The sequence below is a fragment of the Amphiura filiformis genome, chromosome 19, assembly GCF_039555335.1.
Source record: "Amphiura filiformis chromosome 19, Afil_fr2py, whole genome shotgun sequence".
In the NCBI taxonomy this organism is placed as follows: domain Eukaryota; kingdom Metazoa; phylum Echinodermata; class Ophiuroidea; order Amphilepidida; family Amphiuridae; genus Amphiura; species Amphiura filiformis.
In genome coordinates, this window is record NC_092646.1 from 49108328 (window position 1) to 49180416 (window position 72089).

At 36.5% G+C, this 72089-nt stretch overlaps 1 protein-coding gene across 1 annotated transcript; it reads right to left on the reverse strand.

Moving 5' to 3' along the window:
- Window positions 1–25287: 25287 nt before the first annotated feature.
- Window positions 25288–25713, reverse strand: LOC140140624 (uncharacterized). Its single transcript, XM_072162381.1, has one exon. It carries the CDS (start codon window positions 25711–25713, stop codon window positions 25288–25290), a length of 426 nt encoding a protein of 141 aa, XP_072018482.1.
- Between the last annotated feature and the right edge of the window lie 46376 nt (window positions 25714–72089).

The window sequence follows — 72089 nt, forward strand, 5'->3', positions numbered from 1 at the left end:
ATATATGCGTAACAAAAAGCAACATTCAATACGCTACTATGCAGAAAGAAGAAGCCAGAATTGGAAACGAATTTCACTTTATTGCATCTATTTATGCAATCATGGTAATAAATGTGATTGTAAATTCGTGAACAAGGAAAAACAGTTAGGAATTCTGACTCCAATTATAATGGTATCTTGTTTGCTTGCTTGCTTGTTTAAAGGGTCAAACTGAAGCAAAATGCACTCCCCATGCTAAAAGCCCATGTCTTACATCAAGCTGGGTGCAAAACGGAAAGAAAAAAGAGAAAAATATTAAAGATCAAGGAGAAAGACGAAAACAATCATGTGAGTAAGTTTAAAGAAAAAGAGAACGAGTGAGAGAGACAGGAGAGAAGTAGACAGGGGAGAGATAGTGAAAAAGTTAGAGGGAGGGAGAGAGATAAATCCATCACACGAATACAAAAGGTTTGACGCTGGGTAATGCTGAAAGCGGTGAGATAACATTCTGTTCAAGAGCGCGGAAATAATGCATGTGCGAAAAAAGTAAATAAATAACGGGTTGCACAAAAGACTACATAGCCTAAAGTGAAGACCATCCTTGTATAATTGAATTAAAGGTAAGATATCTATCAGGTATTAAATAAGGGTCTTCAACAAAATTAATTATGCTTTTCTAGTAGTACATAAAACAACGAAAAGGCTTTTATAGCAAGATACGAACAGAATTTAATAAAGAAATATACGAGAGAGTTATTTGAGTTAATTTCAGCTTAAAATGATGCCATATAAGAGCAAAGAAAGAAAAGAACATAATTCTTAAAGGCCCATTCAGTGATTTGCTCATCCATAGTATCGTAAAAATAATCAAAATGCATATTTTTGTATCTTTGTTAGTGTCATAGATGAGCTAACATAGCCTGCCAGTGTTTAAGCTAAAGACAAAATTAGACATTTTACATGAATCAGTAATTTCTCTACTCATGTACAGAAATTAGCTACATATATTTGATTGAAAGTGGCTTTAACTTTGTCGATAGTGCTATTTTCGTTTCTTTTTTGTCAATTCTTTCATTTCAAAAATTCATACAATGACAACTTTAATGACTTATCCTTAAATTTTTATTCAATATACACAATTTGATTTTTTCTACACTTTTGCAAGGATCACTGAATGGGCCTTAAATTTAATATCTGAAGTTCGGAGCGATAGGCAATGAGGGGGAGAGAGCGAGGGAGATTGAAAGAGTTAGTGGAGGAGGAGGAGTGAGTGCGAGACGGAGAGAGTGAATAATATGGCCGAGAAGGAGAAGAAACACACGGAGAGAGACATGTGAAATGAAGAGAGAGGGGGGAGAGAATGAGAGAGAGACAAACAGAGGAAATTGAGAACGAGAGAGTAAATCATGCACAGCATGGATAAGACTTTGGCAAGATAATTACATTACGTGATTTGTAGGTTTTTATTGTGCTAATAGAAGTAGATTTTCGGATGTGAATTGGGAGTGTGTTCCAGATTCGAGAACGGAAACATCGAATGATTTGTCACTGAGGATTGGGGTTAATTCTAGAGGCATGTATGGAATCTAGTCTAGTAATGGTGATCATGGGAGATGGGATTTGTCTCAGGATATTAGCAAGTGGATGATGAAAAGACAAAAGGCAAAGAAAAGTAAAACACACAACTAATAAAGTTATTGATGATTCTACAATAGAAATACCTTATAGGATCAGCGAGCAGTTAAAGGCGCTATTAGTGATCCATGAAAAGCGGTATAAAGCGGTTTTTAGACATGGCTTAAAAGTAAAGAATAAGTAAATAAAGTTAAAAATAAGTCATTTTTCATAATTAACATAATTCAATTTGATTGGTTCATCACATATCGCAAGGAAAACTGGAAAGTGCATATCGGAGAAAAACGAGTTTGAAAAAATGCCGATTTGTAATACGGTTGTGTTGTTGTGCTTTTGCACTAATTTCGAATTTAATGTATGAAAACTGTTCGTAGGTGTTCAAAGCACCTTCTTGTACTTACTTCACAGCTTTCAAAAATGATTCCAAAGTTAAATGTCAGTATGTGAGAAACACCGTTAACATAGGAAAAAGTGTTTCACATAGTGGCATATCGTGACAAGATACGCCACTATGTGATGCGATTTTTTCCTATTTACGAAAAAGTGTATCGTATGATTTTAGCTTTTGGACTTGGCGTAACTGAAGAGGACACTATTTGAAACTTATATACCCAAAATTTCAAAAATGACCAAAATCACGATACGTCACTATGTGATGAATCCGACGAAATATGAAGCCCATTCAATCGCATGTAGCCTTATTCAAGTGTCCGAACGAACAGAATCCTCCATCATTTGTTACATTTTACCCTTGCTAGGTGGTGTTTGATCTTATCACTTGCAGGGTATAATTTTTGATGATTTTTTCTCGATTTTTAATTATTTAGTGACCCACAATGTTTTTAGTAGAGTACTTTCTGTATGCAATTAATACAAATTTATAACAAATCATGATGTGTAAATTTATAGTGACAAATAACGAATAAACTCGTACCTATAACGAGCTACTTTTTAAGCGAAACAATGAGGACGGCAAGACAATGACAAAACGGTTGTACACCACAGCAATTTGATAATAACATCACAAAGAGGTGGTCAATAGAATTCTGAGTTGTCGTTGTGAAACAATGAAGACAACCCTGAATATTTTAAGACACCAATGATTTCAATTGAGCTCCATCTACCCCAGGGAGACAGAATAGTATTTGCGCTTCAAATCACGTTGAATCACAAACCTTTTATAATCTTCAGTGCTCTTTCTATGTTCTAACTTGGTGTATGTTACCGATAAATACCAATGTTGATATACATGTGAAGCCCCTGCTATGAATTAGCTTTGATGTACAAGTTCTCACACTTTATTTTACTGATTTAAAAAACACAGGCAACGTGATACGCGCTAAACATTACTGACAAGTGTAAGGCTAAACTCCTGAATCACATCAATCGGGTATGGACCTCAACTAGCGCTCAAATAGACTCATCTTCTCCGGGCACAGTTCTTTAACCCAAATATGTTTTCTCAGTCGTATATAGAATGACCTTTGAATGTGTTTGGTGCAAAATATCATACTACACAATGTGAGGTAAATTAATGAGCTAGACATTCCAAAAAGAGAGTGAACGATGCTGATGGAAAAAGACGGATTGGACCATCGTACGTTTTACAACCATCGTTTTTTAACCAAAATCTGTAAATAAATTGCAGTTTCCCCTCGTTTTTATGACATTTTTCAACCAAAATAAATATAATTTAAGCCCCAAACAGCTGACATTACATACGTACAGCAATTTCCGTCATGCATACAGCAAATTCAAAAACAAAATCCAAAAACTGAAATCTAGGTCGGTCGAGATCGTAGATCAGGTTTTCCCGCATTAAGGACAAACCTACCGTGTTTCTTGACCGGTGATATACAGGGTGTAACAATAAAACTTGTACAATTTTGAAAATAGAATGACACAAGTATGCCGCTTATGTTGTGGTTTGATATTTATATGTCTATCAAGATAATTTCTTTAGCCACCAGGTAAGCTTTGTTTAAATAAAATCGACGGTATAAAAGTGAAGATATGGCCAATTATGTAACCTAGTTTTAAAACCGCTTGGGCCACTTTTGTCTAAACTGTTACAAAAGTGACTGAATAGAATTGGAACCATGGACGATGCTCTTATGATAGGTAGTTTTAAACAATGGGGTATTCGAAGTGGTAGAAATGATTACATAATAGAATATCTCCTTGAGTTTTTGAAAGTCACAACTAATCACTGACATAACAACCTCATTTACTAGAAATCGTTGGTGCAGCTCAACAACTTCAACCCCAATTCACGTTGGAAGAGCGCATTTTTATGGTTGTGACATTCGGTAGCACATGGAGTCAATCAGAAACCATAAGATTATTTATAGCTCATTTCCAAACTCATGTATTCCATCAAGGCATACAATTACATATAACTATGAGAAGTATGTAGGATTTGTTAACAGAAATGCTGGCAATAGTGATTGCCTCAGAACAGCTAGAAGCCAAGCTGAACTTAATTTCAAAATTGTATTGTTTTGTACTTATGGATGTAAAAACTGTTTTCAGTTTTACCAACGATATCTCAGGGATTACTTTATTTATATGATAATTTGAAAGAAATTTCCTGACTTCATTTATATATTTTAAAGAAAGATCATATTATCATTAAGTTCATGGTCATGTTCATTATATGAAGAAACACGACTTATAATTCTTTTGTGTCAGTTCTTTGATGTTTAATGCACGATAAGTATATCTAAGCGGTACAAACTTGATGTGCGCAAACATGGCAAAAGTGGCCCAACACGTTTTCTGGACGTTTTAATTAATCGGACATAACTTTTGAACCCAAGCTAGTAAAGAAACCAATTAAACGTCTTCTTTTAGCCAAGATATTACTGATTGTATTACATATAACATTTGTGCCATAACTATTTTAGTTTTTTTCTTTTTCCTGAGAAGTCAAAATCCAATTGTATAAATTTTATTGTTACACCCTGTATATTTTTTGTCATTGATCCAAAATATTTCATCCTTTCAAGGCTTGCTTTGGAAAGAAACCTTTGTAGCCAAATATAGTTTACACTATATACACCTGCTAGCAGTGATTACTTTCTTGGAGAACCGTTAGCTCGCACAATATTCTTTGTGTATACATGTTCAACACTTGATACGCAATATTTTCAACTTCGCATGTTTCTTCAGTTGTGTCATTTATCAAAACTATTTCATCCTTTGTAAGCCCGGGTTTGTAAGGATCCTTTGTAGGCACTCAACACTTACATTATACCCGCCAGCTGTGTTGATTTTCCCAATGAAGGGCTACCTCGTATACGGGTGATATTTTTAATAACAACTTACCTGCTACTTTGCGTATACACACATGCATATAGTTTCTTTGTCATGTCAATTTTGTATAAGAACTTTTATTTATTGTATATCCGCCATGTTTTAATCAACCTTTACCATTTAACGCGTTATTTTTATGCAATCATAATTATCTTCTTATTAAGGTGTTCTCACCCTGTCATCCATCAAAAATTATATCTTATAAAGCTGACTTCGCTTTATTTACTGACTTTTGATAGCCTTACTATTATATGTTATACCCACTATTCGCTTTGCTGATCTATATGAAGAGTCACCTTGTTTGCACCATTTGAACATAATCAATAAAGTAGTAATTATTTTAGTTATATAAATCTTTTTCGGCCAGTACTATCGCTATAGGTTGTTTCATTATTGAAATATTTTAAAGCTCAGTTAACTATTTTAATCCTAATACTAATCGTAGGCATGGTAGCCCCAAAACTAAGTCCAAACTTACAACTTTGATCTTTATCATTTTATTGCCAAGTATCTGGAGTGACGTTATATACGGTGAATATAATAGATGCGGGCAGTCAAATTGATAAAATCAAAGACTCATAAAAACAATGTACAATTAGAATCATGCCAATTACGCATAATGCATTACAGATGACTCATATCCATGTCATATGAGATTACAGGGAAGTATCAATGACCAAATAAACGTCATTTGATTGCATCTCTGTGCCCTAAGTTTACTACTACGTTTTTAATCACTTTTAAATATGATTGTTTAGCGCCATTATAATTACAGTAATTAGAGGTATATACAGTTAAAATTGAAGAAATCAAAATGCAGTCTATCATTATTTTACAGTGCTTCACCTCGTGTGCAATCAAATGGTCCAACACCGTGAACTTAGGGGCTGTGCAATAATTATGAGCCCTGGGGAAGGGTAAAATGGGGGGGGGTGGCAAGAAATTGTTGGCGAGTTGAAAGTGGGGCAAGCAATTTTTAGCCAACCGAGACATTTTTATAGTTTTATAGTATACTTGTCTATATATTTTGTACATAACTATTTAATATAAATCAAATGTTAATCAAATGTTGACGATATAATATATACAATATAATACTTCGAATTTAATACTAGTAAAACCCAAATCTGAGACAAATTATTAGTTTCATGATTTACATTTCTAATATGATACACGTCTGGATCTTCTTCTTTTTCAATTATTCAATTGAAAGTAGAAAACAGCCCATCGGGCAGAGATATTATCCCCATATTATTTTTCAAAACGTTATGAGCGCGATAGAAAAGTAGAACAATCCTAACTATGGTAAATTATTCACACGAGTAGCTCAATCTAATTTAACATTTAATAAGACGTTCAGAAGTCTTTTATTTTCTATTTGGCGACAGCGGATATGAACTTCGATTCAGATAACCTTCGAAATATTTGGAAACAATTAAATGTTGACTTTGAACTGGGAAGATCTATATACTAATGCTAGGAGTGTTAAACATTAAATAATACATTCTAATGTCTGGTGTGTTTTCTATGTTTGTTGGCGTCAGCGCCCCAAGTTAGATCATCGGTTGTTCATTATTATTGAGCCGTCCGACTGGCTGCTATCAAATCCGTCACCGTCGGGGAAAAGATAAATTAGCTCTATTTATTAGGGAGCTTCTTCATATGAACTAATGACTTTATCTGTCTAGTCTGAAACATAATCAAGTGTACATGATACAACTAAACACACTATATAATGAATTGGGAAGAATTGTTTCGCAAATAGCTAAAATAGTGTGTGGTTTATCATTCAAGGTGATTCTGGGTTAGCAAGAAACAAAGTTACATACCACACATTAATACATTGCCTCTAGTCTGGGGGAGGAGTGGTAGCGGTTGGAGGGGGTTGGGCTCAACTTTGTAAATTGGTAACAAATACATTAATTAAGCATACATATTGGCCAGGTCAATTTGATTTTGACTTATTTTTAATTTATTATATAACGTATGTATAGCACTTTCATTGCTGATATTAAAATAATGTAACTTTAATCTCATACATATCGAAATTCCCTTTGTTCTGATTTGCTTACGGGGAAATTATATTTTGCAATATAATACATATTATAACGTAGACAGTTACATGGTCCGTGAAATACACACTTCGTTATTATAAATTACATATGATCACAACGATACACTTGCATACGGTGTAAAGATATTACATAACAATTTACCTGTGTAAAGCATTACACGTATCTATTTCAGAAGGACTTCGGAATGACGTTGTTAAAGCGCTGTACCGAATAGATGTGTCATTCGTTTAATTTTTAAAGAATATTTGAGGCTGCAAGACCTACTTTAGTTGAAGCTATAAATTGTTAATAACATTGTGTTCCTTGGAGGCAATATGTGACGCGATAGAACAATATGAGATACTTGTCGCTAAACTTATATCTGAAACACGACCAAAAGAAAATTTGTATGTCACTGTTTTTTAGAAAATGGTGCATTTCTAATCTCTATTAGCCAAATACGAAAGGGAAGGATAAAAATAACATTGATTTAATTTGTTCATGCCATATATTGGTAGATCAGCTTGTTTGTATTTTAACAAATAAATTGACAATACCGAATTATAAATACGTGTGTGCCATTGACACGTGTCTGATGTATTGTTATTGCTTTGTAAAACGCTGAATACAGTATTCTACTTCGATCAGACGTATTTAACAATTTTCAATCGTCAATGTTAGTTCCTTGTATATTGCATTTCTTAACATTGAAATCAGACCGTAAAAAGGCAGTATCTGATATATGATGTATTTACAGATACTGCAATGTGACTATGGAAGGCACCTGTTTGACAGTATTTGACACATGTCTCTTTCAAGGGATACGATTAAGCAAGGTGACTTTTTAACATTGCTCATGTCTCATGAATACATCTTAAGGCAGTTTTCTGAAATTGAATTAAAGTATATTGACTGCACTACGTTTTAATCACGAAGATATAGGCAGTGATTATATGAAACAAAATTTTTTTAGGTGTTGATTGGGGCAATATTAGATATACTTGAATGAAAGCGTACTTCTAGCAAATAACAACATAGGTACTCCCTGCAGTAGAATGCATACTTGTAGCAATTAATAACACAAGTGCTATCCTCAGCAGAAAATACGTGTGCTGCAGTTAACAACTTACGTACTATCTTCAGTAGAAAGCCAACACTAGTAAGTGCTATCTTCATTAGAAAGCATACTTTCAGCAAATAGCAACATACGTCTTAACTGCTATCTTCACCAGAAAGCAAAAGTGTAACAAATAACTAGTACTATATATTTAATAGATTGCATAATTATGTGTACCAATTAAGAACATAAGTACTGCCTTCAGTAGTAATTAACAACATAAGAAAATTCCATGTTTATTAAATGAATTCAGCTTTAACGGGTTCGTTAACAGTATGTAAAATCCGATTGCAACTTAGATCTTCCATCAAGTCGATATTTTGACAGTTCCGGAATGTGATTTATTTATGATAACACACTTCGGGAATAATTTTGAATTACTAAATGGTTTGGAAATCACATTTAATAGAGATGCATTGTGACAACATCCTCGCAAATGAAACTCATAAAGTAAGCCGAGTTACCAATTGAAGAGCTCTGTTGCAAAATCCCTTACATCCACTTTTAGTTGAAATTGAGTTATTGACATGACATTATAGTGTGGGTAAAAATACACAAATCTTAGGGAATTTCCGGAAATCTGAACTTAAATTGAATATAAAATTTTAGGAAAATATTTTCTTGTTGTATAATAGTAGCCTTAAATGTTCTAACAAGATATTTTTTTATAGTGGACTTTTGAAAGTCCATTATTTGAAGAAACAGGGCTTTTTTGGTGTACACCAAAAAAGTTAATGTTTTTCAAACATACGTAATGCGTGTATATACTATAGTACCGCCTGTATTAAGCAGGTTCAATGTGTTAGAATTATCAGGGCAGTATTCATAATAATTATTGTTGATACCGCATGCGCTAAACACACGCGTGACATGATACACCTATCCAACTCGCATGCCGACGCACATACTGATAAAGTGTACTCGTAGGATATACGCGAGTGAATAAACATAAATACGCACTTCCTCGCCTGCGTACGCACATAATGCTGAATGCGTGACTTGCTGAACAGTATACGCAATGACATACGCGAGAGTATACACATACATACGCACCCCGCGAACCGCGCACGCATATAATAATTAACGTATCAGTTGCTGAACCTTGTACGCATATGACATAAACGAGTGCATACACACATACGCACAAACTTCCCATGCACATTCAACAGTGCATACACATACGCACAAACATCTCCAGCACATTCTACTTGTAACGTTTAAACGCCCAAAAACGCATTGCGCATTATACGCATACTATTCAGAATGCGAAACGTATGCGAACACAGTACGCGTATATGACAAACAAGTGTGCTTACGATCAAACATGCGTAGTACATAATTTGCCTCTCGTTATAAAAGGTCAGCAGACCTTGCTCGTCCTTCAACATGTTTGAGGGGAGTATGCCGATTTAATTTGGTTACGTAAGGTATCCTTTCAAAGCAAACACTATGGACCACAAGATCCTCGTCCAATGGCACAGTCCAATAACCTCAATTACATAAGCATAGTGTAAAATTTGACCTCAAGTTGCAGAGTATGAGTTTTTGTACACAAATCTTCAAAGGTCATTCAATGAATGTACACATGTATTGGGGTTAAGAACTGTTCCCCTGATAGATGAGCATGTTGTGGATCCTAGTGAAATGAACTAGAAATTGTTTCATTGTAAAAGTTCTAATGTTTTCTTCAGAGGCAGTTATATGCTTCGCTCTGCATCTGTGTGTTAAAACAGGCTACCATTGTAAAATATTATGAACGGAGAAAAACGTGCGCCTGGTTGTACATACCACACGAGCAAGACAGGCAAAACAATAATGTAACATTAATGTTTCACATTTCTGTTACCCCCCCATGTTTAAGCAAACACTTGACTAAACGTCATTTATTTTGAAAGTTGCTACTTGTTTATTAAGAATGCAAAAATTAATGAAGTGCTCAAACCTAAACATTTTCCTAACACCCAATCCCTCCCCCTTCCCCACAAATCAATGTTGGGTTCTACTAGGCTCCCGTGACCAAAAAGATTAGGATTCAAAATGGCAGAGTCCGAACATGGAGGCTGATCATAAGACCCAGATCAAATTTGTTACGGGGGAAGGGGGGGGTCGAATACGGTTCACGGTCCTCAAGTGGCCCACGACTAGTTTCCGTACTTTGCGTTTTGTAGCAGTTTTCCTTTCAGATGGTAATAATATTTAAAAAATAAGTAAAAAAATGATATTGATTCGAACAAGGGATCTCTAGAATAGTAGCCCAGCGGCTTACCGACTGTGCCACCAAGAAATTCGATATATATGCGCACACTTTTACAAAATACAAACTCAAGGTACGTGGTTATTGCATAATACGATTATACACTCGATTTACACTTGATTTACCCTCATAGAACTGCACACATCTGTCACGGTTGACCGGTTAATAGATAAAGAAACTAATAATATATATTTATTATTGTATGGTAAACCGTCTAGCAGCATGCATGTAAATCGTAATGGTTTACCGCCTAGTTTGCCACCAAGAAATATCAACTACCAGATAAGGCTCAAATGAAAATAAAGTGGACTATTTACAGTCCATTCGAAAAAAAATATTTTGTTTTCTTTAACTATTAAAACCAAAAGGAACTATTTGGGGGTCACTATGTTTGAAAAAAATCATTGTAATTAACGAAAGCTGTAGCTTCAGAAATGCTCAAAAACTTCATTTTCCCGGATTTAATTAAAAATTCATAATTAAAAAAGTAAAGGTGATAATTTAATTTAGTTATAATTTATTTATAATTCAGTGTAACACTATGTCAGGTGCTGATGATTGACCGCACTGTAAATATGGATCATTGGACGTTCGGAAAACTTAATGGATATTGCGATTTTGCAAGCATATTAAATTGTGGTGTTTCGTATTAGCTTCGTCGCATATAACATTAAATAAGTTATAGCACAAACGTTACAACAAATCTATTTCCCCGAGCCAGTTTGCCCATCTACTTTTGGGAAGTTGCTGATAGTATGATGTACTAGTTCACGATTTTCGATATTAAATCATATTGTAGTTGGGCCGATTTTTGTAGGTTGCAGTCAACTCAATAAAACCTTTCATATCCCAATATCGTCTCGGTCTGCTCTTTTGGTAGGCAAGCAATTGCCGCGAATCTATAGCACGCGTAGATACATTGACTCTTACCATATGCTTTCAAATGGTATCTTAGGTTGTAAGGTAATCCACAATGGCTACATTCTAATGGTCCTATATGGCAATACATAGAGCACTGAACGAAAAAAAACCGGATTTTTTAACCTTTCTTAAATTAAAGAGAGGTTATTTGTGAAGGCAGTCAAAACCTCTTGAGTTGGGATTGCAACAAGTTTGCAAAGAACACTTCGATAGGATTCAATAATTCCCAAGACTTCCTGCAATGAGATTAAGATAGAAGTATTACCTTTCATACGAATACTGCTGCAGTTTGAAAATGAAACGTCTAAGAATTTCTTACCCTTTTGTATCACCGTATTAAACTCGTATCAAAATGTCACGCATCGGTTTTGCAAAAGTATTACGTGTAACCTATTTCCCCAAATTCCACTTGAAGACATCCCAAACTTTAGGGAGATGGTTCATAACATGCGTAAAGAAGAAGAAAAGAAAAACTTCCACAAAAGAAAAACGTATTCAATATCATGAATGTCGTGTATAATTTGATGCTGACTTTTGTAATTCGTACAGTGAAATCCATAGCCCAAAAAATATCTAGCTAAAACCAGATATTGTTAAGCCCTTATTGTATTACCGATTTGTATCAAGTTCCACTTGAAGGCGTCCCTCGTTTTGGATTGGTGATTCTTGGAGAAGAGGAAGAGAAGAAACCGAATTCAATATCGTGAATTTCACATAGGATTTCAGTCTGACTTTTGTAGGTTATACATAGCTCCCATACTATTGCAATAAATCGGGCATATAAAACGTTTTAACCCATAGTTCACTTCACCTAGAGCAAGTTGAGTGAGAAGATCATACTAAGCATGATACATAGCCCATGGGTAAATCTATCCCGATCTTACTATGCCAGTCTATGCTTCCGTTTTCCGCCTAGTTTATCAGCCTTATAAGATTTCAGAATATGTATTAAGACTGATATAAATGTAGCTTTTGTGAGTGAGAAAAATGTGATAACATGGGTATACAATTGAAAATGAAACATAGCGTGCATGAATGGAATATATTTGACATTTTTATTGTGACAAATCAGGGGTTTATAATTGAAATTGAAAAGAGGTTTGCAAAGAAAACAATTTTGAAAGTGCCGCATCCGAGATCAGCAGGTGATAGATATGTGGCGAAGTGAATGAAATTTTGCGCACGGGGAAGATTTGTCTTTAAAGCGTTTTAAAATTGTGACACATATTTCTTATCAGTACGAGCTCACACGTTTAAAGAGCACAGATCAAAACGATTAAAACGATCAATATCCGAATCAAATATTCAACTTACCTGATTCATAATCATCTGATACGAAACTCTGTCCAACTTTAATCCGTTTCAATTCAGTTTGGAACCGCTACAAATACACGAATTGATGTGAGCCGGAATCAGATAAGTTCATATTTGATCCGGATTAAGGTAAGTTCGATCTAGACGAATTCAGATTACATGAGTTATATCAAGAACTTCTCAGCATCTTGTGAGCTTGTTAAATTAAAATAACATTATGTTAATCATATACTTGAACAATGTGGTTAAGTAATTTTGGATCCGACAGATGTTCTGCCATTGTAACTTATTCAAAAGTAAAATCAAAATGATTGCGATAGGTTAAGACTTTTGAGTTGTTTTTTGAAAATGTGATTATTCATACGGAAGTGCTGTGCTTGCTGCGCTTTGAGATAATGGATTTTTAATATGTTGTTTTAATAGTTTAACGCCTTAATGGCGACAAACGTTGTCCATCTAGAAATACATTTTATTTTGATCATTCGGAATTTTAATTATTTAAGTAGATCTTGACAGACTCAAGTTATTAGCATTTGTGTTTGATTCACAAAATGTGTCACAAAATGCATAAATGCGTAACAAAAAGCAACATTCTATACGCTACTATGCAGAAAGAAGGAGCCAAAACTGGAAACGATTTTTCTTTTATTTCATCTATATTTATTCAATCATGGTAATAGACTTGATTGTAAAACGTGAACAAGGAAAAACAGGTAGGAATTCTGACTCCAATTATAATGATATCTTGTTTGTTTGTTTGTTTGTTTTTAAAGGGTCAAACTGGAGCAAAATGCACTCCCCAGGATAAAAGCCTATGTCTTACATCAAACTGGGTGCAAATCGGAAAGACAAGAGAAAAATTATTGAAGGTCAAGGAGAAAGACGAAAAGAAGGCAACTCTCAGCAATCATTTCAGTAATTTTAAAGAAAAAGAGATCGAGTGAGAGAGACAGGAGAGAAGTAGATAGGGGAGAGATAGTGAAAAAAGTTAGGAGGGAGGGAGATAAATCTATCACACGAATACAAAGGTAATGCTGAAAGCGGTGAGATAACATTCTGTTCAAGAGCGCGGAAATAATGCATGTGCGAAAAAAGAAAATAAATAACGGGTTGCACAAAAGACTACATAGCCTAAAGTGAGAACAATCCTTGCATAATTGAATTCTCACTATTCACAATAAGGGCGCCGCCAACGGTTTGCGATGTAATCGTGATGTATCATTGGAAATACGAATATTACCATGCTATTACATAGGAACACGTGACAATATTTTTTAGTTTGTCAAAATAAAGGTGTTACACGCGAATCGATACTCAATAATACTTAATAATGATACCATGATACATCACGATTACATCGCAAACCGCTGGCGGCGCCCTTATTGTGAATAGCGAGAATTAAAGGAATGATATCTATCAGGTATTAAATAAGGGGTCTTCAACAAAATATATGCTTTCTAGTTAAATCCCAGTTAAAAAGGCAAAGACCGACAAAGTACATGAAACCTACGAAAAGGGTTTTATAGCAAGATACAAAAATAATTATGTTATAATTTTATGTTATAATTATGTTATAGTTTTAATTTAGTGACCCACTGACAATGTCTTTTAGTAGGGCACTTTCTGTGTGATGTTAGTACAGCGACTCGCAATTTTCAATTAATCCAAATCATGATGTGTAATTTCATAGTGGTTTTTCCATAGTGACAAATAACGAATAAACTCGTCCCTACATTGAGCTAGTTTTTAAGCGAAACAATGAGGGCGCCAAGACAATGACAAACCGGTTGTACACCACAGTAATTTGATAATAACATCACACAGATGTGGTCAATAGAAATCTAAGTTGTCGTTGTGAAACAATGAAGACAACTCTGAATATTTAAAGACACCAATGATTTCAATTGAGCTCCATCTACCCCAGTGAAGATAGAATAGTATTTGCGCTTCGCGCATATTCGTTGCCGCTCTTTTCTAACCACGTTGAATCACAAACAGTTTATAATCTTCAGTGCTCTTTCTATGTTCTACCTTGGTGTATGTTACCGATAAATACCATCGTTGATATACCTGTGAAGGCCCTGCTATGAATTAGCTTTGACGTACAAGTTCTCATACTTTCTTTTACTATTTTACCAAACACAGGCAATGTGATAAGCGCTAAACATTACTGACAAGTGTAAGGCTAAACTCCTCTGTCACATCTATCGGTTATGGACCTCAACTCAATCTCAAATAGACTCATCTTCTCCGGGCACAGTTCTTTACCCCAAATATGTTTGCTCAGTCGTAGAATGACGGTACAACATATCATACTACACGATGTGCGGTCAATTAGTGAGGTATAGACATACCACTTGCAAAAAAAAAAAGACGAGTTGGACCATAAAGTATTACAATTATTTGTCCCAAAGCCCCCCCCACCCCACTCACACCTGTCAATCATGAAGAAAACACGACTTTCTTCAGTTAATTGCGTTCAAAATCAGCCGGTTTTGTTTTGAAGGATCATATACTCACAAACATCACAAAAGGTCCGCTTTTTTGTAAAATTGTTGAAATGGGTTCACTTTTTAGCCCCCCCCAAAAAAAAAAAAATCCTGGGTATGTTTCTAATGTTGCACAGAGTGTTCAAATGTTCTAAGAATTCACAACATATAAGAACAGTGTTGCAATACAATATGATATGTAATGAGTAATGATTGTGAAATGCAAATTCGCCCGCGTCCTTTCGTCAGTCATGTATCCAAGTGGGACACTAATGAACTAATAACCAACCACTTTGTTCTGTTATTTTGTAACGGCGAACTTTGGTGAAACAAGAAGTTTGTCAATAAACAACTTCTATAGGTCTTAAGGCAGTTTATCAAGTCAAGGTCAAGATTATCATTTCAACGGACAGGTGACCGTTATAATCGACCATCAGGCAGGTGTAAACATGTAGGGATGTTCTTGCCCTGCGTTCATATTAGGTAAGGGGCTATTTGTACAGAAAAATAAAAGAATACGTTGCTATTATAAGCTTTGACGTTCAAGATTTCACACCTCAAACCCTCTATGATATTGACAGACATAAACATGAAATTTAACGTGATGAGTTACAAAAATGATCGCTTCTGACACCTGCACTTATATGCTAGCGCTGGACGGTTTCACCCTTCTTATAAATATGATAAAACTGATCGTGCATTTTCTTACATTAAAATTTAATTAGGAAATATGCGGAAGGAAGAACAGGAAAACATATTTTTCCTTTTGTTTGTTTCTTTATGTGTCCGTTTTCTTGGTTTCTTGATTTCCTTCCTTCGATGTGACGATAACGCACTGTAGAATTAGATTGTGTACGTAATCCTTTTATAAGCTAAGACGTAGTGGAACAGTGTCGAATGATCAACCTGTTCAGTTATATCGTGCTGTCTCATATGGAGCTATCAGATAGAACATTCATTCCCGGGACTTCATTCCTGCGTTTTGCTTTTAAATGATTCTGTAGTCGCTTAAATGTTTTCGATACTTCAAGGAGATCACAACGAGTGAAATACCCTTAAACCATTTTCCTTTTAGAAATACCGACAAAATATGAAAATACTGATGTCTTGGTACGTCTTTGATATCCCGTCCAAATCAAATTTTCACGGATTCCTTTAATACCGGGCACAAATAATTAACATTGTTCTCCCTTGACCAAACACTACCCCCCCGGTATGTCTAGTTAGTTCACTGCGGGGTTCTAGTTGCCACATTACCAAATATTCAAAATGACATGTGCGGGTGTAGTGTAGTTTGGAATTGGAATTGGTCATATTGACTGAGTGTCCCTTTAAGATTTTGGACATCTGAGTGTCCCTTTAAAATTTTGGAATTAATCTGTACATTTGTTGGATTTGCTGTGAGAATGATGAGAATTCCTCCTAACCTTGATGGTTGATGGTAAGTAGCAGTATACAATTGATATCACTAAAATAAGTGCAAAAGATGAATCTACGATTAGCCTAAGTCGTTTGAGTGTCAATACCAGCGTATGCGAATAAAAACCCTTACGTTTTACAACCATCGTTATTTTAACAAATGACTCTAGAAATTACCAAGATCTGTAAATAAATTGCAATTTTTCCTCGTTTTGATGGCAATTTTTCAGCCAGAATAAATCTAATTTAAGCCCCAAACAGCTGATAGTACATACGTACAGCAATTTACGTCATGCATACAGCAAATTCAAAAACAAAATCCAAAAACTGAAATCTGGATCGGTCGAGCACGTAGAACAAGTTTTACCCTCGCCTTAAGGATAAAGCTACCTTGTTTCTTGACCGGTGTTATATATTTTGTCATTGATCCAAAATATTTCATCCTTTCAAAGCTTGCTTTGGAAAAAACATTTGTAGCCAAATATTATTTACACTCTATACACCTGCTAGCAGTGATTACTTTCTTGGAGAACCGTTAGCTCGCACAATATTTGGTGTGCATACATGTTCAACACTTGATACGCAATATTTTCGACTTCGCATGTTTCTTCAGTTGTGTTATTTATCAAAACTATGTCATCCTTTGTAAGCCCGGTTTGTAAGTAATCTTTGTAGCCACTCATAACTTACATTATACCCGCTAGCTGTGTTGGTTTTCCCAATGAAGGGTTACCTCGTATGCGGATGATATTTTAATAACAACTTACCTGCTACTTTGCGTATACAAACATGCATATAGTTTCTTTGTCATGTCAATTTTATATAAGAACTTTCATTTACAGTATATCCGCCATTAAACCATAGTATCACAATGTGTCAATCAACTGTTACCATTTAACACGTTATTTGTATGCAAACATAATTATCTTCTTATTCAGTGGTTCTCACCCTGTCATCCATCAAAAATTATATTTTATAAATCTGACTTCGTTTGTATACTGATTTTTGATAGCGTTACATTATTTACGTTATATCCGTTAGCAGTATTCGCTTTCCTGGTCATGTCTATATGAAGAGTCACTTTGTTTGCACCATTTGAACATAATCTACAAAGTAGTAATTATTTTAGTTATATAAATCTTTTTGGGCCAGTACTTTCGCTTTTGCTTCATCAAATAGTCATCAAATGTTGACGAAATGTGTAAATTGGAAAATATGATACTTTAAAATGAATACTAGTAAAACCCAAGACTGAGTCAAATTATTAGTTTCATGATTTACATTTCTAATATGATACACGTCTGGCTCTTCTTCTTATCTTTCAATTATAGTTTAATAGAAAACAACCCCATCGGGCAGCGATATTATCCCCATATTATTTTTCAAAACGTTATGAGCGCGATAGAAAATTAGAACAATCCTAACTATGGTAAATTATTCACACGAGTAGCTCAATCTAATTTAACATTTAATAAGACGTTCAGAAGTCTTTTATTTTCTATTTGGCGACAGCGGATATGAACTTCGATTCAGATAACCTTCGAAATATTTGGAAACAATTAAATGTTGACTTTGAACTAGGAAGATCTATATACTAATGCTAGGAGTGTTAAACATTAAATAATACATTCTAATGTCTGGTGTGTTTTTATATGTTTGCTGGCGTCAGTACCCCAAGTTAGATCATCGGTTGTTCATTATTATCGAGCCGTCCGACTGGCTGCTATCAAATCCGTCACCGTCGGGGAAAGATAAATTAGCTCTATTTATTAGGGAGCTTCTTCATGTGAACTAATGACTTTATCTGTCTAGTCTGAAACATAATCAAGTGTACGTGATACAACTAAACACAATATATAATGAATTGGGAAGAATTGTTTGTAGTGTGTGGTTTATCGTTCAAGGTGATTCTGGGTTAGCAAGAAAAAAAGTTACATAACACACATTAATACATTGCCTCTAGTCTGGGGGAAGAGTGGTAGCGGTTGGAGGGGGTTGGGCTCAACTTTGTAAATTAGTAACAAATAATTAAGCATACATATTGGCCAGGTCAATTTGATTTTTGCTATTTTTTAATTTATCATATAACGTATCGTCGGACGCATCACATACTGGTCTATCTCGAAAAACACGCATTTCGAGAAAATCGCAATTGAAAATCTTCGTATTAAGTTTACTTTTCTATTATTTAATAAGACTATGGATTTTCATAAAAGTGGTTTTAAATTAAATCATATACTTAAAAGATTTATTTAAGTGGAATCTTGAATTATATTTACGTATGCAATATTGGTTAAAACTACACTAAAGTTGTAGTTCTGTATGTGAAATAGTTAATTTCCCTATATCGTATTTAAAGTGCATCACATACTGGTCTATCTTGTGGGCTATCTCGAGTTCGCGAACGGTGACGTGACTTTAGACGCATCACATACTGGTCTATCTCGAAGCTTATCGAGATAGACCAGTATGTAATGCACTTTAAATACGATATCGGGAAATGAACTATTTCACATACAGAACTACAACTTACGTGTAGTTTTAAGCAATATTGCATACGTAAATATAATTAAAGATTCCACTTAAATAAATCTGTTAAGTGTATGCTTTAATTTAAAACCACATTCATGAAAATCCATAATCTAATTATATTATAGAAAGGTAAACTTAATACGCAGATTTTCAATTGAGATTTTCTATAAATTCGTGTTTTTTCGAGATAGATCAGTATGTGAAAACCGTATTTTGTAAAAATCATATATAGTTCAAATTTAATATTTTATAACTAATTATTTAGGAAAAATTGAGGTCTGTAATTTGTTGAATTATAAGAACTTCGTAAAAAAGAACTATATACCAATTTTCTCAGAAAAGTCAAAAATTCAAGATAGACCAGTATGTGATGCACCCGACGGTATGTATAGCACTTTCATTGCTGATATTAAAATAAGGTAACTTTAATCTCATACATATCGAAATTCCCTTTATTCTGATTTGCTTACGGGGAAATTATATTTTGCAATATAATACATATTATAACGTAGGCAGCTACATGGTCCGTGAAATACACACTTCGTTTATATTATAAATTACATATGATCACAACGATACACTTGCATACGGTGTAAAGGTATTGCATAACAGTTTACCTGTGTAAAGCATTACACGTATCTGTTTCAGAGGGCCTTCGGAATGATGTTGTTAAAGCGCTACGCCGAGTAGATGTGTCATTCGTTTAATTTTAAAAGAATATTTGAAGCTGCAAGACCTACTTTAGTTGAAACTATAAATTGTTAATAACATTGCGTCCCTTGGAGGCAATATGTGAAGCGATAGAATATGAGATACTTGTCGCTAAACTTATTTGAAACACGACCAAAAGAAATACTGAACTTAAGTTGTGTTTCACTGTTTTTTAGAAAATGGTGCATTTCTAATCTCTATTAGCCAAATACGAAAGGGAAGAATAAAAATAACATTGTCCGACAAGTGTCTGATTTAATTTGTTCATGCCATATATTGGTAGATCAGCTTGTTTGTATTTTAACAAATTGACAATACCGAATTATAAATACGTGTGTGCCATTGACACGTGTCTGTTGTATTGTTATTGCTTTGTAAAACGCTGAATACAGTATTCTACTTCGATCAGACGTATTGAACAATGTTCAATCGTCAATGTTAGTTCCTTATAATTATACTGCATTTCTTTACATTGAAATCAGACTGATACAAAAGCACGTGCCTCCTAAGTAAAAAGGCAGTATCTGATATATGATGTATTTACAGATACTGCAATGTGACTATGGAAGGCACCTGTTTGACAGTATTTGACACATGTCTCTTTCAAGGGATACGATTAAGCAAGGTGACTTTTTAACATTGCTCATGTCTCGTGAATACATCTGAAGGCATTTTTCGTAAATTGAATTAAAGTATATTAACTGCACTGTGTTTAAATCCCAAGGATATAAGGCAGTGAATATATTATTTCTACGTGTTGTTTTGGTCAATGAATCGCGTTCAACTTGATTAAATAATGTTGTTTTAAAACTGTGCACAATCTTTGTATCAGATACCTCAACAGTGGTGTTGTTTTTTAACTATTTAATAATTGACATTATTATTTAATTCCAGAAACCCGAGACCAAAATAATCGTACAACACGGTCCTATCTTAAACATTACAAAATTCAATCAAAAGCATATACGTATACCGTACGGTGTATTATTAATAAACATCAGTACTCGGTAGAAAGTATACTTGTAGGCGTTATCAACATGGGTATTATCTTCATATCTTCACTTGTATTAAATACTAATAACATAATTACTGCAATTAAGGTTTAAACAGTCATTCAACACAAAAATAATTGAGACTAACTTGAATATTTCGACGTGAAGACACGCGTCCTCATCAGGAGACTCCAAAGATGCTGTGAAGGAGTTGAAATATTGAAATATTGCAGTTAGTCTCAATTATTTTTGTGTTGAATGACTGTTTAAACCTTAATTGATGTTTTAACTACCAATGAACGTATATGAACATTCGCTCGAACATAATTACTCCTACAATCTTATCAATAGAAATCATACGTAGTTGCTAGGGAGCTGAGCCAAGGAGTGCCATAATAAGTTATTCACTATTCACAGTCAAAATGTAAAAGAAAAACAAAAATTTTCAGTAGTCATCACTTTATGCATTAAGGGCTCAGATAGCGACGTTTTCATGTATTTTATAGCTACATACACTTAAAGTACTTATAATAATTATTTATACAATTTACTTCGAGGACTGTTAAATTTAAAAAAATATCAATTTTTATTCATTTGTCATCAAATTCGATATGTCAGGTGCCACAAAAATCACAAAAAGGTGAAACGTTTCTATCCGAGCCCTTGGAGGAGTTAATATTGAATATTGCCTATTAGCGGTTGTACAATAATTCACTGTAACCCAAAATAAATTTCCGAATCGCTCGCACATCCATTTCGACGTGTTCCACCCTTGGACAATTAATCCCCTGTAAAACGACAGTAGTGAATAAATTTCAAACCTTAAAATTGTCTAATGCGATCGCAGCCAACAGGAGGGTGGATGTGTGGGTGTATAATGTACGGATCTTGTTCAATCATCGGTATGATTATAATCCTATATAATAAACTGGCCTCAAAAAGAAACTTTTAATTTTTCACAAGGTCATATCTTAAAATCCTCTCCATAAAAAAGAACAAAAAATTCACACAGGATTACTTCAATACTCTACTCTAAACACATGTCAGTAACCAAGCAGTTGCCCAACTGACACAACAGTAAAATGCACTGACACGGAACAGCTTCCGGGACCACATTCACAGGCGAATGATTGGAACCCAACAAAAGAAATCTGTTGCGCTGTGAATGTTGGTCCAGGAAGGTGTTCCATGTCAGTGCATTTTGCTGTTGTGTCAGTTTGACAACTGCTTGGTTACTGACATGTGCTTAGAGTAGAGTATTGAAGTAATCCTGTGTGCAATTTGTGTTCATTTTTATGGAGAGGATTTTAAGATATGACCTTTCTTTTTGAGGCCAGTTTACTTTGATTCATACCATTTATAAGGACAAATTGAATTCAATAAATTGAAAATGTATACCAATATTTTGAAACTTGCAAAGAAATTCCCTGGCCTTCTAGTATTCTCCTAAGATACTTGTAATTATTGAACCATATAGAGTCTTGTCTACACATAATATAATAGAGTAATGAAACCATTGTAAATTAAAAATGACAAATTGTTTCATTATAAATTTAACACGTGCACGTACTAAATCATAAATTATTACTGGTATCACACATCGGAGTTCAACACCCGATTCAACAATTGATTAACTCTCAACATAATGGAGTTCAGATGCAAAACCGATACATCCGTTCTTATACCCCTGTCAAACCTCTCTGTGTTAAGGACATTGCGAAAGGCCCTTATATCGTTAACATACGATAAAATGCTCTAGTTGCAATTTCGTTAACCTACGATAACGCAATAACATAAACATCCCAAAAAAGTAACTAACCCCCCTTAAATAATGGCCATTATTCAAAAGGGGGCTATTGTATTACAAATTTGTAAAATGCGTTGGAAGCAGAATTTATTTCTGCGTCTTTTGACACCTCATTTGATACGATCACTCAGAAAACAATAAAACACCGGTCAATTTAATGTAGTGAGGTCCAGATTTGAAAGTTGCACTTGCATACAAATCTTTACAATACAAAAACGCTCAGATATCATTACACAGATTTCCTTCCATTATACTGAATACAAAATCAATACAATTTACTGCAACTTTCATATCTTGGGTTAAATTGATTTAAATGTACGCTGTGACGTCAATATTTAGTCAATTTCTACAAATAAGGTGTCAAAATGTGCAGAAATAAATTCTGCTTCCAACGCATTTTACAGATTTGTAATACAATCACCCGTTTTTGAATAATGGTCATTATTTAAGAGGGGTTAGTTACTTTTTTTGAGATGTTTAGTTCCTGATGTTTAACATACTACCCATATCCGTAAGCCCATATCCGTTAAGTTAATACACTGGTATTAAGGCATACACTCAAAACTACTATTTATGGAAAATGGTCTCTGCCCAAAATGTAAAACGCTACATTGTAATAGATATTGGCCTGATGGGAGTAATATATGGTATATTTATCTTAGTTATATTATGGTCAAAGTAGGGCAGGCATCAATTAAGGGTTGAATACCAGAGGCTTCTCTATGTATCAATTAATCCCTTAAGTAACACGCGTTGAACTAAAGGCAGTTTCTGTACGAATCAGTGGCCAATTTTGAGTTTAAGTACCCATGAGTCTATGTTGATTGTCATGAACCTGATGTAACCAAAGGATATATAATTACCATCAATATAACTGCCTCTGGTGCTACGATTTGGGGGAAGAACGAGTGGTTTTGATAGCTTTTGTAGGAGGAACATTTCATGATAAGGAGTGCAAGATGGTTGTATGTGCAATAGCTGCCATTGGTTGTGTACTTGTAATTATTACATGGTGGTACGGTGGCTGAAATGAATTCAGTTACTTGAGGAATATTTTCAAGAGCCAGTAAAGTTTGATAGGTTAACAACAGGGTCTTGTTGCTCTGTAAACACTTCCCTCCTTTCGGAAAAAAGGGGAAAAAACAATTAAAGCAATTTCTGGTTTGTCTTCAAAATGACCCGAGCTACATTATAAATGACACTCCATATTTCCTCCATATAGCCTATACCTTTTCACTGGTCCGCACAAAAGTTAAAGTTTGTGTCACTTGGGTGCTAAATAAGTGTTGGACGTCATTGGGCGAGGCTGCTTCAGTCCACATCTTCCAATCACAACATCCGAGATGCCTGCTCCAAGATCGAACACAAGTGACAAGTGCTTTTGGAAATCTGTGTTTATGAACTAACATAATGACCTGTGCGATTTGAATTAACCAAGCTTAAGGCAGCTATTGCATTTTCTACGACTTCGATTATACTTTCATGCATGACGAATCCAGCTTCTAGCTACATCAACCGGAAACAGGTTTTTTTTTTGGGTTTAAGCCCTAAATCGGTTTCAAACAAAACTCTCAATTTATCATGGCAACCCTTGCGTGCATTGCGATACGGAACTCCTTAACAAAACGTACACGTAGGCCAATTGTTGTCTCTGAAACAAGCATACATGAGAATGTGGGTCATTTGTGCTTTAAACTACCTCTTGTCAAAAAACCACAGTAATTTATAATAATGCATTACGTACAGTCATAAACCTGAGCTTCAACCACTGTGGCCCATGACACACCAAGTTAGTCAATTAGTCTACATTTTAAGCACACAAGCAAAAAAAGAATAAATGCCATTGTCATGGTTAATGAACGCGACGAACATGATATCTTACTTGTTTTCAGATTCAAGTTAGTTATTTCAAAGATTATAGCATTTAAAAAAATGAATGAAACATAAACAACAGTAAGTCAGCACACACCTTTAAGCAGGCTTCGTGAAAGTGGCACACTTATTTAAGTATTTAATAGGCTACTTCGTAAATGCTTGTATTACGCTTTAAATAGTGTAAATTCTAACGCTAGTCAACAATGGCGTATAATAGAACAATGGACTCAATTAATGTGTAGAGTTATAACCACCAGAAGGGGGATTTGGCATAATGCATATTAGGTCAATTCGTTATGGAAGAGGCAAGTGAATGTGGTGAGTGGAGGAGAGGGCATGATTCCACTATTGGACGTTATCATATGCATTGGATGAGCCAATCTAAATAGTCTCCTAGAATCGTCAGGCGTTATATAGACGGTATCCAATACCTGAACCAATTGTACAGAGGTTTTATCATTCAAATCATGCCTGTGAAAGTCGACTTCAATGTCGATACTTCATAGCTGATGTTTAATTGTGTGTGTCCTACAGGGTGAACCAAAAAGAACATTAAGCAATGTGATGCTTTCTTCAAAACCGTTTCTTCGTCAATTTCCCTATATATAGGGAAAACCTTAATCTTGATCAAAATATAAGGCTTAATTATTATTATTATTATTATTATTATTATTAAACAGCATTTATGAAGCGCCTTATCAATGAGATCAAGGCGCTGTACAAAGAGACTTTAAAAATTACATCTTAAATTACACCTTACATTACACATACTAAAAACATTGCATACACTGTTAAGCAACAATTAAATATATACACATGCAAAAAACATATATAAACAGGTGACAAGCTCACTATCAAGAGGCAAGTAGAAAATTAACATGTTGGAAAAAGATGGGTTTTGAGCGATTTCTTGAATCTATGGATAGAAGGGAGTTGGCGGATGTGAATGGGCAGAGAGTTCCAAAGGCGCGGTGCAGCTGCCGTGAAGGCTTTGTCCCCAAGTGTTCGTTTTGTGCGTGGTATGGCAAGACGTAACTTGTCGTCACCAGATCTCAAATTCTCTCTAGATGGAACATAAGGAATGAGATACTCGGTGAGATAAGACGGCAGTAGTCCATGGATACCTTTATAAGCCAGCAGCATGAGTTTGAAAACTATCCGGGATTCAAGAGGCAGCCAATGGAGTTCTCTGAGCAATGGAGCTGATGAATGTCTCCTATCCAATCTAAACACAATCCGCGCCGCCCTATTTTGCAGAGATTGAAGTTTCTTCAGATCTTTGGATGTGATGCCATACATCATAGCATTTGAATAGTCAAGTCTGGATAAAATCAGTGAGCGGACAAGTTTGTGGCAGCTATCAACAGTGATGTACCGACGGATCCTGTAGATGTTACGGAGGTGGAAATTGATGGACTTCGCCGTGTGTTTCACATGTCCTGTCATTGACATCGTCTGATCAAAGACAACACCAAGGTTTTGATAACAAGAGATTGCAATATAGTGCTGCCACCAATATTAATGCAGATGTCCTTGATATATTTGATGTTATAGTTAGACGATGCTATAAAGAACTCGGTTTTTTCACTGTTAAGTTTGAGCTTATTTTTAGTCATCCAATCACTGATTTCATTAATACAAGAAGAGAGTTTGTCAATGGCAAATTTGATATCACTTTCAGATTTAGCATTAAACGGTATATAAAGCTGCACATCATCGGCATACATATGGTACTTGATCTTGTACTTCTGAATGATAGCACCAAGACAACATGTATACAAAACGAAGAAGAGCGGGCCAACCACAGAGCCCTGTGGAATCCCATAATGGAGAGCGTGATTGCTAGATGAAGCATCTCCGACGGATACGCGAAAAGAACGATTCTGAAGATAAGATGATATCCATGCCAAGGCTGTGCCACATATTCCATAGGTGTGCTTAAGCCGATTCAATAGGATGGCATGGTCTACCGTATCGAATGCGGCGGATAAATCGAGTAATACAACCGCAACAGCATTATTTTCGTCCATAGATCTTAGTATATCAGTTCTAACACGAAGGAGAGCAGTTTCTGTGCAATGCAGTTCTCTGTACGCGGATTGGAATGGTTCTAGGAGGCCGTGGGAATTGAGATGGTCTTTAATCTGGCTACACACGACCTTCTCCATTAACTTAGACACATAGCTGTCGGTTTCGGGCCAAGAAGCAATATGAAGGTACTTGGCATCGATTCGAGAACATAGAGAATGAGTGGACATGTATCAAATTTTCCAATACAAAGGCTTCCGAGTGATTCGTGTTTCAAGCTGCTTTTAGCTGCTTGCCGACCACACTTTGGAGTCGACGGGTACAAACCTTTTAATAACGTTAGCCCTATTCCAGCCCCAACCTTACCACTATCCCTATAACACTGTGAAGGGGAAATCTGGACACAGTTTTCTTATCTAAGATTCGTCTCAGGTTCTGATATAGGCTGCTACAAGGTACAACCCAAGCATGTGTACCATTAAAATCATGGCCATAATTATACGCACGCGGTTTCAGAACAAATTAAAACAATGAAAACAAACGGACAAATAAGCAAACACACAAAACAAAATATCCCATTAAGGTTTTCAGCAAACGAATAACCGTTTTATTAATGTAACCTTTTATTTTTTTGAATAGTTTAATGGAGGACAAAGTAGTTGTAATGGTATTGAATATTTATTTCCCGTATGGCATTTTTGGCATTTTTGTATGTGTAACCTTTTAAGAACACTATGCAGTAAAAATCAGATATTTTCAAAAAATGTTGGCAGACTTCAAAAAATGATTTTTCTTAATACATTGTGTGTTGATGCACCTTGGGTCAGAGTCTACAGGAGTGACAGTCATATCGCCTCTAAACCCTTGGTTGCCATGGCAACAGCGAAAATGTCAATTTGCCCAATTTTCAGCAGTTTCAGCATTTTCCCATGTAGCAAAATGTAGAAATATCAGGTCAGATTTCAGGATGAATGTAATAATGTTCAGTACCCTTCTTTTTATACAGTGAATAAGACATCCTTCCTCTCTATAAAAATCATGTAAACACAAACAAATCATTTTCAGAAATGGGTGAAACTATTATGTAAAATAGGGGTGTTTTTCATTATTTTCGGCAATGCCAAAACTTGTGTTGGAAAAATTGATGTAACCCCCAAAGTAGCACTTTTCTCACAATTATCTGTTCAGGGTAGGTAGATAAGATGTTGGTCTAGTAATATCATGGAAAAAAAGTTTTGGTAAATTTCATACGTGGGAGCAGTGTTGCCAGGAAAATGGCACAATTTTCAATTTTTAATTTAATATATTATGAAAAATAAGGGCTTTTATCCACCTAGGGGATGATGATGCATTTTTATGATATTAGTATGAAGACATTACCAACTGTAGTGCATGAGTATCAAGTATTTCTGCCTAAGTGTTGCCAGAAACCTCACTTTTTTTTCGTTTGAGATTTTATTTACAATGGAAAATGCTGATTTTAACAGACAACTCTCTTGTTAATTTTATGCAACACTCTAGTATTGTTATTTGGATTAAGTGCATGGTGTGACATGATTTGCATTGGTTTCAACACCAGTGTTGCCAGTAGCGTTGCCTTTTCAGGTGCTGTTATAAAGTAATTTTCATACGTGGGAGCAGTGTTGCCAGGAAAATTGCACAATTTTCAGGTTTTTAATTTAATATATTATGAAAAATAAGGCTTTTATCCACCTAGGGGATGATGATGCATTTTTATGATATTAGTATGAAGACATTACCAACTGTAGTGCATGAGTATCAAGTATTTCTGCCTAAGTGTTGCCAGAAACCTCACTTTTTTGACGTTTGAGATTTTATTGATGATGGAAAATACTGATTTTAACAGACAACTCTCTTGTTAATTTTATGCAACACTCCAGTATTGTGATTTGGATTAAGTGCATGGTGTCACATGACTTGCATTGGTTTCAACACCAGTGTTGCCAGTAGCTTTGCCTTTTCAGGTGCTGTTATAAAGAAACAGAGAAACCAGTGTTGCTAGTAACATTGTCTATTCAAGTCAGTTTACAGGATAATGACACTCTTACCGACAAACTTACAGAAAAGGAAGTTAACAGCACTGGTATACATAGTATACCCAATTTTTTCAAATCGTGAAGTATAGCGGGTCCTGGTCTGCTATTATTAACATGTCAACAACAGGATATTGCCAGAAAACTCTTGTATTATTGAGGTTAAATTTACTGTTTAAATTAAGTATAGTATACCTTACTTTGCTCACTGTGATTTCAACACCTGTGTTGCTAGTAACATTTTCAGCTATTTTGAAACAATTGAGAAAGCTACAAAAGCATCTAAAGAGGTAACATGGTTAGCTTTGTCTGTTTGTAGTTCATACACTAGATATGATGCAGCAGAGTACCCTTTTTCATCTCATTTGATGACTCACATTACGGAAGATACAAGATTGCCAACCGACATTTACAGACATAGTGCTTAAAAACATTACATGTTTTGAAATTGTTCAAAACATTGTTTGTAACTAAACAGGAACAACCTTCCACAAAGCTTTCAATTTTCTTGATATACGGACGTTTAGGTGTCGATGTTGAGGTACATGCATATGTCCTTAAGTTTTGAAACAGTTTGCTTGATCAGACTCTTTGTTTTTACAAGTTTACAAATATTACACGGAAAAACAGTGGCAGGATCGACGGGAATTATATAAATAAACATTGTTATTCATCAGGTTCGCCTTCGCAAATAATTAAGGAGACAAGAAGAAAAATTTATCCCGCCTGGGAACTGAAACCAGGACCTCAGGGTTACGAGACCTACGCCTTAACCGCTTGGCCACGGGAGCTTCATGATTAGGCTGGTTGAAATTCGAACTCATCAGGTTCGCCGTCGCAAATAAATTGAAAAGGTTACTAGCAACACTGGTGTTGAAATCACAGCGAGCAAAGTAAAGTATACTACACTTAATTTAAACAGTAAATTTAACCTCAATAACACAAAAGTGGGTTTTCTAGCAATACTGTTGTTGACATGTGAATAATAGCAGTCCAGGACCCGCTATACTTCACGTTATACTTCATTGAACAGACAATGTTACTAGCAAAACTGGTTTCGCTGTTTCTTTATAACAGCACCTGAAAAGACAAAGCTACTGGCAACACTGGTGTTGAAACCAATGCAAATCATGTCACACCATGCACTTAATCCAAATCACAATACTAGAGTGTTGCATAAAATTAACAAGAGAGTTAGTTGTCTGTTAAAATCAGAATTTTCCATTGTAAATAAAATCTCAAACGTCAAAAAAGTGAGGTTTCTGGCAACATTTAGGCAGAAATACTTGATACTCATGCACTACAGTTGGTAATGTCTTCATACTAATATCATACAAATGCATCATCATCTCTAGGTGGATAAAAGCCCTTATTTTTCATAATATTTTAAATTAAAAAAATGAAAATTATGCAATTTTCCTGGCAACACTGCTCCCACGTATGAAAATTACTTTATAACAGCACCTGAAAGGCAAAGCTACTGGCAACACTGGTGTTGAAACCAATGCAAATCATATCACACCATGCACTGAATCCAAATCACAATACTAGAGTGTTGCATAAATTAACAAGAGGGTTGTCTGTTAAAATCAGCATTTTCCATTGTAAATAAAATCTCAAACATAAAAAAGTGAGGTTTCTGGCAACACTTAGGCAGAAATACTTGATACTGTCACGGACCAGGGTTTTTGGAAAATGAATAAAAGTCCGACTTATGACGAAGAGGGACAATTCCCTGGCCGTGGGTAGCGTGGCCTAAAGGAACAGAAACAAAAGGTGAAGTGGCGGGAAAATTTGAATATTATTGAGCAAAGCGAAACACAATAAAGTTCTATTAAAGACAATAAAATATAGCATATCAAACAAAAATATTTAATTATCAAGTTCATTTTTTTTTTTCATATATTGCACATAATTAATATTTCTATTTCATGATTTTTATTTTATTGATTTGCAAATGTTTTATATAATCGAACTTTTAACATTTAGACATTTAGAAAACAAAGACATAATGTTGGCATCAAATATATTTTAAAAAGGAAATGGGCCAAAAATACAAATGAAACCCCGACTTGACCAAAGAAAGCAAAACTAACTAAATAAATCCTAAATTAATTACTAACTTAATCTACTGACGGAAACCTAACCTACAAGCTTCAAAATTAATTTAAATAAAGCACAGGCCTTCGCACATTAATATTTCACAATAAACCAATCACAAAACCACAATAAAGCAATAAATGGGCGGGGTTCTATCTACAAATCTAAAGCCACCCAATTTGCAACTGAACTTATTTTTGGTGCAGGCACAATCCGCGGTCGGCAGAAACGGGCGGGGCTTTTTATACAGATAGGCGCCCAGCCACCAGTATCTACCGAACGTGCAAACAAATAAACAAAAGCTGAATCAGCAACAAAAGCTGAAAAGCTAAATACACATTCAGCGTATTTTACTGAACAAAATTCAGCGTGTACTGAAAATTTCAGTGTGCATCACTGAACGAAACTCAGCGTGTGTCACTGAATTATTCAGCGCATTTTTTTTTTTTTTCGAGACACAAAATAATAAAAGGCCTAAATTGATTATGAAAATCATCACCAAGTCCAATTTCCTACAAGTGTAGGCTTAAAGGACAAGGTGATAAATAATAAAGGCCTAAATTGATAATAAAAACCAAGACCAAGTCCGATTTCCTACAAGTGTAGGCTTAAAGGACAAGGTAATTAAACAAAAAGCACGACAAGGGGTGGGTTTTGTGAAAAGGAAGCAGTGACGTTCCAATTACCTGAAAGGGAAGGTAAAAACGTCAACTTCCTAAAAATGCAGTCAGAAAAACAAATAAAATTTGGAATTACAAGCAAGCTTATCGTGCAAAACAAGTCTGAAAGGGATCACCCGGAGTTCAAGACTCCTTTTTAAAGGTGATGCACAAAACTTTTCATGCAGAAATTGCGGCCAACAAAATTTTTATATAGATGAATTATGAAGAAAAAAAAAAAATATAGGCCTGATAAATTTTCGTAATTAACGAAAAGATTTTGCAACTAAATTTCATGTCTCGAGAAAACAAAATTGCATACCAAAATATCTCCAAACATCCATTTGAAAATCAGTATCAAACATATCCAAAACTTCAACTTCAAATCATCAGAAAACAATTTTTGCAAAGGCCTGAAATTATTGGCAAAGTATTCTACACTAATTAAATTCCGTCATCCCTAAAATTACTTTAAACTAACCTAAGAAAAAGACTAAATAAATACCCTAAATAATTTTTATACAATCTCCGGTCAAGGAAGGGTTTAGAGTTTAAAAATAAATTTTGTTTTAGGATGCCAACATTACTCACATTCATCAGCTTTCATACATCCATTTACACACAAAAATCCTGCAGGAAAAAAAAATTTGGCCTCACACTCCCATGTATATCCATCTCGTTCAGTCATCAGCTCACATACTCCCCAACTAAGGTAGACTGACAATATTATTTATAAGGTTTCCTGCAGTAGAACGGACCCGCCGCATATCGCGAATCCATTGTTTTTTTTATACCGCAGGCCGCCGACCCAATTAGTTGCTATCAGCTAATCTGTTTGATCACGAGAGTGTGAGACTGATCAATAAACACCATCGCATCAACTCAATACGAAGCCTTCCGCGGTAAGCTGCAAGCACAAATCTATTTACATACCTAGTTGGCAGCAAGGAAGAACAAACATTGTCACTTGTGTTGTCACTGATTTGAAACTGATGTCCACTTAATATCTTAATCATGATTATATTGTGAAGTTGATAATTTACATATAACTGTATGATGTTGTGGAGTTGATAATTAACATATAATTGTATTTATGTTTAGTATGCTAGCGATCACAAGGTCATTAGGTGTACTAATGCTGTCCGGGTAGCTCCGGTACGGGTATCGGTGTTCCGAGGTTTTATACTTATATTATATTAATCATAATAGCCAAGTAAAAAGTGAACTCATGGCATGTCGTGATAAATATTTAGTTATTGCTATCACCATCCTATGGTTGTGGATATTACCATCTTTTGGTGAAACTATGCAATTTATGATATATTTGCGATATGTTAAATAAACTTTAATTGAATTGAATATTAATTTTATGACATCCCAGCGATTTCTTTTGAAACAAAATGGAAAAACTGAACAACATCAATTCAAAACACACATAGCGATCAAAATAATTAAAAAAATCATGATAGGCCTATAATTATTAGTTATTTTCTTTGGACCTCGCCTCTTGTGGGAAAAAAGGAAAAAATTCTTGGCTCTAATTTACTGTTTGTTGTTATGTGGTTCAATATTAAAGTTTGCGTGTACCCCGGCATCGAGACCAGGGACTCGTGGAAGCATCGACAGCACAGTCCAGTGATACAGATGGGGATTTGCCATTTGGTCTAATACCATTTCGTCTAAAACCCATTTCGTCTATATCCATATAATCTAAACCCATTAGGTCTATATCCAGTATGTCCAATAATCATTTGGTCCTATAACCATTTGATCCGATTACCATTTGGTCCGATAACCATTTGATCTAATAACCAATAAGTCTAAAACCATTTAGTCTAACAACCATTTAGTCTAATACCCATTTGGTCTATAGCCAATAAGTCTAATAGCCATTTGGTCTAATAGCCATTTGGTCTACAAACCATTTGGTCTAACAAGCCATTTAGTCTACTAGCCAATTGGTCTACTAACCGATTGGTCTAATAGCACGTGTGAGGCTGCATAGGCGCAATAACGCTATTACACATACTGTGAGTGTGAGGTCATAGTCCAGGGTCACCGTTGTCTTAAAGGAGCATGTTTCACAAACAGCGTAAACAGGTCTATAGACCTACATGTATTATCTACACATAACTCCATATGCAAATGACAAAAACATGAAACCTAATTTGTTTTAATGTTGGAATGACAATACCGGCAAATGCCCTGTACCCGTGGCACCCCCAGTGATGCATGATGAGCCTATTATTATATTAACCCTAAAAGACCGAGGAAAGAAGGACAAATAGTCCGGCAAAATGTCACTTTCACTCGAGTAGGCAATACATGCAGGCTACATGTATCAGTCTTCATTTTTTTGGATATATCAATAAACAATAACAATTATTCTACTAAGAATACATAAGATTTGATACATATAGTACCTTTGTTTACATGTGCTCATCTCATAACACATGCTGGCCTCATTACATGTATTTTCAGCCCGCAACAAGTAGTAGACGAAATGGCAATTTGTTTAGACGAATTGGCAAATAGACGAAATGGTATTAGACTAACTGGTTATTAGACCATAAGAGTATTGGACCTAACGGTTATTAGACCAAATGGTTATTAGACCAAATGGTTATTGAAAAAATATTAGACCAAATGGTTATTAGCCTAAATGGTTAGTAGACATACTGGATATTAGACCAAACAATATTAGACTAAATGGACATTAGACTATATGATTATAAGACGAAATGGCAATTAGCCTTTCTGGTAATAGACCAATTGAATATAGACGAAACGGGAATTAGACTAAATGGTATTAGACCAAATGGCAATAGACCATACAGATGAAGGTCGCGCAACCCCGGCCAGCTGATGCATGATGAGCTGTACATAGCGTAGCGAGCCTAGAGAGCGGCCTGATGCTAGCGGGGCAGGTAGCCTAACTCTTCAGTCGTGATATATTTTCGCCGTGTTGATGATTTGATCCTTGAAGGTTGAACAATAATTTGAATTCGATCGACACATCGTGTAGGTCTACCCGCTTTAAAAATCAACAAGACGTTCAACTTGAAACATCAAGGGATCAAGTTGAAGGTAAATTTATTTTGGTATTATAGACATACGTCTTCATGTGCAAGATATAGGTCTAAATTATCACAAGAATTGTGATAATTTAGGTATATAGGCCTATCTTGCACATTTCTTACCTGCAATTATATTGCTTGTATTGCTTTTTTCATTTCAAGACATAATTTTTGTACGTTTCAGCAGTGTTTTTCGTATTTTTGCCACATGTCCCCACTACATTTTTTTAGTCGTCCGATGACAGCATTTTTTCTTGTCAGATACTTGTCATGCTTGTTCTCCATCTCATCATGACAACACATGCACACCGATGGTATAGGGTCATTAATTTATTTTTTCCATAGACCCTAGAGTGAATATTGCATTGTATTTCCATTTTAAAACGTAGTCATCGATGTCCAAAAAAAAGCGTCACATATGGATGGAGTCTATGAGTATGATGGACCATGCATGGACGCTCAAGGATCGGTGATGGTATCCCATGCGCGATCCATGGACATTGCCCTGCACTGCTGCTCGCCTGCCCGATGCCTACTATGAGCCGAAACATCATCCATCTTGTTGCTAACCTCACACGAAGCCTATCGGATATCTGTGAAAATCAGGGTGAAGGAGGCAGCGTTGTTTCGCCTTTGTGCTGATATTTTTCCAAAAAGTTCGGATCTCTAATATTCTGGCTGACTACACTAGAAAATTCAATTCAATGAACACAGCCTTGACATAGAATGATAGATCCCGCCAGCGCTCAGCGCTCAGCGCGGTGGGCCCGCCAGGGAATCCCAATTCACTATCATTCAGGTACATCATCGGATATTAACATCCATCGCAAAAATGGCTTGAAATTTTGAAATGTACCCGGGAACCAGTACAGCAGGCGCAGGCCTCACTTGACATGCTTGCAATACATGTACAATTTAGTACCATGGCAACAGCTGGAATAGTGCCAACAAGCCCATACCATTGGTACAGTACTACTACCATGCATCGAGTTGTAACCATGGTAACGCCGGGCGGTGGTCTTTGTGGTCGATGTCTGGTATATCATGGGTATATGGTATACAACATGTACATACAACCCGGGACGTACAACCAATCACAGTGTGGGAAACGAGTTCTGTGCAAATAGTTATGAGCCGGGGGGGCGGAGAATGTTTCGGATTCACTTTACTTCCAAGAAAATATTTTTTCCAATCCCAATAGCAATCTATTCCACCACAGGCGTAGATCCCGGGGGCTAAATATTAAAATTTGACTTTTATTGCTAGTTATGACTTTAGGATTAGGATTTATGTTTTATTTGGCAAAACAGGATAATATTTTTGTATTCAAAAAAATTAGTTCTGTAAGGAATGGGGAGTTCCCAGTGGCGTGTATATAGCCAGTTTTTCGGAACGGAGGGGGGATGGGATGGTCACAAACTTGCTATATTTTTTGTCAATGGAACGGCAGTTGTAAACTGTTGACCCCGATTTTGGGGTGCCCAGAGCTCAAGAATCTAACAAAAGAAGGGAGGGAGATTGGGGTGCAGAGGAAACTTTTCCATCAAATTTTCACCGCATGTTTAGGAGGCTGGCATTTTCTTCGGAAGGGGGCGGGGGTTCCAAATTTACAAAAAGTCGGCGCCAATAAAATTGCGACCCCCTATTTCGACAACAAATATTTCATGACCCCCCCCCCCACCACCGATACACCTTACCCCTAAAGAGGCTTAAAACACACAATATGTGGTCATTTTGTGACTCCTACATTTTGGTCATCAAAATATTTATGACCCCCTCTCTTCCTTTCCAAATATTTATGACCCCCAGTATATTTGGGACCCACCCCTTCCGAAGAAAATGCCACCCCCCCCCTTATATACAAATATCTGTTTCCCCTCCCTCTCGCCGTTCCCCCTCCCATAATTCCCAACCGTCACTGCGGATAAAACATTTTATATTGAATTTAAAAGTCAATATCAAAATTATGTTTGTAAACACGCACACCTGTGTTGTCGCCGTTCCGTCTGGTTACTATGGTTACATGCACATGGTCCCCAACCGCTCGCCAATATGATAGGTTTATCAACGAGTCAAGTATGTTATTTACATGCACTCTGATTGGGGATTTTCCTGTGTTAGGGACGCACCATTTGATACTCAGGGGGGGTGGAAGTTGGGGTCGGGGAGGCGAATTTTTTTTTTTTTTTTCACCGCCGAAGGCGGGAAGTTTTTTTTTTTTTAATTTCATGCATTATACACAGTTAGGTGGGGAAAGTTTTTTTTTTTTTTAGTGTTGGTGGGGAAATTTTTTTTTTTTTGCTCATGTAGTGGGTGAAGTTTTTTTTGTTGAAAAACTTCCTACCCCCACCCTGAGAATCTAATGGTGCGTCCCTTATCGCGGTTTTTCATGTTTTTTGCCACCTACCTAAAAATAATCTACTGGGAGATAGGAGTCGTCCGTACTCGGGGGGGCACTCCAACTTTGGAGGTGACGCGTATGTAGGGCTGTTAAGACCCCTTTTTCAACATCGCTGTCACCCAAAGACCCCATATTTTTACGAACACATGCTCTGTCACCCGAAGACCCCTATTTTTACATTTAATCTGTCACCCAAAGACCCTTTAATACCCGGTCCCCGCACTCCGTGCATCCGCGGGTATTCATGCTCGTCGAAAATTTCGCGAAATAAGGGGTGTTTTCAGATGAAGAAACGCGATTCGCGAAACACACAAAAAAGGGTGTTTTTTCAAACCACGTGTTCGCGAAATTGAAAAAAAGGCATTTTCATCGAGCAGCCTACGCGTTTCTGCCAGAAAAGGGTATATTATTCGCGTTTTAGCGAAAATATGGGTATTGTCGAAGGGCAAATAATTCGCGAAATCACTAAAAAAAGGGGTGTTTTTCCCCTAAAAACTTCGCGAAATGAGATGCAAAAGGGGGTGTTTTTAAAGTTCACCGACAAGCATGATTACCCGCGGATGCACGGAATGCGGGGACCGGGCTTTAATACAAGTTCAATTTGAACAGCAACTTTCATTTATCACTGATTTTGTTAATTTGAAGCCATTTAGAACTAGAAATTTGATTTTTGAGGTTTCTGTGGCGCTGTTTCGGTTCTCACCCAAAGATTCCATTATAAAAAAAAGTCATGTTCTCACCCAATGACCACATATTTTTACATTTTGCTCTCACCGAATGCCCCTTAGTGCGAAAGTGCCAGCCCTATCCATTTCAAATTGAAGTGCCCCCCCCCCCCGGGCCGTACGTTTGCGTTTTCATTTTTGAATATCGATATTGTTACTTCACATCTTTCATTTTGTACCGAAAAAAGTTTTTAATTTTATTCCCCAAACGTTTCCTCTGATCGTATTAACTTATTATACCAACATACAAGGATGCGATATAGTTTTAGATCTAGCTTGAAGAAACCGGTTAACGGTTCGAAAAACTTGAAGGAAAGTCCCATCATTGGCAGGTACTATGCATCGAGTTGTAACCATGGTAACGCCGGGCGGCGGTCTTTGTGGTCAATGTGTACAGCCGTCCGGGACAACCGTGTGGGAAACGAGTTCACATCAGGGGCTGTGCAGTAATTATGAGCCCGGGGGGGGGGAGAGGTAAGAAATTTTTGGCCAGCCGGAAGGAGGGGAAACGGGGGGGGCAATTTTTGGCAAGCTGGGGAGGGGGAAGTTGGCACACATTCATAATGCTCTAAAAAAAGGGGGTTTTTGCAAATTAGGATCCCAACAATTTTGGCATGTTTGGAGGAGGAGAAGGCAAATATTTGTTGGCAGGCTGGGGGTGGGAGTTTGGCACCTCATTTGAAAACTTTTACCCCCTCTCCCCGGCTCAAAATTATTGCACAGATTGTTATTGGGGTATCTGATATTAATGGCGGGGTGGGGGTGGGTGAGGCAGTCACGTTGTCACAGTTTCTCAACAATATTGCTGGCTAATAATATGTAATAATGTCTAGTTAATTTGTCTACTACACAGTGGCGTAGCAAGGTTTTCGGGACATGTGGGGGGGGGGGCACACACTTGGATTTTTTGCTGACGGAAGTTGTGAATTGTTGACCCCGATTTTTCTCCCAGAGGCCTACAGTGACGTAGCGTGGGTTATCATATGGGGGGGGGGGGGGCACAAGCCATATTTCGGCCATTTCCCTATGGGATTTTTTACAATTTCAGATCGATTGGGAACGTACCCCCCATGACGCTACGCCACTGCTCAAGAATCTAACAAGTGCGGGGGAAGGTTGGTGGTGCTGAGGACAACTTTCCTCTGCAAGTTTATATACCAATATCTCTCCCTCCCTCTCTCTCTCTCCCTCTCTTTTAACTTTTTTCTAGGGTCTGTGCTTTAACATATTGACTTTAACTGGCAAATCTAATGTGTGAACTAACTGCAGATTTATCTGAGGTAATTGACGTGGCAAACCCAATGCAGATTATTATAATCTTGGCAAAAGTAATGTGTGAAGTGACAAATCTGATTATATGTAATTGACATGGCAAACCCAATGCAGATTATTATAATCTTATTGATTTTACCTGGCAAAAGTAATGTGTGAAGTGACAAATCTGATGTAATTGACGTGGCAAACCCAATGCAGATTATTATAATCTTGGCAAAAGTAATGTGTGAAGTGACAAATCTGATTAGGCCTATATGTAATTGACATGGCAAACCCAATGCAGGTTATTATAATCTTATTGATTTTACCTGGCAAAAGTAATGTGTGAAGTGGAAATCTAAGTGGGCAATTCATGATGCAGTCATGTCTACAGTAGAATTCATCTCGACCTTTGCAGGACTTAACCCCATTAAAAGCTATTAAACCAAGATAACACTCATTGAAACAGCTCAACTGATTAAATCGGATCTTCTCTGGTTGTGCACAAGTGACTGTTTTCATGTGCGATATCGCAATAAAGCTGGTATTCATAGCTTCAGTTGGGTAACCGATTATAAAGGAAACGAAAGGAAACAATGTTATGTGTGGCTTTGTTCACGAAATCAGACAATGGCGTGCTTTTTGTAAACCAGCATTCTTGAAAATGAGCAACATAATGATTTTTGACTTAACACGGTTTGGAAATAATTTCTTCATATTTTTGGTGTTATCTGTCGTTTACATGTCCTTCCTAAAACACAAAAGTACGACCCTCTCCAAACACCTAAATTAGCTAAAAATTTAGGACATGTTACAAAACTATATTGTCTAGAATTTTAGAAGAGTACTTTTAATATTGGCCGGTTATTTTTCACACAGCGACGTTAACTAGGCAATGTACTATTACCTATAACATTAACTAAAACACCAAAGTACGAATATTTCCAAACATCTAAATTAGCTAAAAATTTAGGACATGTTAAAAACTATATTTTCTAGAACTTTAGAAGAGTACTTTTAATATTGGCCGGTTATTTTTCACACAGCGACGTTAACTAGTCATATCCCCATACTGTTAACGTAGGGCTATTTGTAAAGGTCACGCGTCAATGGGAAAGAGCACTGTGTATTGTGTATAGGAAAACGGACAGTAACTGCAGTATGTAGGGTAGAGTAGGCCTAGACACAGTTCCGATCAACCGAGTTCAAGTCACACACTTTGCCAGTGGTCAACAGAATTAACAGATTAGCCCATAAGTTAATAGATGTTAATATACGGCGGCGATTCAATCAGGGCTGTCAACTTTTGGGTGTCCAGAGTCCCGATGTGCATTTACAAGAATAGGCTACAACATCTTGGCCTCCTTGGAGTGGAGATGCAAGTACCTCGGGCTATATTTCCCGGGGCTATATTAATACCAAAGTGTTTTTTTATTTTTTTATTTGTACTAATATAGGCTGATACCATTTCATGGTTCAGCAAAAAAAAAAAGAAAAGAAATACCACCAAGATTTATTCAACTAATTATAATGAACACCTGTTTGGGGAGTTTCAAAACATGCAATGTTGGTGGAAAGTACCCCTATAAACCTGACTTCATAATAATCCAACCAATTAGATCACAGTATGAACATGTTGACGACAGCTTCATTCATAAAACGATAATTAGATAAGTCTTTCCTACGTTGTGATTGGTTGCAAGTACGGCAGCAGTACTGCACAAAGGTTCACCGCCACGTGTTTCAACCACTTTGTTTACAAACTCCCGATGAATACAATATGCTATGTTGACACCGTCCCATCAACTGTTACCATGGTAATTGGTTTTAGGGATGCACCATTAAGACGGGGCGGGGGGGGGGGGAGGGAGAAGTGCCTGGCTAATGTTTTTTTCTTCTTTTTGAATATTCATGTTTTTGTTTGTTTTTGTATCTGCAGTTAGGGGACAAAAGCTCACCTTGGTCTGGGGCGGACATTTTAAAAATGAATTTAGAAGAGCAGCAACGACATCACTTGCATTACATTCCAGATGTTAAATCTACATCATATGCAAAATTTGAGGAAATTCGCACGAGTCCGTTTTATTTTAGGGCCATTTGTCTATAACTGGTCTTTACATGTAGCCCTATGGAGAGAGTGCCCGTTGAGGGCGCTATAACCCCCATTTTAAGAACAAAATGTGATTTAAAAAAAACGGACTCGTACGAATTTTCTAAAATTTTCGTAGTATGTAGTATGAACATGTAGAAATATAATCAAGTAGTTGCCCTACCTGCTCTCCTCCGAAAAAATAAAAAGTCCTATACCTCAATGCTAATGAAACCTAGGTGGACACCCCAGTTGAGTTGCCGGGGTTACAGGCTTGAAGTTTTGAAGGATAAAAATACGTACTACATACTACTATCCCACTAGGCCTATATAAACAAACCACCAACTCACACACTCACACACGCGCAAAAAAAGATTAAACAAAACAAAACACTTGACCAGCCTATTCAGGGGGGGCGGCATTGCATCTTTAAATGGGGGGATTCGACAAAATCGAATATCAATTCACCAGCATCCCACGTGCACAGGTAAAAGGGGCAATACTTCTCAAGGCAAAGGGCGGGGGGGGGACGCAAGCAATATTGGGCCAGCCGAGGGGGGGGGCAAACAATTTTTGGCATGTGCAAGGGGGGGGAAAGATTTTTGGCGGGCCGAGGGGGGAGGAGGCAAGTGATTTTGGCAAACCGAGAGGGGGCAAGCGATTTTTGGCGTGCCGTTCAGAAAATTCTGAGGGGGCTCATAATTATCATTGCACAGCCCCAGTGGGCGAAATTTTGTTTTTCTTCAAATATAGTCCAGCCCCTCCCCCGGGAAAAATAGTGGTGCTTCCCATAGTGTATAACGTCTAGTACATGGGCCTATGCCAGAGGATGATTTAAGGAAGCCCCATCATGCACTGTAAAAGTGTTATCGCTAGTGTTTCAACTGCCACTTTACTTTTCAAATCCCATTGAACTCTGTGCAAAAGATGTTGTTTTAGAATTGCCCGTGTGTCATTATTACTTGGTCGATTTCAGATCTAAAGTGATGTATGCATGAAGGATAATTCACGCCTTCTGTAGATAACATAAAATGTGAAATCGACCTACTTTTAGAAGGTGTTTTTATTGTAAATATATCTGTTCAAATTCAAATTTAACCATGCACGTGTGTATGCAGTGGGCGGGCAGTGGTGTCATGTTCACTCACACAGCTGTGCTAACCGCAAGACTTGCTGGGAAGTGCTTAAATCATCCTCTGGGCCTATGCTATGCCATTTTGTACCTCTCTTGGTATACAGTGGCATTTTCTCACGGTAAAGTTGTAAACAATCACATCGACTCATGATTTCTACAACTGATGGGGGACTATACATGACCTTCCGATTGATGATGGAGCAATCATTGCTTAATTATTTGTCTCATCAGATTCAACAACGAATTCAAGTGGTACTGTGTAGGCCTACGAAGGAAAATTAAAAGCAAACAAAGTTCTGGAATTTTAGTGTACGCAATATTGAAAATAAGAACTGTTTGGCCCAGTACTGTGGAAAAGACATTTTTGTTTTCCTGATCGTCGAAGTTTGAGCAAATGGATATCACTTTATAGATGTTTACGGTGGATGACCATTAACTTGACTTCGGGGACCATGGTCACATGTATTTCTCCAGGTATTTTCACTCGGGTATTTATCCCGGTATTTATGACTTGAGCCAGAAAAGATGAGAATAGATTCTCATCTTCTCTGCTTAAGCATATTAAAGTTCCCGGAAATGTTTTTATATGTAAATACTGGGTCCAAGGGTCGTCTTTTGCATGGAAGGGGCGGGGTTAATTGGTCGATCAAGTCATGGTGCGCGCTTAATGGGGGAATTCCAATGTCATGGTATTTTTATAGCTCAATCACAGGTATAAGAAATTCACGCAAAAAGCGTTTGTTGCCGCGTAAATCGTTAATAATTGATTTGGATTTTACTTGCAATATTGAACGATAATTTTTGATTCAAAAGAGCACGATGACAACGCGGTCAGAGAGGGGCACGGCAACCTGTACCGTCGAGTTAACTTAATTTTGGGGCATCTCGGCAACAATTGATGCCGTCGATTAATTTGAGGCCTGCCGTCAACATATTATGATAATCTTTTTTTTTATATAAAGTTCGTACGAATACTTTTGTTTGAACAACCAACTTTTGGAAGCCTCCAGTAAAATCAAGGAATGAACAAGTCAGAATGTATATGCGCCTGGGAGCATCATTTATTTTTTTATTTATTACACTTCATGCATATACCCGTAAGGCCGCGCCGCCGTGAAATGTTCATCAGTCTGGTGATTTAAAAAAAAACCTTTAATCGACCGGCCGCAAATTTAATCACCACTGGCGACCGGACGGGTGTAAAATTTCATGCCTGGAAAGTGCTAAATCAAAAATCGCTAGATACCTTCAACAATAGCTGGTTACTGTAACAGTAAACAGTTATATTCATCCATTTATCACACATTCACATCTCCCAAGAATATTTTATCAGTTATATTGACCCATGATTTAAGCCAGAGCAAACACTGCCAATTGTTTATTCAATGTGCACGGTGCAGAGGTCCGTCGTACTGCAGCGTACCGCGACTGGTGCCACTACTATTATTGACCATTGATTTTATCGGAACACCTACGAGGTGCTAATTGCCACTATCAGACATGTGAAAAAAATGGGACTAGGTACGCCCCACTTTGCGGGATCCCGCTGAAAGCCTTAACGAGACTGGGTAGGACGTATAAATAATATTGTCAGTCTACCTAAAAAAAAAACATGCATCAAACTCCTATACAAAATAATCCTTTCAAAATCAATACACAGGCAAACAAAGGAGACAATACAGAAAATGCAAGATGCACCAATCACAGAGTGAGAGAAGCAGTGAAGTGAATCAAGAGTGAATACAAAAGTAAAACAGGTGTTAAACAAAAAGATGAAATTGAAAAGAGCTGAAAGGTAAAAGGTCAGAAAGTTTCAGATAAAGACAGAGGGCAGCAGAACAAATCAGTAGAAGTAAAAGCAGAGGGTGATGGCACATCCAACATAAAAAAAAACATTTTTGTAAAATTAATCCAATTATCTATTTGCGACAAAACTCCCCCGCCCAACAAGATTCGTCCCCGAATCTTACTATATAGAAGTAAGTTCAGAGACTTTTTTTTATATTTTTTATAAAAACAAATTGAAGATGCAAGATGCAACATAAATCAATATTGATCATTGACTATGATGCGAAATGTTCATTGTTCGTTAAAAAAAAAGGTATGTTGCACAACGCCACCTGTCTGGTACCCGATGTTGAAGAATAGTTTGGTTTGGTAAGTTTGGTCGAAGTTCACTGGACGAACTTGTTAACTTGTTCAACCTGACACAAACTACATCTCAGATTGGTGTTCGAAGCGATGAAAAGATGATCGAAGTAAAGACTTGGTTTTCGAAGAGTCACTAGAAGCGAAGATTTGGTTTAAAGTAAAAGTTCCATTTCTGAAGATAACAGCCCAGCAAATGATATCGATGACGATGTCAGCATTGATAAAAGTCTTAAATTTCAGCCACCAGACTGCACACCGAAGAATTGATAACAAAGTTCTTCAAATTCCTTGTTGTATGTAAACCAACCATGTACAAATGTATGTATGGCCATCACGATTGGTAAACAGCTTCAAAAACAAAGTTTATTTCAGGAAGAACTGAAGATGAAGAACAATGTGACAAAGTTCAAGTTTGGTTTGAATTTGACGTTGTTGAAGAAACGCCGGACTCCCAATATCAAAGTTATAACAAAGTTTATTATACGTTGAACTGCTCATCTCGGAAAGTGGTAGCAACTTGAACTGTTCCGTGCCATGTACATCTGAAGTTCTACCCAAAGTTGTTCTATCCCACCGCTGCCACCAAAAATTTTGTCACGGACCAGGGGTTTTGGAAAATGAATAAAAGTCCGACTTATGACGAAGAGGGACAATTCCCTGGCCGTGGGTAGCGTGGCCTAAAGGAACAGAAACAAAAGGTGAAGTGGCGGGAAAATTTGAATATTATTGAGCAAAGCGAAACACAATAAAGTTCTATTAAAGACAATAAAATATAGCATATCAAACAAAAATATTTAATTATCAAGTTCATTTTTTTTTTCATATATTGCACATAATTAATATTTCTATTTCATGATTTTTATTTTATTGATTTGCAAATGTTTTATATAATCGAACTTTTAACATTTAGACATTTAGAAAACAAAGACATAATGTTGGCATCAAATATATTTTAAAAAGGAAATGGGCCAAAAATACAAATGAAACCCCGACTTGACCAAAGAAAGCAAAACTAACTAAATAAATCCTAAATTAATTACTAACTTAATCTACTGACGGAAACCTAACCTACAAGCTTCAAAATTAATTTAAATAAAGCACAGGCCTTCGCACATTAATATTTCACAATAAACCAATCACAAAACCACAATAAAGCAATAAATGGGCGGGGTTCTATCTACAAATCTAAAGCCACCCAATTTGCAACTGAACTTATTTTTGGTGCAGGCACAATCCGCGGTCGGCAGAAACGGGCGGGGCTTTTTATACAGATAGGCGCCCAGCCACCAGTATCTACCGAACGTGCAAACAAATAAACAAAAGCTGAATCAGCAACAAAAGCTGAAAAGCTAAATACACATTCAGCGTATTTTACTGAACAAAATTCAGCGTGTACTGAACATTTCAGTGTGCATCACTGAACGAAACTCAGCGTGTGTCACTGAATTATTCAGCGCATAAATTCAGCATAAATGCACTGAACATTTTTTTTTTTTCGAGACACAAAATAATAAAAGGCCTAAATTGATTATGAAAATCATCACCAAGTCCAATTTCCTACAAGTGTAGGCTTAAAGGACAAGGTGATAAATAATAAAGGCCTAAATTGATAATAAAAACCAAGACCAAGTCCGATTTCCTACAAGTGTAGGCTTAAAGGACAAGGTAATTAAACAAAAGCACGACAAGGGGTGGGTTTTGTGAAAAGGAAGCGGTGACGTTCCAATTACCTGAAAGGGAAGGTAAAAACGTCAACTTCCTAAAAATGCATTCAGAAAAACAAATAAAATTTGGAATTACAAGCAAGCTTATCGTGCAAAACAAGTCTGAAAGGGGATCACCCGGAGTTCAAGACTCCTTTTTAAAGGTGATGCACAAAACTTTTCATGCAGAAATTGCGGCCAACCAAATTTTTATATAAATGAATTATGAAGAAAAAAAAATATAGGCCTGATAAATTTTCGTAATTAACGAAAAGATTTTGCAACTAAATTTCATGTCTCGAGAAAACAAAATTGCATACCAAAATATCTCCAAACATCCATTTGAAAATCAGTATCAAACATATCCAAAACTTCAACTTCAAATCATCAGAAAACAATTTTTGCAAAGGCCTGAAATTATTGGCAAAGTATTCTACACTAATTAAATTCCGTCATCCCTAAAATTACTTTAAACTAACCTAAGAAAAAGACTAAATAAATACCCTAAATATTTTTTTTACAATTTTCGGTCAAGGAAGGGTTTAGAGTTTAAAAATAAATTTTGTTTTAGGATGCCAACATTACTCACATTCATCAGCTTTCATACATCCATTTACACACAAAAATCCTGCAGGAAAAAAAAATTTGGCCTCACACTCCCATGTATATCCATCTCGTTCAGTCATCAGCTCACATACTCCCCAACTAAAAAAAAAACATGCATCAAACTCCTATACAAAATAATCCTTTCAAAATCAATACACAGGCAAACAAAGGAGACAATACAGAAAATGCAAGATGCACCAATCACAGAGTGAGAGAAGCAGTGAAGTGAATCAAGAGTGAATACAAAAGTAAAACAGGTGTTAAACAAAAAGATGAAATTGAAAAGAGCTGAAAGGTAAAAGGTCAGAAAGTTTCAGATAAAGACAGAGGGCAGCAGAACAAATCAGTAGAAGTAAAAGCAGAGGGTGATGGCACATCCAAAATAAAAAAAAAAACATTTTTGTAAAATTAATCCAATTATCTATTTGCGACAATACTCATGCACTACAGTTGGTAATGTCTTTATACTAATATCATAAAAATGCATCATCATCCCCTAGGTGGATAAAAGCCTTATTTTTCATAATATATTAAATTAAAAACCTGAAAATTGTGCAATTTTCCTGGCAACACTGCTCCCACGTATGAAAATTACTTCATAACAGCACCTGAAAAGGCAACGCTACTGGCAACACTTGTGTTGAAACCAATGCAAATCATGTCACATCATGCACTGAATCCAAATAACAATACTAGAGTGTTGCATAGTGAAAATCAGCATTTTCCATTGTAAATAAACTCTCAAACGTCAAAAAAGTGAGGTTTCTGGCAACACTTAGGCAGAAATATTTGATACTCATGCACTATAGTTGGTAATGTCTTCATACTAATATCATAAAAATGCATCATCATCCCCTAGGTGGATAAAAGTCCTTATTTTTCATAAGTATTAAATTAAAAAACTGAAAATTGTGCAATTTTCCTGGCAACACTGCTCCCATGTATGAAAATTACCAAAACTTATTTTTCATGATATTACTAGACCAACATCTTATCTACTTACCCTGAGCAGATAATTGTGAGAAAAGTGTTACTTTAGGGGTTACATCAATTTTCCCAACACAAGTTTTGGCATGGCCGAAAATAATGAAAAACACCCCTATTTTACATAATGGTTTCACCCACTTCTAAAAGTAATTTGTTTGTGTTTACATGATTTTAATAGAGAGGAAGAATATCTTATTCACTGTATAAAAGAAGGGTACTGAACATGATTTCCTTCATCCTGAAATCTGACCTGATATTTCTACATTTTGTTACATGTGAAAATGCTGAAAATGCCGAAAATTGGGCAAATTTAAATTTTGGCGGTTGCCATGGCAACCAAAGGTGCAGAGGCGACATGAATGTCATTCCTGTTGACTTTGACCCAAGGTGCATCCATGCACAAAGTTTGAAGAAAAATCATTGTTTGAAGTCTGCCAACACGTATTTGATTTATACAGCAGACCAGTCTTAAGTTGGTCCCATATTTTTATATGTTATTTAAGAAAAGCCAAGAAATGCGTTGTTTTCTAAATGGTGTTTGCATTGATTTAAATACTATTCAAAAACAAAGAAAACAGAAAACCTTCATTTGATTACATTAAACATTCCAGTCTCATGTACATAGTTTTTTATCCATAATATATTTGTATTTTAATAGAATGACCTCTGATGTGGAAGTAGCCGCATACTCCTTAAGATGGTATGAAGTTTTAAGCTACGATGATAAGTAAAGGTTTCGCTGGACCTTTAAGGTCCAGCGAAACATAATATTGGCACTTACTGCTATAAATAATATGTGTCGTTTGTCGCTGAAATCGATTTTGTGAAACGTTCGAAAGAAGCTCAAAAACATTCATATCGCAAGAATCACAAGTCCAAAGTCGATTGAATTTTCATTATTGTCGCCTGTTAAATGGCTAAGAATTGCAAATGAAAACTGCAAATGGATGTCGCGCGACAAATTGATCATTTTGACATGGAATACTTGTAACTAACATGTGTTCTACGTGCGAATTTTTGGTTTGTTGCTTTGCATATAAAATTAAAAGAAATTCAAATCTAAGCAGAATGTAGTGAGCATTATGAATGAGCATTGTGAATATGCAATTAAATTTTGCATGTTTTGATTCCCCTTAATGATGTTTATATAAGTGCAGCAAATAGGCGAAATGATAATGATCTGCTGGAATTAAACAAATAAAATTGAAAAACTTGCGTACCTATATATACCTGGATATTTAGATGAATTGGTAGAACGCCTATAGGAATCAATTCAGCGCAGAGCAATAATAAAAGTAGTTCGAAAAGAAAGCAAAACAAAATTGTTTGAACTACAATAAGACCTGAATTCCCTACCTTTCTACCAATAAAAGAAAATACTAATTTATCATTAAAGTAGTTAATTAATTTTGAAATAAAATCCAAATATAAGGCCAGACATTGCCTATTAGTGGTTGTACAATAATTCATTGTAACCCGGGGGGTATTTCCAAATGACGTGCACAAAGCCGCTCAAACACCCATTTCAACTTGCCAAGATAATCTTTGCCCGTACGCCTCCACCCCTTTCCTTTACAATGACAATCTTGGGTGAATTAAACTTTCAAACATCAAATTGTCTAATATAATGTGATGAGAATATTCTAACATTTGAACGATTTTGTACCGTGTTTACTCATTTTAAAGACATGATATTGAAAAGGGGCCAATATGGGCCAATAATGCCTGTTATTTCTGTGTCTTACTAAAACTCGCTTCCCCAAACAAAAATTCAGTACACTACTTGATTATTACACCTCCTCTTAGTTCATGATAAAAAAAGGTGGAGCATGTAAATATATTACTGAAAACACCGTAAATTAAGAATGACGAATTACGTCGTTATAAATGTAGAACTATAAAGTCCAGCTGATATTGATATATAAGTTTATTCTCTCATCTCCATTCACCGTAGTACTACATGTAGTGGTACGTTAAAATCGATTGTTTCCAGGTCAACTGCTTCAGTGGTCTCTGTGTTCGGAACCACGATATTAAATGATCACAACATAAAGTCAATTGGTTACAAACCATGCTTGAATAAGTTACTAATGTGACGTATGGCGCAATCGATACCATTGATAGCTAACTTATACAATGACTGATTTTCTGTACCAGTTACTAGTAAATGCTACCTGGTCAATGACCTGACGGTGTTTTTAAAATTTAAGATATTTATCTAATATTCAAACTAATATAATGAATGCAGCAATTAATATTGCCTATTGTTTTAATACACTCAAAGTATATGACGGATAATGTACTCGTGCAAATGCATTCGTCAAGATAATCGCACTTGCCATGGAGTTATTGCATTTAGCTCTCGAGCCTATCGGCTCTCGAGCTAAATGCAATAACTCCACGGCGCGTGCGATTATCTTGACTAATGCATTTGCACTCAGTTCATTATCCTTATCATAAAACACCAAACGTTGTCATCGTCGAGTTTGTAATTCTACAACACGAGAAGTGTCTGACAACCGTCGTGGCGACGGCAACTTTTGGTGTTTTACCATCTCAGAATTATCCGTCGTGGAAATAGAAATCTATGTCTGTTGCCATATACACTGCAAAAATTCGAGACATTACATTTGGGTAAAAAAAATTACGGGCAACACTTGCTTTAAAGTGTACCCATTGTTGGAAAAAGGTTCACTTTTGCCAAATGTCATCCAATGTTTAGCAAAGCTGGATTTGTCGAGTAAAACAAATGAATTTAAACCATTCGACAGCTGACACTTCGTTAATAGCATTATAGTGCTCACTATTGCAGTGACCGTACAACATGTGTGTTACACAATGCCACACATTCGTGAAATCCGAATCTATCAATTAATTTCTTTTCAACATTTTATTTATCTGTTTCATTACCGACTCGCGCCGGTGACGCTTGTCCACGATAGAGACAATTTATATCGGCGAGAAGCGAATTAGTAGTCCTACATCCAGGAACCATGTCTTTCTTTCTCCTAGTATACCGCGACCATTATTAAAAAATGCCACTGAAAACCTGATGCTTAAGGTTAAACATGATTTGGTCACAAAAATACCACGCAGGTTCTTAGTAGTAAAGTGCATTAATTTTTTCCTCACTGATAACTACAACTTCTCCATATGAAGTGTCAAATGATTTCCTTACGGCATTCTGTAATTCTTGCATCGACATTTGCCCTAATTACGGCAATCCATTAGAACAACTAATCAAGGAATCAAAATGTTAAGTACAAATTTCTTTTCCGAGTTCCTAATTTCTCTTCACAAAATAACAAGAATCTATACAATCTCGGCAAGATACATTTTGTCTGAACAAAAATTACTTACCAAGGACTATTTATAACGTGGTGGGTGTATCATAGGATTGCACCTGGCTTAACCTCGTTGGACTAGCCATTAACTTCAATTGGGCAACACTAAACGTATCCATCATGTGGACCTTTAGCGCTTGAAGACCTTTGTTACATGTTGGCTTGGTCAATATAAATCATTCTGAAATTTGCCAAAATATTTATCATGTAACTTTACGACACATATATAACTGATGACGCAAATTCTGTAAGTGCGAGCTTAGTGTTTGTAATCTTTCCAAATGTGCGATTCAACTATGAAAAAAAAAATACTTTTGAAAAACTGTTATCTGCATAACTTTTTGAAATGGACGAAATTGATACCCTTTACATCTAACACACATCATAACATTTCAATCTACAGATCAGCGCTGTGTCATATGGAGCTATCAAATCGAACATTCATTCCAAGGATTACAGCGTTGAAATATTTGGAATTAATCGGCAAATGAAATGCATTTGATGTCGACATATATGCGGTGAGAATGAAATGGAAGTTGCGGTGTATGTTGCAATCATGATACCGATTGTAATGCATGTATGTGATGTATGAGTAATGACATGGACACTTTATCGTGGACAATGTGTGAAAGGGTTCCAGTTTGGGTAGGGGAATGTAAGCCTCTGAACCTCGCGGATGAACCTGTTATCCCAACCGTGCTCCTGTAGTTGACTTTTGAGTGCACTCCAATAGGGCACTCAATCTATCTTCTATCGTAAGGACGTGTCAAATGGTTCCGGTCTGGGGAGAGGATAAAGGGCAGGGGATACCTGTTAACCCCTTATGTGTGATGTTGTATGAACGGCCTCTGGGAGAAGGACCTGGCCTGAGAGGTTTTGAGGAGGAATGAGAGCCACTGGATTATATGTTAGCCTTACCAGAGCAAAATTGGCTATATGACTATTTATAATAAAGACACTTTGTGAGCAATGTCGACTTTCCTGATGAAGCGCTATCTCGGACAAAGACATTTTGATATACTTCTCTTAGATTTTACGCGATATATGTAAAATCTTTAAATCAGTGATTCTTTTAAGCACGATTATATCTCAACTCTGAACAAGTGTCATATCTCTACTGTAAAAGTTGTAAAAATGGCACCTTTATAATAGTCACATATCATTTAAGGACGGTTTACATACTGTACTATTGGCTTTTAATTGTGAAAACACATGTTAAACTTATATATTAACTAACACGGATTACCAGGTGAATCACATGCAACTACTGGTTAAAATTTGTAACCAACAAGTTGGTCGGTAGTCAATATGCTGGTAGTCAAATTGATAACATTACAGAATGCCGGAAAACAAGACACAATTAGCATGCTAATTACGCATATCATATGGAGGCAGATCACAAATATCTAGTGGTGATTCTTCATGATTGCAAATGACTCATATCCATGTCATATGAGATTATAGAAAATATCAATGACCAAATAAAAGTCATTTTATTGTCTCTCTACGTGTATTAGGTTTACTCCTATATTTAATTGTTATTATGATCGTTTAGCGCCATAATAAGTAAAAGTATTTTAACATACGAGACTCAACCACAAAGTACTTAATATTAGATGTGCGGGGGGACTTTAATATGAAATGGATATAGGTGTAGGGCTGACACTTTCACAGTAAGGGGGATTCGGCGAGAGCAAAATTTTAAAACATAGGGGTCATTGGGTGAGAGCCTGATTTTTGGCATTCGGTAAGATCAAAATGTAAAAATATGGGGTCATTGGGTGAGAACATGACCTTTTTTAAATGAAAACTTTGGGTAAGAGCCAAAGCAGTGCCACATAAACCTCAAACATTGAATTTCTAGATCTTAATGGCTTCAAATAGGTTTTTGTTGTTGTTTTTGTTGTTTTTGTTTTTGTTTTCAAAATAAGTAAGAAAATCAGTGATAAATAAAAAGTTTTTCAAAACGCTATGAGCGCCATAGCAAATTAGAACAACCCAAAACTATAGTAAATTATTCACACGAATAGCTCAATCCAATTTAACATTTAATTGACATGACATTCAAAAGTCCTTATTTCCATTTGGCGACAGCGGTCCTGAAATTGGAAACAATAAAATGTTGACTTTGAACTAGTGACTCTACTAATGGTAGGAGTGTTAAACATTAAAGAATACATTGAAATGTCTGGTGTGTTTTCTATGTCTGTTGGCGTCAGTGGCACAAGATCATCGGATGTTCATTAGTGAACTATTGACTTTATCTTTAGTCAAGTGCATGTGATACAACTAAACAAAATAAATAATAAATTAGGAAGTGTTGTTTTTGAGAAATAAATAAAATAGTGTGTATGCATTGGTTCGCTTCAAGTTCGGTAGTAACGGCAATGCTTCTTGCGATTGCGCCGCCAGCGTGCCGACAAACCGCCCGTGTACTCGTGCGTATATGCTCTGCGCGATCCGATACTGTGACCAACGTAACACGCACATACTTGAAGCGAACCAAAGAATAGTTTTTTGGAATGTTGAACTTGATATAATGATCATCGTTAACGGTAGCTGTCGGGACAAATTAAAAACGTTATTACTGAAAACAGGAAAGCATTCAGGACAATTATTGTATTGAAACATTAAAAAAGATAAATATGTACATAGCACAAAATATAAGTCATGTAATGACAATTTAATATACTTAAGATTTGATTTATTTTGTAGAGAAATATATTGCTGCACACATTGCATTAAGAATATTAATGAAAATACATACATTGTGATTCTGGGTTTGCAAGAAACAAAGTCACGTGCCACATATCGCCTACAGACCAGTCCTGGTGCTCAATCGATTGCTACTTGTCTCAGTATTTGTATTTTCAACTTCGTATTCAAATTTGTTAAAGATATTTAAGCACACATATTGGACAGGGTAGGGAATTAATTTTATCTCATAACATTTACAGTACTTTTGTCGCTGTTATTAAATAATAGAACTTAAAATCTCTTTCATATATCTACAAGTGTGCCATTGACATGTGTCTGTTTTATTGTTAGTCCATTGTAAAACGCTAAATACTGTAGTTTACTAGGATTAAACAACGTTCAATCTTCATTGTTAGTTACTCATATACTGCATTTCTATACATTGGTATCAGACTGATACAGAAGCACCTGCCTACGAAGTAAAAAGACAGTATCTGATATATGATGTATTTACAGATACTGTAATGTGACTATAGAAGGCACCTGTTTGACAGTATTTGACACATGTCTCTTTCAAGGGATACGATTAAGCAAGGTGACTTTTTAACATTGCTCAAGTCTCGTGAAGGCATCTTAGGGCAGTTTTTTTTATAATTTTCACAGGAAAAATCTAAAAGAAAACTAATATTATTTTATTTTTTATCACTTTATTCATTAAAGTAGTTGTATTGAACATTTGAAACGAAATCTAAATACAAGGTCAGTCATTGCCTATTAACGACTGTACAAGAATTCTCTGTAACCCGAGATGAATTTCCAAATTGTACAAATACGTTACAAGAACTAAAAAGAATGAGAAAATTTAAATTCTTTCAATTTTGGCCGTTTCTCACCAACATATCCGTTTTCTCATTCAAAACTCTATAGTGATAGTATTGGCTGCAGGATGTCAAGGTGGATACGTAATACTAATAGATTACTGAAACCATTGTAGATTAAAAATGAAAAACTGTTTCATTACAAATTAACACCTGCAGGTACAACATCATAGATAATAATATCACACATCCGAGTTCAACACCCGGTTCAACAATTAATTAACTCTCAATATAGTTCAGATGCAAAACCCATGTATCTGTTCTTATACCCATCTCAGGCCTTCTGTGTTCAGGATATTACGAAAGGCCCTTATATCGTTATCATACGATAAAAATGCTCTGGTTGCATTTTCGTTAACCCGAGATAACGCAATATAGGCCCCCAGGTTCAACATACTGCCCATATCCGTTAAGTTAATACACTGGTATTAACGCATACACTCAAAACTACTATTTATGGAAAATGGTCTCTGCCCAAATGTAAAACGCTACATTGTAATGGATATTGGCCTGATGGGAGTAATATTAGGGTATATTTATCTTAGTTACATTATGACCAAAGTAGGGCAGGCATCAATTAAGGGTTGAATACCCGAGGGTTTGTTCTGTACAATTAATCCCTAAAGTAACACGCGTTCAACTAAAGGCAGTTTCTGTACAAATCAGTGGCCGATTATGAGTTTAAGTACCCATGAGTCTACGTTGATTGTTATGAACCTGATGTAACCAAGGGACATTTAATTACCATCAATACAACTGCCTCTGGTGCTACGATTTGAGGAAGAACGAGTGGTTTTTATAGCTTTTGTAGAAGGAACATTTGATAAGGAGTGCAGAATGGTCGTATGTATAGCTGCTATTGGTTTTGTACCGTACTTATCAAATCAAAAGGGGGCACGGTAGCTGAAATAAATTCAGTTACTTCAGGAATAATTTCAAGAGCTGCTAAAGTTTGCTATGTTAACAACAGGGTCTAATTGCTCAGTAAACATGTCCCTCCTTTCGGACAAAATGAAACCCACGTATTTCTTCTGGTTGAGCTACATTATAAATGACGCTCCATATCTCCACGACTTTACCCTTTAGCTGGTCCGCACAAACGTTAATGGTTTGCGTCAATTGTGTGATAAAATAAGTGCTGGACGTCATTGGGCGAGTCTGCTTCAGCCCACGTCTTACAATCAAAATATCAAAGATACCTGCTCCCGGATCGAACACAAGACAGTGACAAGTGCTTATGTAAAACACAATATATTATACCCATCTCTTTTTTTTTTTTTGAAGTCTCTGTTATGAACAAACATAATGACCTGTAAATTAATCCGGCTTAAGGCAGCTATTGCATTTTTTTTACGACTTCGATTGCACTGTCATTCATGACGAACCCAGCTTCTAGCTACATCAACCGGAAACAGGGTTTCCTTTTGGTTTAAGCCCTGGATCGGTTTCAAACAAAACTCTCAATTTACCATGGAAACCCTTGGGTGCATTGCGATACGGAACTCCTTAACAAAACGTACACGTACGCCAATTTTACTCACTGAAACAAAGTTCCATCAGAATGTGGGTCATGTGGGTCAATAGTGCTTTAAACTACCCCTATCCAAAAAAACCACAGTAATTTATAATAATGCATACGTACAGTTATAAACCTGAGCTTCAACCACTGTGGCCCATGACACACCATACACATTTAAGAAACATCCAGGGACTTACAGCTAAGAAGCACATACCTATACATACCACAATAAGCCATCACAGCCAGGATCAGCACCCGAGGTCTCGTATGGGTAATCAAGAGCATAAGCAATTATATACAAGTCAGTCAATTATTCTACATTTTATGCACACAAAGAAAAAAGAATAAATGCCATTGACATGGTTAATGAACGCGACGAACATGATATCTTACTTGTTTTCAGATTCAAGTTAGTTATTTCAAAGATTATAGCATTTAAAAAATGAATGGAATATAAACAACAGTAAGTCAGCACAAACCTTTAAGCAGGCTTCTTAAAAGTGGCAAACTTATTTAAATATTTAAATAAACTATACTTCTTAAGGGTTTGTATTACGCTTTAAATAGTGTATATTCTTACACTGGTCAACAGTGGCGTATAATGTACCAATAAACTCAATTACTTTGTAGTCATAAAACCACCAGAATGGGAATTTGGCGCATACATACAGTCTGTCCACTTAGAAGTACAAACCAAATCTGTGGCATCGGGGGTCGATGCCCTGCGTCACACGTGAGCGCGACGCGACGCGTAAAGAGCGTGGTGTAAAAATCGCGCAGCAGTTAACGCGCCAAAGAAGTATTGCGCTGAAATAATTATTCTCATACCTCCAGTTTCCGAGGTCTATTTACTTTGTACTTCTATGTGGACAGAATATAGTAGGCCAATTCGTTATGGAAGAGGCAAGTAAATGCGGTGAGTGGAGGCGGGTGTATGATCCCACTATTGGACGTTATCATATGCATTGGATGAGCCAATCTAAATAGTCTCCTAGAATCGTCAGGTGTTATATAGACGGTACGCAATACCTGTACCATAATTGTATAGAGGTTTTATCATTCAGATCATGCCTGTGAAAGTCGACTTCAATGTCGATACTTGATAGCTGATGTTTAATTGTGTGTGTCATACAGGGTGATCCAGAAAAAACATTAAGCAATGTGATGCTTTCTTCCAAACCGTTTCTTCGTCAATTTCCCTATAGATGGGGAAAACCGTGATCTTGATCAAAATGTTATCCAGACATAATGCCCCAACGTTCGGTTTCGGGCTAAGAAGCAATATGAAGGTACTTGGTATCAATTCGAAAACATAGAGAATGAGCGGACATGTATCCAATTGTCCAATACAAAGGCTTCCGAGTGATCGACGGGTACAAGCCTTTTGATAACGTTAGCCCATATCCAGCCGTAACCTTATAGCACTGTGAAGGGGGATCTGTACACAGTTTTCTTATCTGAGACGAAAATATTTTCGTCTTATTGTCTTAGGTTCTGATATAGGCTACCACAACCCAAGCATATGTACCATTAATATGGCCATAATTATACATCCGTGGTTTCAGAACAAAATAAAACAATGAAAACAAACGGACAAGTAAGCAAACACACAAAACAAGATAAACCATTAAGGTTTCAACAAACGAATAACCGTTTTATTTATGGAACCTTGCATTTTTTTGAAAAGTTTAATGGAGGACGAAAGTAGTTCTAATGGTATTGAATATCTCCTATGGCATTTTTTTGGCATTTTTGTATGTTTAACCTTTTAAGTTGGGACCTGTTTATTTTTTATTATGTAATCAAAACCACTACTTATTTTGTATTTCGTTGTTATCTTCAACATAAACATTCATATCGCAAGAATCACAAGTCCAAAGTCGATTTCATTTTCATCAAGATTGTCGCCAGTTAAATGGTTAAGAATTGCCAATGAAAACAAATTGATGTCGCGCGACAAATCGACCATTTGGCTTGGCATCAGGTGTAACTACCATATGTTTTTTTTTTGCTTATAAAATTAAAAGAAATTCAAATCTATGCAGAGCTATGCAGCATGCAGTGAGCATAATGAATGAGCATTGTGAATATGCAATTAAATTTTGCATGTTTTGATTCCCCTTAATGATGTTTATATAAGCGCAGCAATAGGCGAAATGATAATGAGATCTGCCTAGAGTGCTTGACTTAAACACCTAAAATTACACAAACTTAAAATGCGTACCTATACACCTGGATATTTAAAATGAATTGATAGAACGCCTATAGGTAACAATTCGGCACTGAACAATAATATAAATAGCTCGCAAAGAAAGCAAAACAAAACTGTTTGAACTACAATAAGACCTGCGTTCGTCACCTTTCTACATGTTCTACCAATAAAAGAAAATAATAATTTAATTTTGTCATCACTTGATTCAATAAAGGAGTTAATTAATATTGAAATGAAATCCAAATACAAGGCCAGATATTGCCTATCAGCGGCTGTGCTGAATTCACTGTAACTCGAGGTAAATGTTCAAATATCCTGCTAACAATCGCTCGCACACCCACTTCGACGTACAATAATCTTTGCCCACCTCTTTAACCGTGTAACAAAACCTCCTGGTAAACTTTAACCTGTCTCCCCTTTACAATGACACTTTTGAGTGAATCCAGACCTATATAAGTCGTCTTATATAATTATGTGTACAGAAATAGTACACTGCAAAAAGTGGGGGACAAGTTGGGTGAAATCAATATTGCCAACACTTACTTGAAAGGGTACCCATTGTTGGACAATGGTTCAATTTTTATCATCCAATGTTTAGCAAAGCTGGATTTACCGATGTAAATAATTGACTTTCAACCATTCGACAGCTGACACTTCGTTAATAGCATTCTATAGTCTGTCCACATAGAAGTACAAAGTAAATAGACCTCGGAAACTGGAGGTATGAGAATAATTATTTCAGCGCAATGCTTCTTTGGCTGCGCGATTTGTACACCACGCTCTTTACGCGTCGCGGTGCGCTCGCGTGTGACGCAAAGCATCGACCCCCGATGTCACAGATTTGGTTTGTACTTCTAAGTGGACAGACTGTAGTGCTCACTATTGCAGTAACCGTATAACATCTGTGTTACACAATGCCACACATTCGTGAAATCCGAATCTATCAATTAATTTCTTTTCAACATTTTATTTATCTGTTTCATTACCGACTCGCGCCGGTGTCACTTGTTCTCGATACAGACCATTTATATCGGCGAAAAGAGAATTGGTAGTCCTACATGCATGAATCATGTCTTCCTTACATACGTCGACCATAAAATGCCACTAAAACCCGATGCTTGAGGTTATACATGATAGTCACAAAAATACTACGTTTAATACCATGGAATAAGTATATAGAGCACGTAGTGCGATGGAATTGAAACTCCGTTCGTCGACGTGAGGCCAGGCGATCGTCACGCTTGCAATATGTGGACGTAGATGGCAGCAGCATTTTTCTTTAATTAGCATATTCGTGACGTCATGTTAAAGTAAGTCTCCACAGCACTACGCATATTTTTTTACGTAACTTTTAGTACTATCGTGGTGGCAGCAGCATTTTTCTTTACTTTTCCAAAATGGCCCCGCCCGGGAGACGCCATTGGACGCCATGTTAGTGCAGGGTAATACACAGGGAAAGCCGACGCTGTCGCCACCTTTTTGTATTGCGCTAGCATATGAGTTGCAACGGCCTGTTAATACCTGTAGGTTTTCTCCATATGAAGTGTCAAATGATTTCCTCACGGCATTCTGTAATTCTTGCATCGACATTTGCCCTAATTACGGTAATACAATCCTTTAGAACAACAATTTCTTGGTTCCTTTTACTTACCTAATAAGACAACTATTAAATTTGTTAGAACAGGAAGCAAATGGTAAGTACAAATTTCTTTTCCGAGTTCCTTATTTCTCTTCGCAAAATAACAAGAATCTATACAATCTCGGCAAGATTATACATTTTGTCTGAACAAAAATTAGTTACTCGTTATATCTGATCTCAGGCTCACTTTTGTCCTGTCTCTTGCCCAAGATGGTTGTTTGTTCTACCGTGATCGCATTTGACCGTCAGCAGTGGGCTTGTGATCGGATAGACTACTTGCTAAAAATAATTGTGTATGATATTGTTTCGCTAATTCTTCCATTTGTCATTATATCATTAAATTTATCATTATATTATTGAAGTTGTGAAATAAATGTTTCTTGAATTGAATTGAATTGAATTGAATTAAATTGAATTGAATTGAATTGAATTGAATTGAATTGAATTGAAGGACTATTTATAACATGGTGGGTAATTGATATATGGTGGATTATCATATGCTTACACCTGTCTTTACCTCGTTGGACTAGCCATTAGCTGTAATTGGGCAACACTAAACGTATCCATCATGTGGACCCTTAGCGCTTAAAGATGCGATTAACCTTTGTTGCATGTTGGCTTGAAATTTGCCAAAATATTTATCAAGTTTACGACACAGATATGACTGAAGACGAAATTCTGTAATTGCGAGCTTCAGGGTTTGTAATCATTCTAAATGTACAATAAAATATGAAAAATTGCTTTTGATAAACTAATATCTACATGACCTATTAAATTGTAGACAAAAGTGGTAAATGTTTCTGAGCATTCACATGTAACACACATCATAACATTTCAATCTACAGATCAGCGCTGTTTGATGTGGAGCTACCCAATCGAACATTCATTCCCATGACTATATTTGACTCTAGCGTTGAAATATTTGAAATTAATCGTTAAATTAGTTGCATTTGATGTCGACATAGATGCGGTGAGAATGAAGTGGAAGTTGCGGCGTATTCTGCAATCATGATACCGATTGTAATGTATGCATGGGATGTATGAGTAATGACAGGGACACTTTATCGTGTGACTTTATCGTGGCCAATGTGAGAAAGGGTTCCGGTTTGGGGAGGGGAATGTAAGCCTCTGGATCACCCGGATGAACCTGTTATCCCAACCATGCTCCTGTAGTTGAGTGGCGAGTGCACTTCACAAGGGCACTCAATCTATCTTCTATCGTAAAGGACGTGTCAAAGGGTTCCGGTCTGGGGAGAGGACAATAAAGGGCTGTGTATATCTGTTAACCCTTTTGTGCGGTTGTTGAGTTTATTAATTGTGATGTTGTATGAGAGTGCCCCATGGAAAAGGGTTTGGCCTGAGAGCTTTTGAGGCCGAATGAGAGCCACTGGATTATATGTTAGCCTCACCAGAGCGAAATTGGCTATATGATTATTTATAATAAAGGAACTTTGTGAGCAATGTTGACTCTCCTGAGTAAGCGCTATAATGGACAAAGATTTGTTAATATACTTCTCTTAGATTTTACGCGATATTGGGTACAATCTTTAAATGGGTCCGATAGCCTTCTTTGGAGGACAGCAAACAAGCGAAAGAAGAAGGGTGCCACTCTTGGTAAGGATAGTGAATATCATCTGCTCATGATTCTTGGGCTCTAGGTGGGTTTCCCTAACTATAGGGAGGTAATTTCGATAGTGTATTAGGCAGCCACCCCAACCACAGTGTCATCAGTTCTGTCTCTTCGCATACAGGAATAGCCATTTAGTGAGATGAAGTGACTATCATCACTGAAGAATCAAGCTTGGATTCATTAATGAGAATAATGTCCGGTTTAGAGTCCGATGGAGTATTCCGGATCCTCGCTTCCAGTTGTCCTTTGTTCGTTCTTAGTCCTCTAATGTTTGTTAGCCATATGGTCATATTTGTATTCGGTAGTCGTTTACAGGGAGTACATCTGGTCGTTCTCGTTTGGTCTGTCCGTTTCTTTGCATTATAACGTGTATGCAGAACGGTGGAGTCAGCCCCATTTCAAAGGTGGACGAAGCACCCAATTAAAGCATCCATTCAGCACGAGGATATAAGACAAACCTCACTGCATGGTAGACACACTAGGTGTCCAGAATTTGGTAAAGGTTATTAATATTCTCTGCTTCCCGGCAACTGCTTTGCAACAGTGCCTACCTTTCTTAGAATGCAAGTATAGAGCAGTGGAGTCTCCTATGTCCATATTTTGGTTTGCTCCGCAGTTGGTTGGACTTTCGACATCAAATATTTACTGACCTCCCAGCCATCAAGCCATTATTAACTTGAGGGTACTCTGCCATACTGCGCTCGATCTAGCCGTTGGCCTCTGTGCAGAGATGAAATTGAATACAGAAGGCTCTTCCGCCGAAGATCAAACATGGCATAAAAACGTTAAGAGTCCCACGTTACATCGCATGGTAAAAAGTTGAAAGAAACTGAACAAAAATGTGTTGTTCAACGATGTTTTAATATAAAATAATAATTCACTGACGTTTCGTACAAAAGTACTTTATCAAAGTGATGAAATAGAGAATGTCTGCGAGCGCGGAAAACAAAAATGAGAAACGCGATGTTAAAAGGTGCGTACTAGAAATGGCGCAACACGCAAATTAAAGCAGCGCGAGCGTAAGCGGTCGCAGACAAACTCTAGATATAAAATGAAATGCAAAGAAAGAGGAAGAGAGAGAAAGAAAGAGAAAGAGAAAGAAAGAAAAGAGGAAAGAAAGGAAGGAAAAAGAAAGAGAAGAAAGAAATAAAGAAAAGAAAAATAACTAAAAAGGAAAGGAATAATGAAAGTAGGCCTATGAAAGAAAGAAGGAAGAAAGGAGGGAAGAAAGGGAGGAAGAAAGAAAGAATGAAAGAAGGGAAGAAAGAAAGAATGAAAGAAGTGAAGAAAGAAAGGAAGGAAAAGAGAAGAAAGAAATAAAGAAAGGAAAAAGAACTAAAAAGGAAAGGAAATAATGAAAGTAGGCCTATGAAAGAAAGAAAGAAAAACGAAAGAAAGGAGGAAAGAAAGAAAGAAAGAAGGAGAGGAAGAAAGAAATAAAGACTGAGAGAAAGAAAGAAGGAAGGAAGGAAAGAAAGAAAATGAGAAAACACAGGAAATTAATACAAAAAACTGCTATAATGGAGAGAATGAAGATCTACCAAATGGGCAGGGCGTGACCAAAAGGAAATTAAAGTTTGAATGCAGAAAATTGGACATTAAGTCCGATGCTATCAGGGCCAACAAGGGTGCCGTAATGGTATATAGTATGTTGTTCCTTCAACCAACGCTGGTGATCTGAACCTGAGGTTTGGAGAAGGCCAGTGACTCTGAGATCAGACGGAATATGGGGAATCTCGTTGTATAAGCTGCTGCCCAAATGCCAAAAGGGAATTGGGTGATCACTTGCAATGGTACACGTGTATCGACCAAACACAGGAGATGAGCCCATCGCACTGCTAAACATGACAGAAAACCTTAGAACTAAAAATTCTAGCCCTACCTGGAAGACTGTACCTGATCTAACCGCAATGTTTTCCAGCAAATTAAGGAATAAATCCAGCCGGAACATAACTCACAAGTGCTCTTGAAAGATAGCTTTTATTCCTACCTAAAAACTATCATGCTCCAATGCCCAATAGTCCAGAAGATCTATAAGATTGCTATGTCTAATCTCACATGACAAATGTGATGCGATCAAGCAAAATCAGTCGGAACTCGGCAATAATAAATTTTCAGTTTCTCACAGGATAGTAAAAAACATTTACAAAGCCGGATTTTGCAGAAAACCCCATTGAAATTGAACAACCAGTTCCAAAAATATGTGCAATTAAAGCGTTTCCAAAACAAGAGGAAACAAAGGGAAATATTTCCTTTATTCGGCTATATCTCAAAATCAATATTTCCGAGTTCCGACTGATTTTGCTTGATCGCATCACAAATGACAAGATATACATCCCCCAACATATGTCTGAACTTATTTCCTCTACCAGGGTCTTGACAAAATCCTCTCAGGCAATCTGAGTCGGTCGGGTTATTTTATTTACTGCCCGCCCAGTATTCGGTGCTGACTGGCCGTACAGACTCACCATTATGGCAACTAGTCCTGGTGTCGCACCACAGTAGCAGCAAGAACCATGATCTCCAGACCAAAGAACCCCCTGTCCAGAAAAGTATATCATCCTCATATTTTTTTGTCAAAACGTAAATTATTCACACGAGTAGCTCAATGTAAATTAACATTTGGCGACAGCGCTCCTGAACTTCAATTCAGATAACCTTTGAAATATTTAGAAACAATAAAATGTTGACTTTGAACTGGGAAATTTACTAATGCTAGGAGTGTCAAACATTAAATAATACATTCAAATGGCTAATGTGTTTTCTATGTTTGCTAGCATCAGTGCCCCGAGTTAGATCATCGGTTGTTCATTATATTGAGCCGTCCGACTGGCTACAATCACCGACGGGGAAGATAGATAACTTACCTATTTATAAGGGAGCTTCTTCATTATGAACTATTGACTTTATCTGTCTGCTACAAAACATATCAAGTGTATGTGATACAACTAAAAAAATAAATAATCAATTGGTAAGTGTGGTTTTGATAAATAAATAAATAGGCCTAAATAGTATGTAGTTTGTTTTGAATGTTGAATTCGATATGAAGACCTGAGCGCAAGAAGACCGTAAGTCTACTTGGCCCCTCAGTATGTATAGTTTATTAGGGTTTTATCATGTTTAATACATGTTCCAGGGCGAAAACATCATGAAATGTTGTGAAAGATTTGTTTTGGCCCCTGAACATGTATAAAACATTACCAAACTATACGAAACTATACGCAACTTTAGTGTATACATGTTGAGGGGCCAAGTGGACGTACGGTCTTCTTGCGCTCAGGTCTTAATATATGATCATCGTTAACGGACCAAATTAGAAAAACAGGTGTAAACAGGATTAAACAAAACTATTGCATTGAAGCATTATAAAAGGTAAATATGTACATATCACAATCAATGCACTTGAAATGAATATTGTATGTATTTTTAAAGAAATGTTGCACATACTACATTAAGAAATTAATGGAAATGCATACATGGCAAATATAGGTTGGCAAGAAACAAAGTCACGTCCCACATATAGCCTACAGAACTAGTGCTCAGTCGAATGCTACCTCTCTCCGTGTTTATGTTCTCAACTTTGTATTCAAATTTGTAGATTTGTATTTAAACTATCATGGCTAATATTATAATATCATCCATAAAAATAATAGAACTTCATTTTGATAAATACATTCCCTTTATTCTTATGCCTACGGGCAAAATATTGTTCGAAAATACACAATGCGTACAACATTATTCGTTTATATTATAAAATGATATGACCATGCCAATACATTTTGTATAACAATTTTTCTGTGTACAGCATATTACACGGATTACACGTATTTCATTTCAGTGCCTTTGGAATGATGTTGTTACAGCACTGGGCTGAATAGAGGTGTCATTCGTTTAATTTTTAAAGAATATTAGAGGCTGCAAGACCTACTTTAGTTGAACTATAAATGTTTAATACATTGAGTCCCTTGGAGGCAATATGTGACGCGATATAACAACATGAGTCGCTTGTCGCTAAATTGATTTTGAAATGCGACCGAAAGAAGCGTTGAACTTATTTTGCCTTTCATTGCTGTATATAACATCGTGTTATTTCAACCTTGAGAAGTCCAATTTCCGAGGAGTTTTCAACGTATTGAAGACTGTTACTGTTAGGTAGACATAAATACAAATTGGCAGAATGGACAGTAACATTGCCCGACAAGTGTCTCATTTACTTTGATCGTGTCATATATTTCACACAGTTGATGCAAGGAAGCCTAATCTGCAACAGCAGTCTTCTAAATATTTGGCAATTCCTACATTTGGCAATTCCTTCATTCTCCGTAAGACTAGCCTCCTTGGTTAGATCCGGTCTAAAGTTAGACCTGGTCTAACTTGTTTTGTACATACGGACCTATGTCCCCTGTACTCAGATGCAATATTTGGTGAATTAATTTCAAACCTCGAAATTATTAGGTGTTCTGTTATTATATGTACGATTCTTATCGAATAATATAATGCGTTGATCAGACCCCAATTCAATGCGATGATTCGTACCGTTAGTAAAGACATGATATCAATTGAAAATGTGTGCCAATACTATTTGTGTAATTCTCCCAAGATAGATAATTCAAAGATTCTTGTGTATGTTGCGTACATTAATAACAGTTTCGTGCTAAGACTTACTCCTCATTCCAGAAAAAAACTATTCTTTTTTTTTTTTATTGAAAAATATTATCCTGTTTTGCCGAATGAAACATAGCTCAGTCCTGAACCTTATAGTTAATCCTAACTGTCAATGAAAGTAAAATTTTAATGTTTGCTCAATTTTTGGAAATAGGGGCTAAAAGCACTTTCTCAAATTGACTGACCAATTCCTGCACCTCGACGGCTGCTACCAGTTGGAGCTGACGTAGATGGCGCTGTTTGGAGTTGGTCGGTAGATGTGCGGAAGAAAATTTGAGAAAGTCTTAGCACGAAGCTGTCATTGAGGTACGTAACATCAACCCAAGATTTGTACACAAGAATCTCTGAATTATCTGTTTTATTGACAATCCTGATGAATTTATTTGCGGTTCTCCCAAGATACTTGCAATACTCGTAATTGCAAACTATATAATCGTAGTCACGTAATACTAATAGATTACTGAAACCATTGTGTATAAATTAAAAATGACAAATTGTTTCATTATAAATTAAACACGTGCATGTACTCCTTCATATAATAATATCATACATCCGAGTTCAACGTCCGGTTCTACAATTAAATAGCTCTCAACATATGAAGCGTTTAGATGCTATAACCAATATATCCATTCTTACACCCCTCTCTGGCCTTCTGTGTGCAGGATAACTAGAAATGCCCTGAACTATCTCCAATTATATTTACACACAATAAAAATGCTTAAGCTGCATTTTTGTCAATCTGAGACCAGGTAATATGCAACTGAGTAGTCCCAGGTTCAACATACTGCCCATATCCGTAAGCCCATATCCGTTAAGTTAATATCTACTGGTATTAAGGCATACACTTAAAACTACTATTTAAGGAAAATGATCTCTGCCAAATGTAAAAAGCTACATGGATATTGGCCTGATGGGAGTAATATATGGTATATTCGTTATATTATGACCAAAGTAGGGCAGGCATCAATTAAGGGTTGAACACCGGCGGGCTCTTTTTATACCAATCCGTTCGATAACACGCGTTGAACCAATAGGAGTTTGTTTGAATCAGAGGCCAATTAAAGTACCGATAAGTCTTTGTTGATTGTCATGAGCCTGCTGATGTATTAACCAAGGGATATATAATTACCATCGATACAACTGCCTCTGGTACTACAATTTGAGGAAGAACGAGTGGTTTTTATAGCTTTTGTAGGAGGAACATTTCATAATGGAGACCGGCAGAGCAAGATGGTACACTACGTACAAAAGCTGCCGTTTGAAATTGGCTTTTCTAATTAAATTCAAGAGGTGATACGATGCAGTTAATTGAGGAAAACCAGGGTTGTGACACTCGTATTCAATCCCTGTATAAAAAGTGAAGTCACTTTACGGCAGTTTAATGGACACATCGGCAGTTTGAGTGACGGTTGCTAGGCTTTTTCAGTACACCTAGTAACGTCCTGGTAACGCTCAGGCACCTTAGCCTAAAATTTACGCACGGTTCGCACAACAACGTTGTGCGTACTTCTACCACAGTGGAACAGACTTACCCTATATTCAATTGACAAGTTCGTATTTGATTGACAGTTGCTGGGCATTTTCAGTACACCAAATTTATCCAAGATGGCGAACATCGACTGCCAATTTTTTTTTTTTTTCCAGCAAAAATACAGCTCATTTAGCCAGTCTCGTCATGGGGGATTCGGTTATATTATTTTCCTAGCATATTGAGCTAACTCCTCAGCTATTTGGTTTTTTTCGATATGATAGTAATAGAAAGATTCGACCAAATGTTCGCCGTTTTTCGCCATTTAATTTTTTTGGAAACGATGACGTAAACATTGCATCATCTCTTCCACAGGTAATACACTCCTACACGTACAGGGGTACAGTATGCCATCACATGCATTATAGCGCATAGGCTGAATGACTGACTTCATTTGCGCAAACGAGTGGCTTATCCTATAGTATATTAGTACTCGAGAATCCTTGGGAAAACGTTCAAGAGTCATTAATACTTGCCGTGTCTCCGTGTCACTTCTGTGCTACAACAGGTTCTGGACGTAATTTGGGCGAGGCTACCTGAGTCCACATCTTACGATCACGACAACCAAGATGCCTGCTCCCAGATCGACCTCAAGTGTTTAAATGTGGTACACTATTATACCCATCTCTTAAAAAAAACCTCTATGAACGAACATAATGACCTACGTGATATAAAGTAATCAAGTTTAAGGCAGCTATTGCAGCGTACGATTTCGATCGTTCTTCCATGACGAATCCAGCTTCTAGCTACATCAGAACGGAAACAGGGTGTCTTCGTGGTTTAAACCCTGAAGTGGTATCAAACAAAAATCTCAATTTACCATGGTAACCCTTGGGTGCATTGCGATACAGAACTCTTTAACAAACGTACATGTACAAAACTATTTTTCACTGAAACAAAAAATAACTATTGATCAATCGTGTATACCAATCGTCAAAAAAACCTCCCATATTGCTCGACATAAAGTTGAGATTTTTCCACTTGATGCGTGTCATTTCACAGTCACAGTCTATAGAAAACATCCATTAAATTTAATTGATTTCATAATGTAAAACACACTGAGGTAAATAAAGTTTTTTTTCTGAACGTGAGTATAATACATTAACATCGATTCTTTACCAATCACATGTGCCCTTTTAGTGAGTGCAATAATTCTATAACAAAACACATACGTATGTGGACACATATTAATCAAGGCAAAAACGAATTTGATGAGACATGCGTGACGAATGCAAAGAACATGCATAGCCACATCTGATTTAGATGTCTTCAGATTTAACCTAGTCACAATGTGTACAATTGTGCACAGGCACTAATTTGCATAATTGATGAGGTAATTATTTTTCCTTTTTTTAGTTTTTATTTTGCAAATCACTATCCAAAATAGTTATAATAAGCATAAAAATATTTTTGATCGAGCCATCTTCCTTCGTGTCATGTAAGGATAAGATTAGTTAGGGTTAGTGTATTAAGGTTAGTGTATGCTGACCTCCTCTGTACCTAGTTTATACTATTTTTGAACAAAAAGAACCCACATAGCTCCCAAATTTGTCAAAATTTGGGGCTTTTAAGGGTACTTTTGTCCAAATACGCCCAATTAGGTGCATTGGTCTTCACTGAAAATCCAACCATCTATATGCCAAATTCGAAGAAAAAATACCCCAAAAAACCATGGCACATCCCTGTACACTTTCAACAAGGGAGGGTTATCGAAAGGTTATTACCTGTAGACTCCAATTTGAGGTTGGCAATAAACACGAAACGCGAATCACACGTAAACGTTTGTATTTGACATGTTTGAAAAAGTCATACCTGTCTGTCATTCTCCATGCTCCCCTATTGATACCGTTATATTTCTTCTTGACTTGAAACCGAATTTTGAGCATTATGTCCAGATAACATATCGTTCAAAATTAAGCCTTACAATAATTAAGGGGCCCCAAATGTGTGCAAATAATGCATGTCCTTTCTGTGTCTTACCAAAACGCGCTTCCGTCCAAACACAAATTCACAACACATTAGTTGATATTGCACCTCCTCTTAGCTTCAGGATAAAAAGGCAGAGCATGTAATAGATTACTGAAAACATTTTAAATTAAGAATGACGAATTACTTTATTATGAATTAAACACAGCACTCCGTCATAATAATAATTCATTGTCGACGATATGAGATTCTCTTTTAGGGTGTTGTATGTGTTGCCGTCATTCGGGGCATTAAAGCTCGGTCAATACATTACAAGCAACACTTGCTTTAAAGTGTACCTATTATTGGATAAATAATAATATTTCAACCATTCGACAGCTGACACTTCGTTAATAGCGTCCTAGTGCTCACTATTGCAGTGACCGTACAACGTGTGTGTTACACAATGCCACACATTCGTGAAATCCGAATCTATCAATTAATTTTTTTCAACATTTTATTTATCTGTTTCATTACCGACTCGCGCCGGTGTCACTTGTCCACGATACAGACAATTTATATCGGCGAGAAGAGAATCAGTAGTCCTACATGCAGGAACTATGTGTTTCTTTCTCCTTACCTAACTCAGCCATAAATGTCGCTGAAAACATTATGATTGCTCTTATATCATTAAAATACCACATTACCTGCAGTGTTATAGGGAGATATACCAGAGTAAAAACTCCGGACATACCTGCCTGTGCGGGGACTTAAACCCCAGACCTCTCTTGTATCTGCCTATGCATGTCATGTTTCCATTTGTAAATTCATGTTAAATTATGCTTATGAGTTATGCGTAATTCTTCTTTCCCCTGTATATTGATATATTAAGAATAACGATTAAGCATCATTATTTGATCTCGGGCGCTAGTTTGTAATGTTTGAATGCTTCCTTGTTCCAGTGTACGATGCGTAAGCCTCTTCCCTTGTTTGTATGATTATATTAGGCTGACGGGTAGGCATCATTAATTGATCTCGTACACTGGTATGTCATATGTTGCTTTTACTGTTTACCCTGACTGTTCATATTCATAAGTACCAGACCTGAGTTCTGTTTATCAGGGACATACTGTGTAGCTCAGTGGTAGAGCGCTCGCCCGACTAGCGAGAGGTCTGGGGTTCAAATCCCCGCACAGGCAGGTATGTACGGAGTTTTTACTCTGGTATATCTGCATATGCATTTCATGTTTTCATTTGTAAATTCATGCTTAATTGTTCTAGTGTGAGATGCGTAATGCTTCTCCCCCCTGTATATTGATATATTAAGAAAAACGATTAAGCATCATTAATTTGATCTCGTGCGCTAGTTTGTAATGTTTCCTTGTTCCAGTGTATGATGCGTAAGCCTCTTTTCTTGTTTGTATTTCGTAACCTTTGTAGCAACTCAAAACTTACATCATACTCGCTAGCAGTGTTGGTTTCCCAATGAACAGTTACGCATGCGGGTGATACTTTAAATAACAACTGAACTGCTACTTTGCGTATACAAACATGCATATACTTAGTTTCTTTGCTAATGTTGTTTCCTGAATCCTGACATCTTGATAGACTATGCTATCTTGCTGATAGGAAGCCACTTTATTTATAGTATATCTAACATTAGAATGTAGTCTCATAATGCTTTGATCAACCTCAGAGGATGATTTAAGGAAGCCTCATCATGCACTGTAAAAGTGTTATCACTATAGTTTCAACTGCCAATTTACTTTTCAAATCCCATTGAACTCTGTGCAAAAGATGTTGTTTTAGAATTGCCCGTGTGTCGTCATTACTTGGTCAATTTCAGATTTAAAGTGATGTATGCATGAAGGATAACTCACACCTTCTGTACATAACATAAAATGTGAAATCGACCGACTTTTTGAAGGCGTTTTTATTGTAAATATATCTGTCCAAATTCAAAGTTAACCATGCACGTGTGTATGCAGTGGGCGGGCAGTGGTGTCATGTTCACTCACACAGCTGTGCTAACCGCAAGACTTGCTGGGAAGTGCTTAAATCATCCTCTGGATCAACCTTTAACATTTTAACGCGTTATTTGTATACAAACATGATTAGTTTCTTATTTCGTGGTTCTCACCCTATCATCCATCCAAAATTTATATCTCATAAAGTTGACTTCGCTTCGTATACTGGATTTTTGATAGCGTTATATTATTCATGTCATACCCGTTAGCAGTATTGGCTTTTCTGGTAATGCCTATATGATAAGTCACCTTATTTGAACATAATCTATAAAGTGGTCATTATTTGAGTTACAAATATAAATTTTTGGGGTCTGTGCTTTTGATATAGAGGTGTGTTTTTCCCCATTATTGAAATATTTTTAAGCCCAGCTATCTTTAATCTTAATACTGATCGTTACCTTAAAAACCCTAACTTAAAAGCCATGATAGATATCCAGAATGTAGCCGAAACGTCTGTGTTTCTTTTACCACATCCCCGGAGTGACGTTATTTACGGTGATACATAGATTATAGATGCTGACAGTCAAATTGATAAAATTACAGAATGCCGGAAAACAAAGCACATTTAGCATGCTAATTACGCATATCATATTGAGCCAGATCACAAATATCTCTAGTGGTGATTCCTCATCAATACAAATGACTCATATGATCCATGTCA

Excerpts from the sequence above, each read along its gene's own strand:
- LOC140140624 (XM_072162381.1), bottom strand. The coding sequence starts at position 25,713 with ATGTATGGCATCACATCCAAAGATCTGAAGAAACTTCAATCTCTGCAA.